Source organism: Pyxicephalus adspersus, chromosome 2 (assembly GCF_032062135.1).
Source record: "Pyxicephalus adspersus chromosome 2, UCB_Pads_2.0, whole genome shotgun sequence".
Lineage (NCBI taxonomy): Eukaryota > Metazoa > Chordata > Amphibia > Anura > Pyxicephalidae > Pyxicephalus > Pyxicephalus adspersus.
This window is the reverse complement of record NC_092859.1, coordinates 107345212-107417300: the sequence shown is the minus strand read 5'-3', so window position 1 is coordinate 107417300 and position 72089 is coordinate 107345212. Positions and strand designations below refer to the sequence as shown.

The 72089-nt window shown below is 38.2% G+C and overlaps 4 protein-coding genes across 5 annotated transcripts in view; 2 read left to right on the top strand and 2 right to left on the bottom strand.

The window, feature by feature from the left end:
- Positions 1 to 17750: 17750 nt before the first annotated feature.
- Positions 17751 to 35412, bottom strand: CDNF (cerebral dopamine neurotrophic factor). The gene is made up of 4 exons (XM_072401755.1): positions 35309 to 35412; positions 24892 to 25019; positions 20404 to 20545; positions 17751 to 19427 (listed from the first exon to the last, which is right to left on the bottom strand). Exons 1-4 carry the CDS (start codon positions 35382 to 35384, stop codon positions 19342 to 19344), a joined length of 432 nt encoding a protein of 143 aa, XP_072257856.1. The 5' UTR covers positions 35385 to 35412; the 3' UTR covers positions 17751 to 19341.
- A 127-nt stretch (positions 35413 to 35539) lies between these two features.
- Positions 35540 to 48012, top strand: HSPA14 (heat shock protein family A (Hsp70) member 14). The gene is made up of 14 exons (XM_072401754.1): positions 35540 to 35677; positions 36702 to 36782; positions 36877 to 36959; positions 37939 to 37987; positions 38680 to 38785; positions 38881 to 38971; positions 39695 to 39799; positions 40169 to 40330; positions 40981 to 41136; positions 42304 to 42406; positions 43328 to 43543; positions 45506 to 45679; positions 46142 to 46212; positions 47169 to 48012. Exons 1-14 carry the CDS (start codon positions 35621 to 35623, stop codon positions 47245 to 47247), a joined length of 1533 nt encoding a protein of 510 aa, XP_072257855.1. The 5' UTR covers positions 35540 to 35620; the 3' UTR covers positions 47248 to 48012.
- Positions 48013 to 51144: 3132 nt separating this feature from the next.
- SUV39H2 (SUV39H2 histone lysine methyltransferase) lies at positions 51145 to 61845 on the top strand. Its single transcript, XM_072401753.1, has 6 exons — positions 51145 to 51272; positions 55917 to 56062; positions 56996 to 57658; positions 59142 to 59288; positions 60003 to 60132; positions 61583 to 61845. The coding sequence occupies exons 1-6, from the start codon at positions 51254 to 51256 to the stop codon at positions 61684 to 61686; spliced, it is 1209 nt and encodes a 402-aa protein (XP_072257854.1). The 5' UTR covers positions 51145 to 51253; the 3' UTR covers positions 61687 to 61845.
- Positions 61846 to 65162: 3317 nt separating this feature from the next.
- Positions 65163 to 72089, bottom strand: part of DCLRE1C (DNA cross-link repair 1C) — a 14603-nt gene continuing 7676 nt past the window's right edge. For both annotated transcript variants that reach the window (XM_072401751.1, XM_072401752.1), the window contains exons 9-10: positions 71275 to 71375; positions 65163 to 67417 (exon numbers count right to left, since the gene is read on the bottom strand). In XM_072401751.1, the coding sequence (XP_072257852.1) occupies positions 66477 to 67417; positions 71275 to 71375 (1042 nt within the window). In that variant the 3' untranslated portion in view covers positions 65163 to 66476. The remainder of the gene's footprint in view (positions 67418 to 71274; positions 71376 to 72089) is intronic.

Below are 72089 nucleotides of genomic sequence, written 5' to 3'. Positions count from 1 at the left end.
TTTTAGCTGCACTGCGTTTTAAATAGAAATAATTACATGTAGGTTAGGAGATGTGCATCAATAAAAGAGCTTAATTCCAAATTGGGAAAGGCGCTTTGGGATCTCAGCTGGGGTAAATGAGTATATTTTGATTTGTAAGTAACTAGCACAGTGAGCAGCCCCCCAGGGAAAAACCATAGCAAGCCTCAGCAAGCACACAAAATGACATCTGCAGATGTATGCAATAGTAGTTGATTTTGTTTGACATGTATGCAACCACGATAACATGCTCTTCACTTGTAATGTTTAATGAAAGTGTCTGGTGTTCATAAAAATGACATCATGTTTAAGCCTCTCTGCAAGCATAATCTACATGTTGACTGTTCTCTCCCACCTACTATCTAAGCCACCCTGCAGGAGTTTTTGCCTTGCCTATTGATGAAAGATATACTCACCCTACTCAGCTGTTCAGGGCCCTTACAGAACTATTTCTGGACACAAGGGACCATAGATCATGTGCCACAGAGTGCCCTGTGTCAGCCGATACCCAACAGTCCCACTGCCATGACATCATGCCCCTTCTAGGGAGAGGCCCCCATCAATGGATAGCCAAAAACAAGTGTCCACATCAGACAGTAATGTGAAGACCTAAAGAACTGGAGTGTTTAATGACTGCAACTTAAAGTTTTGAATAGATTTGCTAAGCTATCAGTCAAGTACAGAGATCAGCTTGAAACAATCTACTTTGAAGAAAACCTTGTGGAATACATTGTATTGATTCAATCTGTATGACCTAACCCACCTTTTGATGATGATAACCCTTTAGTAGTGCTTAGCAAAAATAAAAACCAGTAGATTAGAGAAAGCATGGCAGCAGCTTTATATACATAACTCCCACTGGAATGTTCAGGTCACCAATCAAGAGAGCTGCAAGTTATTTCATCTATGGGGAATCTAATCAATCATCCCAGCATCCTTGTTCTCTCTCTTTCAATTTCTACTTGAAGTAATTTGATAGCTTTAGGGATCGGCAGAAATGCAAAAAATCTACATACATACCGTAATTGTTGTCCATTGAGGCTACAATCTTTTACCTTGTCATTACAATGACTCATAATAGGTTTATGGTGAACACAGCCCTATACGTCATGTTAGATAGTTCGATGAACAGGACAGGCAATTTCTTTTGTTTAGACAAAACTTACTTGGAGGTTTATAGCAAGAAGTTTATAAGTTTATGATAGTGTATTTGTGCACAACATTTAATACGAAGTACTTTGTTAAATTACATTTCAAGATATAGGTACTTGTTTTCAGGGGCAGAAAATGGGGACACACAGGATATATACAGATACACACAGTCTTAGTGACTTTTTCTTTTGTTATAATTAAAAAGGTTTTTTTTTTTTATAGCAATAGTAACTAGACAGATGAGGTCAAAATAAATTCAAAAAGAAGGATAGAAAAGTTGGAACAATGCTTGATTAAGCAAGTATGAAATTTCCAGTACAGATAAGCCTGACATAGTCAATGAATTGCTATGGAATGGTATAAATAGTGGATGTCAGTAAAGGATAAGAAAGCATCTTTAGAATGTAGAAAAATTTCCACTTGACTGTTTCAAGCTCTGATGTATGACTAGATATTGGCCTTACACACAAAATATGTGAATGATATTTTCCAGTTATGGAGACTCTTCTAACAGATCTCTGTGTTGATAAAACTCCCTCTATAAGGGTAATACTGGGAAATATAGTGACAGTACAAACGCTTTTAATCAAGTTAAATTAAATTAAATTTTAATCAAGTTAAACTACTGATATTGAGATTTTGGGGTATGGTATAAACCAGGACCCATTTGGTAATTTTCACCAAAAGCCTCATGTAAGCCAAACACTCTCAAGCAAAGGTAAAACAGATACCACATGGAAGGCCCATAAAAGACAAGTGTCTGTCCTGTAGGTTGTTGCAGAAGCTGATGCTCAAGCCACCAACTGCATTCTGTAAGGAGTTTATGGTTCCCCTGATGAACTTGGCAATACTGAACTTTCCACTATCAACTGAAGTCACCATGATGCCCGAGGATGCTGTCCATTAACCATAGAAACTATCAGCTTCCTAATAGGAGGAAGAGCAAGGCTGAGGTATGATCTAGCATGCTTTGAGATATACATACATATATATACGACATATGTCTGTGATTTGGAGCAGGATGGGAGATGCATTTGTCCAAGGCTTCAGGAGTTTTTGGGACTTTGGGGGCTAAATATTTAAAGTAAAGCTGGAGCAGGTGTGCTAATCAAGGAAAGCATAACACTTCCAGTTGTTTTGTTTTCTGTATGTTTTTTCCCCTCTTTTGGATACCTTTTTGGATACCTCTGTATATATATGAGCTCTTGTGTGTGTGTGTGTATATATATATATATATATATATATATGCACTAACAACATTGTCCAAAGAGATTGCTTTGCACTACCATTTTTTTTTTGATGCGTCTGCAATTGTGTTAACATAATACTACACATTGCCGCCATAAATCAGTTGAGATTTAAAATAGAGAATAGATTACCACTATATATATATATATATATATATATATTTATATATATATATATATATATATATATGTATATATATACATGAGTTCACTGCCCACAGGGGGTCCCAAAAATGTGTACACACTTCAACATGAAAAATATCTGTAAAAAGCTTAGTTACTATATCTATATAGACAAAAGGAATAAAGAAGAATAATCACCATTAGCATCTAGAGAATTCTGATTGTGACATACTACTGCACTAACAACATTGTCCAAAGAGATTGCTTTGCACTACCATTTTTTTTTTTGATGCGTCTGCAATTGTGTTAACATAATACTACACATTGCCGCCATAAATCAGTTGAGATTTAAAATAGAGAATAGATTACCACTACTAAATTGTGTGTATATGTATATATTATAATTTTTCAGTACCAATGAAAATATTATTATCAGACTTACAGATTTTTTCTTGTGTACATTTGTACATTTTTACTTATTTGTATCTATAGCAGGTAAACAATATTTGTTGTGGAAATGTTTGGCCAGGTTGGTAGCAAGGAGAAGGAACTCTTGTAATATTTACAATGTTTCTTGTTATTTGGGAAGCTAATGCCTGAACAAGAAAAAATGTAAATTATGCATCAGCTTTAAATAGCATGAACCTGATTTATACTAAGGCTACCTTCAGATGGACAGTGAGATTAGCATTTCCCGCACATATCCTGATGGCTGGCATCTTTTACATTTGCTGCTATAGACAAGCCTGATTTTTGTTTTATTTTTATACAGACTGTTTGCAAATTGCAGGTTGATTGGTAAAGTTGTACTATGTATTTATTTACTTGTATGTATTTATTTACTTGTATATACTATGTATGTATTTCTAGAAAATTGACATCATCCACAGCACAGTCATGTTAGTTACTCTCCCAGAAGAGCTCACAATTTAAGGCTACGTACACACGTGCAATGGTTCCCGTCCGATAGTCGCCTCAGGGCTGATATCGGACCAGAATCTTGCGTGTGTACAGTGCTCTTCGTCCATTGTCCGAACGACCGTCCTGGTGGATCCACGGACGATGGAAAACAAATGACAAACAATCATAATGAAAGTGAAGGTAAGAGAGCGCACCGAGGTGCCGCTCCGTCATTCTCCCCCCTCCCCTCTCCATAGAGCAGAATGGTGCTGTATGTACAGCATGCGTTCATGCATCGTGCAGTCGTTTTTCATGGAAAGGATTGTGAAAGATCCTTTCCATCGACAATTATTGCACGTGTGTACCTAACCTAATGTTCCTAATTTATGTCCATACAGAACAAAGTAGTAGTTTTCCTTTTCAATACAGATTCTTCTTCTGTTTACCCTACAATAAATTCAAAAGGGATCTCAGTTAAAATCCAGTGCATACCAATAGATGTCTCATTACAGCAATGCAAATAAATTGCTATACACCTCATTTTTTACAATAACCTTTTTCAATTTTAACCTGCAGACAATAAAACTGAATGTAATATAGTAACATGGAGATATTCTGTACACCATTGGTATACAGAAAGCCCCCAGAAATGCCATTTCCTGCTTTAGTAATTGGATAACTGATTTTCCCAGAAGTGTACAAATAAAAATTCCCTGCCACAGGATTTTCAATTTTGGTTAGACACTCCCTAAGGCTTGTCTACTTTAGACATGCACACACTGCAGGTTGACTCTTTTATTTATTAGAAAGGGATGTTTAATATATTTGAAAACAATTCTGTGAAAAGTCAAGGGAGTTTCTGCTTGAAAGTATTTACTGTGTTCATTTCTTGGTAATCAGGCAATTTATGAGAAGCACGTTTCCTAACAAGAAGAAATGTTGACTTATAAAAATATAATAGTATACAACATACTATATATATCTGAGCTAAAACATCACTGGCAAGTCTTGAACCCATGTCCATGTGAGAAAGCACCACTAGAGGAGATAACTGTGCGAAATATGAATGCAGATTCCTATCAATTAGGATACAAGCTTTAAGATGAATAAATGAATGTTCTTGCATGCAGCCTCTAGGTAAAGACCTCACATGACCCTGAGACTAGATGATAAATAAAAGGAAGGAAACCAATGAGCTTGTAATTTGACAATTTGACAAAATCAAAGCTCCTACTGAACACTAGAACCAATAATTGCCCAACTCAGTGATCAGGGAACCAGCAACATTATCATAAGTCTACTAATGGCAGTCTCCAATGCTAAATATTAGTTTCAGCTGAGATACATTACAACTTTTCTTACAAGTTCTCTTTAAAGCATTATATAAGCAGTTCTTCCTAGTAATGACTGCATTTAACTCGAGCAAGAATATTAATGATACATGATAGCTCGGATCCACAGTTCAAGAAGGAAATATTGATTTCTTTTTAAAGCTATTTGAAATAGGATTTACCTAATATATTCTTCTAATATGGCTAATGTACAGCCAAAATTAAATGGTTTCCTTTTGAAGCCCAGCTATAAGTTATTTTTGGACTTGATAGCTTTATTTTACAGGTTACACTAGCCAATAACTGACATTAAATTGGATATTGTTTAACTAATTCACTAAATTCTAACAAAAGGCAATAATGAATTCTTTTATAGAAAATAATGCTGATTGAGATAAACATACGTACACTGTAGTGCACTAAATTATTTATTACAGATATTAAACATGTTTGAACATTCTTGTTTCATATTTTTGGATCTGTCCTTGAGGTTTAAATCGATAATTCAGGGAAGAGTTTTGCATTAATTGAAGGCCTAGCGCCAGCTCATTTTAATCATTTTCCAGTTCAAAAGAAGTTGACGTCACCATAATGCTAACTAAGGCTGCCTATAGAGGTTAAATAACAGCTATCTGTGCACTCTTGACCGAGACTATGAACATTCTAGTAAAAAATCATTCTGCCAACATTCAAGTACTGATAAAGGAGGCAATGCTGAAGGTGCTAATGTGTCTCAGGGGAAACAACAGTGATTAGCAAGGTAAACTCAGCCTGTTGATCAACTTAGTTGTAGGGTAAAGTCATGCAAGCTCACAGACATACAAAAATCTCTGGCTATAATTATTTATTAAATAAATGTCCTCTACTGCATGTAGACATCTAATGTTTACCACTTGACACATTTTTTATCAAGACTGGCAGGTGAAATATTTTTCATCTAGGGTCAATGGCATCAAGAACACACAATAAACCAAAACTTAACAGAGGAAGAAAAATAGAAACACACCCAATTTTTACTTTACGAATCATCTGCAACAATCGGGTCCTGTAAAGATTACATAGGGGGTCAAACAATAGCACTTCAAACAACTGGAAATGATTTCGTCACATACATTAACTTGTGGGCACCTAATCTAAGTGAGAAGACACAGGTCCTAACTTTTTTTCCACTGAGACACATAGGCTACTACACAAGTTGAAGAGGACCTGCCATTATGTTGGTGGATAGAAAAATAGGCAGTTGTGTTATCTACTCGTTACTTGCAAAAAAATGACTACCCTTTCTCAAAAGTGCTGTATGAATAGCAGATGCAGAAGTTTAGATTGAGACTGGGTCCCAACTCAGGGGCCTGGAGGGGCTCTTCTCATAGCAATGGTCTGGCTACTCACTATCGGACACAGAGCTGGCAGATAAGATCTTCTACCATTGTAATGTAAAGGGTTATAAGGGACTGTAGGTTTATGATGACTCCAACATGAAGGGAAGGGGAGACTGTTGTAAAATATCTCATTTGCTTACACTTGCAGATTAGCAGCTGATGGGTCTGAGGAGCTACTGATGTGGAGGTTGTAAGAGACTGGCTTTGTCCCTGACCTATCCTGCTTCCTGCCTGCATTGACCCTGGCCTTCCTTGATCATTTTCCTGCCCAGTGATTTGGCACCATGTATTATCCTGCCCACCCCGGTGTGCCTAAGGACTGCAACCTGTCAGTAGCCAGCAAAGCAACATCCTCACCACTAGAGGCTCTGGAGAAGACCTGGTTACTGCTTAGATTCTGCAACGTGTCTCCACTAGTGCTGAGCCCCCTAGCTCTGCTGAGCATTTCCTCTACATCTGTCTGCTAACTGAGTGCTTTCCTAGCCCAGCCCCTGTGTTAACCTCTTGTTGCCCAGTCTGTTGTTTCCTTGCCTGTTCCCTGGTGCTGTGTTCCAGTGCTCCTCTGTGTCTGCAGTTACCCCAGTGTGTCCAGTTGCTTCCTGTGTTTCCCTGTTTTTCCTGTGATCCTTTTGTCACCGGTATCTATTTCCTTGTTCTTGACCCCTGGCTTTGTTCCTGACCTCCCTTGCTTGCTGGCTGCCTTGACTCCGGTCCTCCTTGACCATTCTCCTGCCCAGTGATTTGTATTATCCGTGCATTATCCTGAATTATGACTGCAGCCTGGCAGCAGCCAGCATTGCAACACCCTAACCACTGGAGGCTCTGGCCAAGACCTGGCTACTGCTTAGATTCTGCACCTTGGCCCCTCTTAGGGCTCACACCACTATTGTGCAAGCCGTAGCGCCCCCCTAGAGGCTCCATTTCCCCTAGCGTGACAGTCACAACAGGGACAGGAAGTATGTTATTTGTGGAACTAACAGGTAAAATAATGAGGGGGGGATGTAAAACAGTGCAACCCCACTCCAACCCCGAGGACTGGTGAGTTGTAATGTTTGTTCTTTTTGGGTTTTAGATACACTTTTATGTACAAGTTCACTTTTAGTAAAATTTGTCACTGCCCCCATTGCTATTCATGACGATGTGTGTTTTTTAGGCGTTTTGAACAGAATAGATGGGGCCAAGGGGCACTTTGTACATCGGCTGGTGGTGGACAATTTTACTGAAAGGCTTAACAATGCTGTACAACAACAACAATGTTGGGTAGGGCTACTCAAAAAAGGGGGCTGATCCATGCCCACTGTGTGATCCATGTCCATTTTACTGTGGGATAATCCCAGCAGCAGCATGAGAGCTGTGTCTGTGTCCATGCAGCTGTCATCCCCATGTATAAACCTTCATATCTCATATTTAGCCCCCTAAACATAACAAGTTGCCAGATACGGTCACAAGCATAAAATCCTAATAACACTCAGGGATATTTTCACATTAGTTTGGGCTATTTCAAGACCAGGGTCCCCAAATTGAGTTTGCATATTAGTGATCCTCGGGAGCGTTGAGGTTGCGGTGCAGTTATCCGTTCCTCATACCATGGAAGCCTGCCTAGGGGGAGATGCTCAGTACCGCTCACTGCTTGCTGGATTAAAATCTACAGACTCTGCAGTGCGAGGAACTGAGTGGCTGGCGAGCTGCCTGTTACATATAGCTGGCCACTTACCTTCTCTGAACCCTAATGTCTCTGGAACAGAGGAATGTTGGCAACTAGAAATGTAGGAGCCAGTAGGGAACCCCTGTTGCCTCCCCTCCCTTCCCCCTTAAAATGGTATACCCATCATATCATGCCTACCCTGTCACACATAGCTATCCCCTTACTCTCTATGAACCCCAATTACTCTGTAAGAAATGGGAAATATAACTGCTAACTCTTGTGGCTAACCCTAATTTCTCAGGAATGGGGAGATGTAGGGACCTGTAGTAAGATCATGTACCTTTTGGCTATCTGTCACATGAGTTGCATTTCTCTGGAAGTATCCATTGCAGAGATTTTGTGGTACAAAGACTGTTAGCAGCCCCCTATAACTGACAGGACATATTGGGGATGATTTATTAAAGCTCTCTAAGACTGGAGAGGATACACTTTCCAAAGTGAAGCTGGGTGATCCAGCAAACCTGCAAAAGATTTCCTAAAAGTAATTTGCTATTTGTTAGCAAATGCTTTCAATCCTGGACCAGATCCATTCCAGGTTTGCTGGGTCACCCAGCTTTACCAATGAAAGTGTATGTTCTCCAGTCTTGGAGAGCTTTAATAAATTAGGCAAATTGTATGGTGTAGTTTCTGCTCTTTGGTACAGGAATGGTAAATGGGGAGCAATATCTGACCAGCCAGCACTGTATATTAGTTTTTACCTTTAGTTTTGTATCTTTCTTTAATAAAATGCCCTATTATTAAAATAAGCGGAGTTTTTTTGCAGAAATGATTTATTTGACATCTTTTATTTGGTGCATGTCCGTTATGATACCTAAAAACATTCCAATTAAATTTAATTTTAAAATAAAACTATGCTTGTTTTAAACATACATCTTTAATGTTTGTTTCGCATTGTGGCCCGTGGGTTTTTTCTCAATGTCAACAGTGGCCCCCAGATGAAAAAAGGTTGAGCACCACTGCTTTAGATCATATTTAAATCGGTTTCATGGAATATTTGGCAATACTATTTCCTACCCAGAATATATTGCTCTTTTGACATCGTTCTTTTTTTACCCAGGGTGCTCTTGGAAAAACTGCAGGAAATTCATGCAAAAATAGGATATTATAACAAAATTTAGCCTGGGAATTGTTTAGTACATATTTTTAGTTGAATGTTGTCACTTCTGCTTTGGAAGTAGCTGTAATTTATGTGTATTTTAAATTAGGCAATGAGAAGTACTTATTATTGCAGCATATGTAAACTAAGTGAAGGGTGATGTTTCCAAACCTTCTATTCTCAGCACGTGGGAAAAAATTAAAAATACCCCATAAAATACATGTCACTAAATAGTAAAGAAGCATCTCTAAGTAGTTACCATAAACAGAGAAGTGTTTTAAATAATCATTTCAAGTGCATACATTTTTATCATTTATTTTCAAACCTTCAGCTTCTACTTTTCAATTTTGACTGTTAGGAGCCAACTGTAAACGCTGATAGGGCGTCAAATGCTGCATTTACTTGGCAAGCACTCATTTAATTTGATCCACGCAAGGAAGATATATTTTTATATATATATATATATTAGATATATTTTAAATGTTTAGAAAAATTGGCCAACATGTAAATGTTGTCAGTCCCACAAAAGTCAGAACAAGATTTTAAAAAGAAAAACAATTTGTTACTAAAGTTAAGGAATTTTTCATTCAGGTAAGGAACTCCAAACAGATTTAGATAAAAGAAAAAAGTTGTGGTGGAGTTCCCTATCAGATTTTATTGCCAGAAATTTGAGGACTGACATTGCTTCCCTACATCTCAAAATGATAGGTGACTATCATTGGACTGGTATGCTAACTTTCTGAGCTTCTGAGCATCTTTTCATGGCAGCATCTGGCTGGCTGGCAGCATAAAAACACTTTACACTTTTACAGTATACATATGAATTTTTGTTATTGCACCTCCATATAACATACCAAGACATGTTGTTGACCCTGAAGTGTCCAATGGAGTGCTCCCTGAATAGATGTGGAGAAAACATCTTGATGTGATTGGAAGAGAGAGACTGGTCACATGACTGTGCCTCTAATTAATGTAGAAAGTGAAGCACTAAACACATTTTTTTAAAGCACAGCACTCAGAATAGCTGAGAATTGAAAAATAAATAAAATATTTTATGAGAATTATATGATGGGCATCCCGTGCATAAGAAGTAGAGGAAATTCCAACATCATGTATATTATTTTAAAAAGTACATTTTTTTTTATATTGTTATTGAATACTTATCATATAGAAAAAAAGCCCAATTGGTGGATGTGCATTCATTGACATCAAAGGTGTTTCATTATTGTATTAATATATGCACAATACGATTTGTAATAATCATGTTTCATGTGTAATTTAACAAATAGCTGTGCCTATAATTCTTCTTTTGATGTGGCAGACATTGTAGATATTGCATGTAATCTAGTTACTGGAATTACCCATGGTGGGAGTTACCACAGAAAAATTTGTTTGTTTTATATCTTTTCTATTAATGGATCTGCTACAAAGTCCTGAGACTATTTCTACACTAACAAGTCTTTATTTTCAGATTTCCAATTTTAGATATGTGAAAGTAAATATTGTAAAACATCTCTAGAAGATATTTGCTGAAGCTTTGTTATACTGAGGAGAACTTAACAACAACCCAAACTTCTATGTTCATCAAATGGCTGATCACAAAAATTCTGAGGTGAGAATAGGCATAATTTGAAGCTCTATTTATAAAACAGAGAACTGAACATTCCCTCAAACATTGGCCTAATTTAATAAAGCTCTTCAAGGCTGGAGAGGATACTCTTCTCAGTGAAGCTGGGTGATCCAGCAAACCTGGAATGGATTTCTTAAAAGTCATTTGCAATTTGTTAGAAATTGTTTTCAAACCAGGACCAGATCTATTCCAGGTTTGCTGGATCACCCAGCTTTACTGATGAAAGTGTATCCTCCCCAGCATCGGTGAGTTGTAATAAATCAATCAATCATTCTCTCATAGGGCTCTTCCATGTCCATGTGTTTCAATGGCAGTAATCGATCCCCACCAAGAAATATTTAAGGGAATGTCAGATTCCCTGTTTTATAAATAGAACCTTTAGTATTTTCAGACACCTGAAATAAATTTTTGGGTGAGTAGAATCGATACACCCCACCCTACCCGTTTACATGGCTGTATATGTATGTTGTTGCAGTTGCCTCTCTTATGTAGTTTTTTTTTTGTATAGCTTCTATTCTAGCCTGGTTTGTATATGACATGGCCCAGGGTGGACTGGGTAAGCACTTACTCTGAGAATAGGAATTGGCTTTGGTTACATCACTGAGTAATTGTATGTTTTATGACAACACTTACAGGGACCCATAAGATGTTGATGAGCTGTGCACAGTAGTAAGTACCAACATATTTCACCTCTCCTTTTACCAAAACAGAAAAGTCTCTTGCATAATATTTTGTTATTTGGTGGTAATATTAACTGTGCCTGCCAAAATTCAAAATCAAAACTGGTTTTACTTGTAAATTGCAAACACCCAAAATAAACTCATGAGAAAGGCATACAAACACACCCACACACAATGAATAGTCAATTAAACTATTCACAACTACATGTTACTCATTTCTTTTTGTCAGAGAGAGAAAAATGTGCTGTTATACTCGCCAGGCTTGCACACTGTGCACAACTCACGATTTTCCACTCCTACAAAAATGAATTAGAGCTGTGTTTTACCCCAATACCCCCTACTACACCACTGTACAACCTTAGCAACCACCTCTGATATGCTTTGTATTCTTGGTTTAGTAATGACCTCAAGTACTTTCTAAGGATCTGGTGTGGTACCAATGGAAAGAGCAAACAGTCCAAACACCCCTAAAGCTAAAATATAACCAATTTTTTTACATTATATAAATTAATTAATTATATATATTTTTTTTCAATTTGAAGGGGAGGACTCGGCCCTCTCCATTTTTACCCCTAAAACAGTAGAGACTGAATGGGAAATTTGCTGCCTCCAGGGATACAAACATATCAAGTCAGGTATCCCAGGAGGCTGCCGGATGCTGGAGATTGGGGAGGCACAGAAGGGGCTTTCCTGGAATGTGAGATTGGGACATTTTCTAGTGACATTTTTCACACATAATAGTGTGTCACCTGATATCACACCTGCGCATTGTGAGATTGGGTGACGTAAGAAGGAGGAAAGAGAAAAAAGAGGGAGATGCCTGGTGTTCAGTCTGTGCCAGAAAGAAGGGTGAAGAAGGGACTGCGCGGGACCCACTGCACTAGGATAGCAGAGGGATCGATGGCTTTCCACCTAATAAAGTTTTTTTTGGTTTTTGATTTTTTACAGAGAGAAAGAAATTCTGCTTCTTTAAGTCCAACTGAACCTAACTTAGAAATAGATGCTTTTAACATTGTTTTGCAAGCTTTGATTGCCACATTTTCATGATTTAGTGCATTTGTTGCTTCCCAGCACAGGCCGCATCCGAGGAAAAGGCTGCTGCTCTTTGTGTCAGACCACAGTTGGTTATTGGGGAGCCTTTGTACTGATATTTTGGACCCCTCGACAGCCACTGCAGTTCCTACACATAGAGCAACAATTCCTAAATGAAAGCTATTCTTCGGATTTACAGTCAATGCTAGGTAGCACATTGGGACTTGACAATTGAAGGCTTTAAGCCAGAGGTTGACAAACTCTGGGCTTTAGGCCAGATATGGCCCACCTGGTAGTTTTTGCGGCCTAATGCCCCCTGGCGGATCCGCCCTAATCCAGGCAGGCGACCCGCAGCAGAACCGGAACAAACTACCAGAGCCGCATGCGACTCTTGAGCCTCGGTGTTATGGCTCCCTTTCCTATTTACCGGGGCCGGTCGTTAACACTTCAGCCGCCAGGGTTGATAGGGAACATTCCCTCTCCTCCGTATGCATTGCGGAGGAGAGGGATTTCCCTTCAGGGGGCGTTTATGGTGGGGGCGGAGTCATTAGGACGAGACATTAGAGAGAGACCGGCCTAGTGTGCTCCTGCCTACCCCTGAAAAGTTTGCTGACCTCTGCTTTAAGCCAATGTTATAAGCTATTAGGTTCAGTTGGGCTTTAAAATTTCAAAATGTTACATTCTTCCGTAAATAGTATTTTCATGGACATTAACTAGTGTACAGTCTATAATACTTTTATGCTTTGGATAGTTTTTTGAGTCATTCAAATATTTCTTCCAATAGTTAAAATTGATCTGTATATTATGACAAAATTTGGAATAAAAATTGTTTACTAACCTAATGAGCAAACACTACGATGATTTGGATCTGACCAGAGCTTCCCTAGTGTAGTCTCAGTGGAGGCACCTTGTTTTCTTCTTTTTTATTTTTATATCATATAAATTTACAAATGGTCCATAAAGAGTACAATAATTTACAATACAGTGAATTAATAACAAGATGGTACATTTTTTTTTTATGTTTATTTCCTAGTGACTGAACTTTATGGACTTGTGTCTTTTTTCAACTTGACCAACTATTTAACCATGTAATTTCATAAACTATAGGTGTTTTTGTATATGTGTGGGTGTTGGCTCCTTGATAATGCAAATCTTCAAAATCCTCCAGTTTTATTGAACAATGTATTAAATTCTCTGTTACATATAAGAAACATGATATTTTAAAAATCTACTGTGTAAACACCTGATAAAATAAAATTGCACAGACCGCAGTCAGCACTATATTGAAGCGCTTCAGGCACTGATTTGTAATATGACATGCTACATGGTCCCATGAAGGAAGTTGGGAAAGACTAACCTTAAGGCTGACCTGACCTTAAGAAAAAATTATATTTTTTTTCAAGCTACATTACTCGCGCTTTTTTAAAAAAAATAACTGCAGTTCTGAAATTTTCTGTAGGCCATAGACAACTTGAACATGGTAGATGTTCAGACAAACACAATAAATTATGCGGCTTAAAATGTATAGATTTCATATTCTACTACAAATCCATTTATATGACTAGAGTGGTGGAATTGTATAGACAAACACAAAACCCACTTGCACTAGTCCAGTTTAATAAGAAAAGCATAGAATATCTTCCACGGGTTATTCCATGACTCACACATAAAAAATATCATCTGCTAGTTGGAACGATTCTCCAGACACTTACACAAGGAAAATGGCTACTAATGAAATGACTCCAGTTATTACCCCTTTTGAAAAAAAAAAATTCAGAGAACAAGTTGGAAGTCTATTTCCGAGACAGAAGATATGTCTATGAGAAAACCTACTTGCACACTGTCCCAATACAACCCAGAGGTAGATAGTATTACTATTACTTCTTTCTATGTTGCTGATAGTGATGTGGTCAGGCAGTAGGACCTGACAAGATTTCTAATCCTTCCCATTCTATCAAAAACTAGAAAACATATTTAGGATATAGATTTCCATTATGTTGTACCCACTCACACTATTGCATTGCAGTAAGGGGCAGAAAGTCACATTACATGCATTGGTGCGTTGTAGTTCTATTCATTTTTAATGGTACCTCAATGCACCTTGACCAACATCCCAAATTGTAGCAACACACTAAAACCTTTGTTGTGGTGTGTTACTCAAACTGGTTTATGCACCTTTTTTAAACTCATTTAAATATAAAATCTGCCCTAACACAACACATTATAGTGTGCTTGTGGTCTATTATTCAGTTGTAAAAGGACCTAAAAGCTGAACTCCAGGGTAAATTGACTCATAAAACTGACCTTGCAGTGGGACTCATTTTGTCTATGGGAACATTACAAAGCAGCTTTACTCATCTTAGTCTCCTCTTTCATACACAGGTTTGAAGGATGGCCCTCAATTACAATGAAGGAATTTCTGAGCCTCCATTGTAAGTGATGAAATCCGAGTGCTTGAAACCAAAGAAACACAGAAGAGAGGTATCTTTAGGAGACATGTCAGATGGACAGGAGGGAGCCGGTGCGAGCACAGAATTAGGTAAGGAAAACTACATTTAATGAACCATAGACATAAACAAACATTTATCCCGTGCATTGTGGGGAAAGCCCCACTACAATTGCGGTTTTAAAATTTTCATTGGGTTTGGCTATAAAACTTCAATTCCATTTGTTGTTTCCTATATTTTTTTTAAAGAACAGTTATGGTATTCACATATTGTGATGCATTTAGCGTACAATGTTTACAATACCTCTCCCACATATTGAACTGTCACGAAAGCTCTGCAACATAATCCTCTATATAGGGATCATTTTAGTATTTTACCTGGTTGTCATTGCCCAATGACTTAAAATATCAGGCTTTGCCACACAACAACACTTACCATTGGCACAGTGATTATAGTAGGCCTAGGAATGTGAGTGTGGATGGAGACCAACTCAGTTTCCCGTTTAGATCCCAAGGTAGCATTGCTATCTGATAATATGGAGCCACGAAAAGAAGCTCTCATGCTGCCATTTTTTATGCCATTCCTTTCTGAAAAACAACATCGAATGCCCTCTGGGATAGGGTCTGCCTTTGTATTGTGCCCACATGATACAGGTCCACATGGCTGCTTGATAACAACAGAAGAGGCATCAGACATTTGTCCATCATGTGCGTTGGTGCCAGGTTGCTCAAAAGACACAGTCTCCCTTTCATGCCCAAAGCAGGTAAGAAACCCGGAACACGGAAAAGCATGCATTTTGTATGTAGGATTCCTTATCTTCACCTTAATGTGCTCTGAATGTTTTGCAGCACCTGTACGGAGTAACAGGTGTCACCATTGCATCCTTTCCTTCAAACAACAAACTTCTTCTTTGCCTACATCCAAAACTTGAGCTCTCAAAGTGAAGGAAGAACTTGAAGAAAGAATGATCATTAAAACAAAATATATCCTGAGCCAGATCTAATGATCTTTAATCCCTGGAGGCCTTGGAACAAACAGCTGCTTTGTTATCCTTCGTTCATTCATTTGTGCCAACCACAAGACTTTACACAGTGCAACTAGTGAGGTGGCCAAAGAAAAATATACTGAAAATTTCTTTCATCATGTTCCAAGCTCTTAGCAGCTAGTGAAACATCCAGCAAAACAGCTTCAGTGCTATCTAAAATTACAATTGTAGGGCAGGAAAAACACCACTGCGTTGCATATGGAGTTACCTCTCTCCAGTGCGAATAGGCAATGTAGCCTGATCGTTCAAGCCATACTAGTATCCATGCATGTATCAGTGACATCATAACAAAAGAATAACCTTCTCCTCTTTCTCCCTTGAAATATTTATGAAGAAAATATATTTAAAATTATGTTGGTAATGAAGATCAAGATTGCACGTTTAAGATCTGTCAAGGTCTTTAATAATTAACCCTTCAACTATGGGGCATGCATCAAGTTGCAGTTCATGGAACTCTGTGTTTTAGTATCAGCGTCAGTGTCTTGAAGTGATATGAACTTTTACTCAATCAAACATTGCATTTCATAGTTCTTTTTAAGAATTAGGTAAATGTGTTAAAGCAGAAACTTATTCTGTTTATATTATGCTTTATCTGGTTCCTCCACCCCCAGAAACCCATAAAAATGCTAATAAAAATAAATGAAAAAAAAATGTTTTCATTACATACCTAATTTTATATCCATTTTTTTTTTGTTCAGGTCTGCAGCAATAAAAATGATTTACAATGTCAAGCTTTACGTGTATTCTATACATAAACTAAATAATATCATTATACCAATGTCCAGAATAAATAAAAGTTATTCCAACAATCATTGCAGTTTGCCTAGTTGAATTTTAGTGATGAGATATTTATTTAAGTATTTTGATTGGGTTTTCCAGCACATCATTAACATCTGAGATTTTATCAGGATAGAAATGAGTAGAATCTATTGTGTTTTTATAACGTTTTATACTGTTGGTCCCAAGCCAATCCTGGAGCATCATCAGATATCCTGTCCTGTCTAGGCAGATGACGCATTTCACTTCCCAGTTTTTCCTTCATTCTGATCTATCAAAACAAAAAAGGTCATACTGTTCCACTATCTTAGTATAAAGTCGTGCTGCAAGAATGTCACACATATATTTTACAATGATATCAATTTTACAAATTTTTGCAAATTAGCCACATTTTTGTGTTTTTAAAAAAACATCTCTCTTGTAAATTGTTCAGAGATGGCACCAGGTTTCTTGTTTTTTGATTTGTTCAACTTTGGGTCTGGCTTTGCATCTGGCTATGTAGCTTAGATTTGTGGTCCCCAACCTTTTGGAGCTCACAGACCAGTTAATGCATTCACTTGGGACAGAGCATGCCCGGGAAGCCGTGTGTCACTCAAAGGAGAAGAAACTTCCCCCAGAGTGACGTCATGATGCAAAAACCTGCCCACTCTCCCACTGCAGGTCTGAGCCTACGATGGGAGAGAGGGCATGTTGTGTCCAGAAACACAACCTGCCCACTGCACTGAGCCTGCAATACCAAAGCCAGAGACGTGGTCCCCGGCTCTGGCCGGTGCGCCCCCCCCCCCAGTGGGGTCCTTCTACTATTCCCACTGGGGGGTGCACCAGCCAGAGCCCCGGCCCACCTATCACATGGCCGGGGTTGGGGACCCTTGCTCTAAATAACCAATCTGAGTGCTATTTACACAGTTTACAATGGAGGGAAAAGAATCTTGTGATCTCCTCACAACCAACAGTTCCTTTCCACAAGCAATGATACATTTCTCTTTGTGTGATAAATACCCCAGAGGCCAAGGTTACAAGGAAGAAACATTTTTCAGTTCTGAACAGTTTAGAAAATGCTTTTGAGCTGCTTATCAATATAAAAAGCCTATGAATACATTTACTTTACAAAATAGGCCTGTTTAGTAATTTTGTATATCAACATTATTTAAAGAAAGTGGTATTTCCTTTTAGAGAAAACCAGTACACTATAGATTATAAAAATGTATTCATAGATCATACAGTATTTCAGCTAATTTGTAGGCAATCAATAGCTTTCATCTGGTTGATAACTGAATATGTCCCTCCATGAAGTGTTAAACATTACAAATCATTTTCAGATGAAAACAGGCCTTTCCTAGTGAGCATGAAATACTGGTGCAGACTGTTGCTTTATAACAGAATGAAGTCCCAGACACTGTGTTTAAGCATGCAGTATAATTTCTTCATGGGGCAACCTCAGCAGAAAATAATGCCTAGTAGACAGCACAAAATGAGGATTAGACATGAATCATACCCTCGGCATACATGATCATAGTAATACACTGCTTGCACTGAAATTCAAATATATGCTATACAAATTCCCAAAACAACTTCAGTATCTGTTATGTTATGTGTTTTGATGTGTTTGTTTTTCAGAGTAATTAAATGATTTAAAATATATGCATCTTAGGCTGACAAAGTCTTTTTAGGAAGCTTTTATGTTTTACATTTAAAAGATTAAGCAAATTTATGAATATAAGCTTTTCTTTTTTTCTGGTGAAAATGTTTTGCTACAATCTAAATTATTTGAATATGGTATATAATCAAAAGCAGGATCCCTGGCATTCATCAACATGGCTAAAATACAAAAAGTCTGACATCATCAAAATGAACAGTCATGCTTTAAAACAAAATATCCTGAATAAACAGGTCCTTATGAATCACTCTGCAGTAACTACCCCACAGTCAACTATTTGATTCAACATTGAATTCAAACATGTATGGCCGGTTTACAGATAAATGATATACAAGAGGAAAGTTACTTATTTTTTATACAAACATATTGACACACCGGACATGTAATATTCATTAAGAAAATGCAAACATATTCAGTCTCCTAAATGAACGACAATGGCATGAATCCCGCTGGGATCACACAATGCTCCTGGATTCCCTGCTATTCAGTATGATATTTATAATATTCATGCCAATAAGTACACATAGAAATGTCAGTGTGCTGTTTCTGGTACTTTGTAATAACTTTGCACAATTTACCAGAAATGTATTAAGAGTTTGTGAAACATATCCTTTATTTTTACATATTAAGACAGAAACAAGAGAGAGAATCTGTGTAGGCTTTATCAGATGAGCAGAATTTTGCTGCTATTTCTTGAATGTTAGAACATGGGGCCTGATTTATTAAAGCTCTCCAAGGCTAGAGAGGATACACTTTAATCAGTAAAGCTGGGAGATACAACAAACATGGAATGGATTTCCTAAAAGTCATTTGCTATTTGTTAGGAAATGTTTTCAATCCTGGATAAGATACATTCCAGGTTTGCTGGATCACCTAGTTTCACTGATGAAAGTGTATCCTATCCAGCCTTGGAGAGTTTAATAAATCAGGCCCATATAATCAACACCTAAAAGGATTGTTATAAAAATTGCTTCCATTTTCTTTTCCACTGTTACACAGCAGCCCCTATCCTATTGGGGATAAGACATTTCATAGATCCATCCTTTGGTCTTGTGCAGTATATTTTGGAGCTAGTTCCTTTATAAGCTGAACATATTCTGTTTTCTCTATGCAGGCTATGCATTATTCTCCCCAATTATCCAATATCTTCTTTAACTCTGCAACTCTTAGTTTAGCCAAGTCCGCAGAATTTAGATCAATCTTCTTATCTGTGTCACAAAAATAAAGAAGAATATGTATGAGGGAAACAAAGCCTTGAGAATATAATCAAGCATTAAAAAAATATGTGCAATGTGACGGGATCCATCTGATGTCCCTTTTGATCCTTTCAAAACAGACGTGTCATATAGAACATAACACATCTGCATGTTTCTAAAGTGGGCCTTACTCCTATTTAACACAAACCCAGCATATCTCCATCTGCATCCCACCCCTAAAACAGCTACAGCCATACAACATAATAAATAGCAACTGATTTTTAAGAAATCCATTTCAGGTCTGCTGGATCACCCAGCTTCACTGATAAAAAGTGTATCCTCTCCAGTCTTGGAGAGCTTTAATAAATCAGGCCCAATGAATCAACACTGAAAAGCACAGATCTATGTTAGAAACAGTTGACAAACCTGTCAGCTCAGCATCACATGCAGAGATACCTAGGCAGTCTGCTGTTTTCAGCCCCTTCTATCACTATGATTAGCCGGCTTTGCATAAAGAACTACGGAGACCAAGTTGTGGCATCACTGTGTTTAAAATAGTAAGGTATGCAATGAAGTCAGAAAAGGTTTTATCTAAAATTGTATTAGCCTGTTGACAGTGGTTGAAAGCCAACAGTGGGCCCCTGTGCAGAATTGACCTGGGGCCCCCCACTGAACTGACATGAAGCTAACATGAGGACCCTGTTGGCTGATAAGGGTCCATGGCCATTGTGCAGCGACACACTTTGCTCCTGCCTGTGTCTGGCACTGCCAGTTGAAAGGATGGGAAGGATCAAAAATAGGGGAAAGCAAAATCCAAGGAGATTGAATATTGAACTTCATATTCATAACATTAAATCTAAAGGTCAATTAAATATGCTAATAATGTGTTCTTTAGCAATGGACCTATAAAGTATAAAGCTATATTTTCACCAATAGCATGACATAAACGCTTATATTACAATAATGGCATTACTCAAACAATGCATACCATATTTCAGCTCACAGATCTGAATGTCTATCTTCTTTAGTCTCTCACAGATTTTGGACACTGGCACATGAGCACTCATAGGTCGAGTAACTTCACTTAGAATTTTTGTAGCTGCATCACTTGTGGCCCCTAAATAATAACACTGATAAAACAAAGTGTTAAGTTAAACATGGGCCAAATAATGACAACATACATATCTAAACACTGGTCAGTCAGTGTAAAAGACATCTTGTAAGTTAAAAAGCACAGAAAGAAAGACAGCAGTATAAACTACATTTAGCCAAAAAAAAGCTATAAAAAGAGTTATAAAGAAAACTACCTATGACCAAAAGCTTGAGAGCTCAACCAAAACTTAGAGCATCGTATGTACATGCATTTTATATTCTCCCTATACAAACATAAGAATAGTGTGGAGGTAGCTCACTGCATGGGACATTTTCCTGTTTAAATGCAGTTATTTGTTTTTTACTGACTTTTTAATTGTGGGAGAGTGTCATTAGTACAACAAATAGGTAGTATTTGAGTAGTTCAATTTGAAAAAAAAAGTTTCAGTTTTGTCAAAAAAATAAAAATAAAAATACTATGTAGACAAAGCAGATTGCCTTTCTGTTTCAATATTGAGCCAGCTATCTAAAACTACAAAATATTTAGTTTTTCGCTTACAAAAACCATGTACACAGCATTGTGTACTCTTATTGTACACTGCAATACATAAAGAGATATAGAGATACTGCCCCTCTGCATGCTAATAAGCTTACTGCTTTTCACAGGTAGAAGGAGGGTGGCTAGGATAGTCAGTATATTACTACAGACAAGAAAGTATTTATACAGACATAGGTGCAATATCCATTCCAATTGATAAAACTGTGATAGCTAGTTTTGTTTTTAGATCGCAGTAATATGTTTAATGGTTGTTAAGAGTTATGTTCTTCCTAGTAGAAGTACATGGTTATGATGTACCTTTTTGTCTCCTGTTGTCTTCCAGGAAAACAAGAAGGGCTTAGCCATATATTAGGCGCCTTTTTAACTGGTAAGAGTCATATCTGCAGCAGCTTTCCAAACTAGAAATAATACCAATCACTGTATTTTGTTATTACATAACTGTAATAATCCAGCACACATTTAATATGTATATTCATTTGAAATCCGACTTTTTTGTAAAGTAAACTTCAGGTAGCAGGTTGGAGGCTAGAAACAGCCTAGTCCATCTAATCCAGAAGTTTAATGTGCTGCAGTTTCTTTTCTATTCCAGGTCTGTTCTCCACTTCTGTCACTGGACAGTGAAAGGAGAAGCATTGAGGGCTGAGCTTCTGTCTCCATTACTTGGTTCTTTCCTTGAAACAGCACTTGTAGGAGCTTTGCTGCACAGAGGCTGCAAGAGGCTGATACCAGAACAAACTTGGGTAGTTTTCATTTTAAAAAACATTTATTTATTATTATTATTATTATTATTATTATTATTATTATTAATATTAATAATAATATTAATAATAAACTGTATTTATATAGCACCAACATATTAAACCAACTACATTTTACACAAGCAATTACATCAAAACCATTACTGAATCTATTTGGAGCTACTTGGGGGTGTCTTTGTTAGCTTGCTGACATATAAATATGCATATTCAAGGATACATATTTATGCTTTATTGCCAAATATAAAAGGCATTGTCCAATGCATGTGGTCTGCTGTATATCAGTAATTGATAGTGCAAAAAAAATGTTGATATACAAAAAATAATTCTACAGTGCAGGTCTTACCAAAGATAAGGTTCTTGAATGAGCCAGCTCACTCTGCTCTTCATTTTCAAGAAGTGACTTGGCAACCCTTCAGCATTCTAATGTTGTAATATTATTACAGAGCAGATGCTCAGGAAAGGGGATTCGGAGTACCAAGTGACCCAACCTGGAAACTTCAGTGCTTTCCTCATAAACTTTTAAGATGAATCTCTCCACCACTCCACGCCAACCTCTTCTGAGTTGCTTACTTACCTAAGTAGGACAGTGCAGAGCATGCCCTCCATTTAATCCCATGAAGGATTCATACCGCATGTTTCAGCATAATGCACAACATTCACAAGCCCAGGTTAGAATATGAGCAGCTTGGTGGTTTCACTTATGATATCCCTTGAGATCTGGGACAGGTGAATATAAGGCTGGCAGGGGTATGTCCGGCAGTTCAACATAATAGAAACTTTAAATCTTTTTGTACTTTCCTTACTTTCTCTCATTTAACCCTCACTCCACTTTAAAGTGTATGAATAGCCAAAAGTTTTATCAGTTTTAGACTATTTTCTACCTCTTATATAGAAATATTGGTGTCAGCAGTAAAATAGCTGTGTATGTGTGTAAAACCTTAATGACAAGCATCAAAATCTTCAAAATATAGCATATTTTCATGCTATGCGTGGGATCAGACTGACATACCACAGCTTAAGAAGTTTTCTCATCTCTAATAGTTTCTAATGACAGATCAAAGTGATCATGGCACTCCATTCTAAGCAACAACTATCAGAGAAGATGAAGTCATATCAACTCATCACTAATAAAAATAAAGTCTTTTGTGCTAGGAATTGATGTGAAAAGGTTAGTATCCTTCACACAGCACTACTCATTATATTAATTTATAACATAATTTTTAACAAAATTTATCGCACAATGAATTCCTGGCATTACATATCACTTGTTTGTATTTTTTCTGGTTTGCCCTGGTCATCTATAATGTGATTTGTATGTACCTGCTTTTTGGGATTTTTATATTAGCTTTTAAGAGTTACTACTACAATGAACCAGCCTAACAGCTGTTGAGATAACACATTGGACACACAAGGAATGTATTGTCTTTAATGATTCTGCAGACTCAGTGACTTGCACTGGGGGAAGGAACACAAAGTAACAATACTGCACTGCACTGAACACCAAGAAGTAGCTTATGTCTTTGTAATATGACAACCACTGTATAAATATAAAATTAAAAATTATTATGATACAACATTTTTAAAAGTTATTATTGGGTTTATTTTAGATGAGCTGATAATATTTTTTAGCATGGCTAAAGAAAAGTTTATAAGACACAGTTTCCTTTTAATGAACCCTAAACTGCGATTCACAATTTGAAAGCTAGAAAACATTTGGAGGGTTAAGCGTGTTGCAAGTCTGAGAGGTAGTAAGAGTAATTGCTATTCAAGAAGAATGAGGACTGTGTGGGTAAGTTCTTGGCTTAGTATACACAAATAGCTGTCAAGTAGTGCTGCCATTTTTCTGCTCAACTGACTGAACAAATATATTTTCTTACCGGCAATCAATTGGTCAGAAGTCTTGAAATATGATACATACTTTTAATCATTTTTTGCAGAAGAAGATTTAAAAATCTAATTGAAGATGATTGATCATTCAGACGCATTCTATGACTTGTGTACTTCCATCTGTATTTACTAACATTTCATTTATCCAGATCTTATCAGAAACCTAAAAATCAGTTGCTTGCGATTAGTTACTGACAATATTCCGACAGGTTCTCTTCTGATTTTCCTATTGGATCAGAGGTGAAAAGTGGCCCATGTATACACTAGGCCTTAAATGTTGTGTGTAGGTCTAATCTCAGGGTTACATGGGTGACTGTTCCTGGAAATGCACAGGATCCATTGAGAGAGTAGCCAAGACTGTAACTAGGAAGGAGGGGTTGAATGTTTTTTATTATGAAGGGGCAGCTTTTGATTAAGTTGTAAGTCCCCAAGTAAGCTAGCACTAGTAGATTCATAGAAATGTACAATTGTGCACATGTAACAATGACACTCCTTTAGAATAGGACAGATACATAGATATGTTCTCTTATGTATAGCCATGAAATGATAACTGGAGTTTAGCCTTGTACCTGCACGGCAAAGCCATATCATTACAGGTTATATTTGCCCATAATTTGGCTTGGGTTATGTAGATGGGCAGCTATGCTAATTTATAATCAATATGGTTGAAAATACATTGATAATACAACTTTTAAAAGGGTTAATATTCTATTTTAGGATAGGTTGTGAAGTTGTGCGGAGCAACTGGGATAACCACTTTCTAAGGGTGGAGCAAAGCTTTTCTGCTAGCACCGGAACCCTCCAGCTTTAGGGTACATAGAATGGTTTTATTGAAATATTGATTTACTTTCTGTTTATGAACCTTTTTTAGAAGACGATATTAGGAACAGTATGATTCTTTTTTAATAATGAACATTGCACACATACGTATAATTGTACGTTCCGTAAAACTACAACCTTCTGTTTAATAACCATAGACTGTATAAATTACATTTAAAAAGAAAAAAGAATTCTATTAATAAGCTACCTGCTTTCTGTACCTTTGCGAAGTGGAACAAAAGTTTGCATATTCCACTACACATCAATGTGCTTTGTACATGTTTGTCACATTGCCAAGTACACTTTGAACCAAAGCCTCGCTGATAGATTTGTCCACAGAAAAAAACATGTTGATTCTTACCAGGCGGTTTTCGTTTCCCGTAGCATCTCTGCATGTGTTGATTAATTCTTTCTCTATGGCAGTCAGGGTAAATTCAAATTTCTTTTCTAATAAAGACTGGTAAAATCTCTGTAGATATTCCCTACAGACTAAAGGAGGAAAAAAAAGGAAATCAATTTCAAAATTATGTTATTTGTAGGACACTTCCATAAAATGTTTTTTACTATTTCTTATGTGATGTTGAATTTTATCTATTCCATACTAGATTGTTTCAGAAATGTATAACACAATAGGCAACATATTTAAAAAAGACATGGACCCACTAAATACAGTTTACCTGGTCCCTGAAATTGTCACTGCCGTTGGGTCCTCTTCATCCTGCGACCGCCTTTTTTCTTATAGAAAAAACTGTACTCTGCAGAGGTTCTGGAAGCTATAATGCTGTATGACCCTTGAAGGAGAATTTGTCTCTATTTGTCTTTTCTAACATTGTCAGCAGAAAGGAAAACAATGGAAATCTAACATGATACCAAGGTTAGATCTTCCAATGTTCAATTCACTTTGGAGAGTTTTTCTCTTTATTCTTCTGAGTCCCACTACGTTGATAAAGTTGAAAAGTTTCCATGTATGCGCAAAGTGCATGCAAAAAGTGGCATAGCCAATATTTGTGTTTTACCAGCAGTAATGGAAATTTGGTTTGGTTTTTAAAAGACCAGATCACGTTAGTGGGAAACTACTCTGGGCAAAAATGTTTTCTTATTCCTTTCGCTGTGTATCATTCCTTGTCACTAGCAATGCCAAAGACCCTACACCCCCAGTACTGGGAACTGGCTAATTTAAAGAGAGATCCCTTTGTTTTGTGTTCCCTTTTTTAATCTCTCAACTGCCCTGTAATTTTACATGCATGTGGCCTATTTTCAGCATGATGGGGAAAAGGAAGGGACACACTCTTCGGTTCCCCAGAATTACCAGCCAGTTTTACTTTCTTGCCTGATTGTATCACTTGTGTTGGATTGAATTGTGTTTTTTTTGTTGTAAAAAATAGAAAAAGAAAAAACCTTATTAGAGTTAACGCAATAACAACAACACAAGATCAGCAGTGCATCCTGTGCATAAGATAGTGGTTGTTATTCGTTTTAAGCCTTCTATATTTCCAAAAATTATTCAAAAGATCACATTTAGTTTACATGAGAAAAAGAGAAAAGAAATGTGATAAAAAAAAAAAAAAAAAAGGTAAAATAAAATCATGATGTGTTTTTCCACTTTACACTTGACCAACTTTATTTTATCAGTTCAGCACTACACAAGCAGCCTTGTAGATCATCACTACAAAACCATGAAGTGCAGAACTTCCCCTATGATAAGAAAAGATGTTTCCTGAAGAGTTACTTAATAGAGAATTCTATTTTCTGAATATAGAACAAATTGGTGTAACATTTTTTCAGTGTGTTCTTTTGCCAGTAGTAAATAAATGGTTTCCAAGATTACAACAATCCTATAAGTATCTGTAATGTGCAATATCTCACTGAATCTAAGAAGATCCAATCCTGTTGAAGAAAATGAATGTATGTCGCTGATACTGTTTTAAGAGAACTAGTCATCTTACAGACTTTATTGTAAAATTCTTGGAAGCTGCGATTGTCAACCTCCATATACAAATTGTAGATGCCTGGCTTTAGCACTTTCTAAGTCACTGAAATGGTATAGAAGACACATAAAGGGAAGTCAGAGAAAATCAAACATCTTTATCTGCATACTTGATCCTGCCAGAGGGTCTCAAGATGATAGGCAATGACATAGGATTTTAGAAGAGGTCAGCAATGACATTCCATGTGTTTTCTTATGCAATGTTTCCTTTAGGTGTGAGCCCCACCTGTTGTGCCGTTTACTCCTGTGTACCCACTGCAACTCTGTGCCCCATTGGCCTGTTCCAGTAGCATGCATGCTAAAGAATCATTTTCAGAAAAAAATCCTGTTTCTAATATACTGATTTCCACATCCAGTAATGTCAAGATTTGTGTACAAAGCCAAGTACAGAAAGTAATTTAAACTGCGCTAGAACAATCACAGCTTTAGACACAGTATTCCATTCAGGTAAACTGGTGGCCAGAATATTGACATTAAAATAAGTTTATATTCATAACAAGCAGTGAATACATTTTTAAACAAGATATCACTGAGCTCTGAAGTTGTAAGCACTCTGGAGAACGTCATCTTCAAATTACTTAAATTTCTTCAAAGCCACTTTTAATAGTTCAAACTGACAAGGTCATTTTGTCCATTTCAGGAAAATGTCTTTGTGAATAGTGCAGCAACCCTTAAACACACAGTGACAGCAAACTATATACAAATGGGCAATAATATCAGATGGAGGAACAAGGCTGGGACAGGATTTTAAAAGGCAAGTAACCAAAGCACCAGCAAGATTCAGTGATACAGTTCCAATGCTAAGGCATGTGAGTCAGGCATGTAAAGCCTGAATATGTATGCCTACAAATAACAAGCCCCCTACTGGTTGCCAATGGAAGCACATATAAGACATGCTGAACCACAGTGCCACCAGCAGGTGACATGTGAAGCTGCACATTTCCTGACAGATAAAGCCTACCTAAACTCAGATTTTTCACTTTGCATAAAAGGGTACAGAACGGTTTTATGTAAAATAAAATTCTGTTTTTGTTTTAAGGTGCAACACCCTTTAAAAAAAAAAAGAAAATGGTGCAGCACCACCTGCTAAATCTCGGCTGCCTAGGCGGTTGAGAATGAATGGGAGCACAAAGCCTCTCGAGATACCTACGTCAGGCATACCAGGAGGCTCTTGAGCGCTACTTCTGCATATGCCCGAAGGAAATGCTCAGGCATGCGCAGAAGTAGCCTTTTTGCTCAAACAGCAAAATTTGCTGATCTCACGCATGCATAGTGAGATCTGCAAAAGTTTTTGTTTCATCCTACGTCACCTGATCTCGCGCTTGGGTCTGGTGATGTAGGATGAAGAACCCGGAAAAGAAGACGAAGATGGCAGCGCCCGGAGCGCCGGCTCCAGGACAGATGCCGAGACGGCGCTGGACCCAATGCCAGACACCCCCAGAGTGATTGGACTGCCCTGTGGGCCTGAAGGCAAGTGTGTTTTTGTTTTGTATTTTGGTGTTTAGAGTATAGTTCCTCTTTAAATACATAATTAGAGATATATAAATCCACCCAAAAGAGGGACAAATAAAGAGGACAGGGACTTGAAAGATGAAAAGTCCCCCCAAATAGAGGACAATTGCCTGGTATGTGACTGTGAAAGTGATATCACTACTCCTCTTAGCGTACAACACTAGGTAACACATTCCCTCATGGGAATCTTCAAGGTCCATGTGTTTCACAAGTGGTAATCGATTTCCACCAGGGAATGTTTGAAGGAATGTCAGATTCCATGTTTTATAAGTAGAGACCACCTTTGGAAATATGAAAGTGGGACAACTTGAGAAAAAGAAGACGTGTAATGTGTGCAAAGACCTACACCAATAATCTGCATGGATTAAATATGCTGAATATTGGGCATGGCATAAAACAGCTTTGTAAAATATAGTCTGATAGATTCACTACACCAAGATTGCTCCAGCCATAGATTCTACACAGAGCTCTGTTCCTCCACTTGGCTGCAGGACACTGCCTGGATAAATTGTAGGGGGATCCTTCATGGCCATATGCAGAGGTTTTCCACCAATGCTATATGTAACATGCTTCACCAGAAAAAGATATGATGAAGGGCTAACATATTTTTTTTAGCAAAAAAGGTAGGTGCATGATTTCATTACTTAGGGGGTGATGCAGAACTGACTAAATCAATTTAGAGTGGACTATATAATATACATGATTATAACTTTTACGGTGCTGTTTAGAATGAGAGTGTTTTGCATTGTGTCCTACAACTAAAGAAACACCTACAATGTGCTCCCAGCAGCCAATGCAACTGTGACTTGCTTACTCTCCTACTCAATTTCAAGGAATGCAATTTCTAAAGCCCAACCAAAGCCAAAATTGAACAGAGCAACCTAGTTGATAAGTGAGTACAGACAGTGTATTGAAGCAAAGTGGTGGACAGATTCTGTTTTATGGGCCAAATGTGCATGCTCATAGCATTACAGATGTTTTCCTCTTTTCTCTAAATTCAGGTAGTGGAATTCAGGTAGTCTCTATCCTACCCCTATCTTGTTAAAATGTTGAGCATGAAGAAGATACTTTAGGTATATGCAGTGCAGAGGAGGTGGGGTGCTTTTTATAGACATTTTATCTTACTATAGTAGTAAAGTAGAACATTCCATAGCAATGCTTCTATACACATATAACAAATATAATGTATTAAAACACATTTTTCCTAATACTCCTTGGTTCTAACAGCATATAAATTATATATTTTATTAATATTCCTATTCGCTAATTACTGAACTGCAGCAATATTCTTTTCTAGAAAGAACAGTGTTGTCCTACGCTTCAGGAACAATAAGAGACATCATTTACAATGCACACACCTGCAATATCTATCCAACACACCTTCCATTCAACTTATGTTCAGATTCCACTATGATTCATCAGTATATTGTCTGCCCATAATAAGAATGAAGTAGTAACATTTACAGAAGCTGAGCTAAATATTGTGACCATATTTGTAATGTTTGCATCATGAAAAAAAGAAACCAATTTAATTTGATCCCTCCTATTGTATGCTGCTTCCCCACCTCTTAGATTGTAAGCTCTTCTGGGCAGGGTCCTCTCCTCCTCCTGTGTCACTGTCTTAGTCTGTCGTTTGCAACCCCTATTTAATGTACAGCACTTCGTATAAGGTTGGCGCTATATAAATACTGTTAAGTAATATTTTATGCTAAAAGGTAACTTACATAATACTTAAAGTAACATATTACAAACATGTTTAAATGTCGGAAAGGGTTACTTTTTTATGATTACCTTGGCACATTAACCCATATTTACTATTTTGTCATACAACCGAAAAATGTAAAAAGGCTATGTAACAAGACAAGCATTTATTTTAGTATGGGGAATAATTAGAAAATATTTGTTTTTTGTCTGTGGTCTTTTATAAGAGATAATATCACACTTACTGTAATGTAAACAGAATTTACACAGAAATGCAAATTATTAATCTCTTGTTTTGTTGTGAGTTTATCAGTTTCCAGACAAAAATCTAAAACGTGTCTCCTATAATAGTAGACATTGAATATTTACTTCTCTGGTAGGCAGGTAGGAATCTGAACTGCTCAGTGTTCAAGCTGCACAGCCTATGGCTTTTCCTTCCGTCACCATTTGACAATTCTAGAATGTCTCTATCCCCTGGTGTGTGTTGTGATTTATTCTGTCAGTCCCTACTTTACTGCTAATATTTTACAATTTTTTATTACAGGAGTTACAGGATTTTTGGAGTTTCACTCTTAGTAAGCAAAACTATACTGAGGCTGCTTTGGAACAAAAACATAAAAACGAACACAAATTAATGCCTGCTAAGTGCACCTGAGTTGACATGTTAGCATCCTTGTTTTTAACACATTGTATTGAATTTTCCCCATGTTGCATTCGTTTGTTAGCCTTTTTAAGCATATTAAATACTGGTGATGTTAAAGCTTACAATATGTATATAAAAAAAGATAAATAGTAGTATAAACAGCAATACAGTGCAATGTTCTTTATGAAGGAAACATATGAGAAAAATGTGGATGTTGCAGGTATTGACCTCTTCTTCTAAAAATGCGAGCTACCTGGCTGTGACCCTGACAATAAATCTTGGGCCAGGAACAAGAATGCAGATATGGCTTGACTGGCCTGATCAGCATATTTACTATCTCTCCTCAAAGTCCTTGCCATGTTGACCTAATGCCACTGGCCTGTAAATGTGCAAATTAGAAGTTCAGACTTCATTTTGACATTTTAACTGCATACCTTTTCCAGGTGGGAGATTCAGAAAGTAATGAAGCACAAGCTTTGGAATGAGAGCTAGGCCATACTTAGAAGTAATTAATGGCAACCTCCCATTTCTTACAAGTTTCCAGTAAGGATTCCAGGTAAACCATACCTTGCAGATTCCAGGTAAACCATACCTTGCAGATTCCAGGTTGTATTTTAGTGCAGGATTGCCATCTGCTGGGCAGCTGCAGTGAAGGGGAAATATCACTTCTAATTTTATCTTGTGTTAAATCAACATTCAAGCTGCTACTTTTACTAGTTAAGATAGTAATGAACTAAATAAAGTGCATTGCAGTGTAACACTCCCACTGTTCTAAAATACACTAAAACATTTAGCAAGAGTTCAGTTTATTCCTTTGTAATCTTTATATACACAACATGCACATAGTGCCCAACTAAACTTTCAGTTCAAATCAGTTAAATATATCAGCCAAAACATTAAAACCACTGTCAGGTGAGGTGAGTATTTAAGTAAATGTCCCCATACATTAGCACTTGCCAATGTGAGGGACATAGGCAACAAGTAAACATTCCATTATTGAAGGTGGTGTGATTGAAAAAAATAATGGGCAAGTATAAGGTCTTGGGAGATTTGACAATGGCCTAATTGTGATGGCAAGACAACTGGGTCAAAGCATCTCCAAAAGGGTGGAGATGTAGGGTGTTCTCAGTATGAAGTGGTTATTACCTACCAAAACTTTGATTTAAGTAAGGACACCCATCAGGTGACAGGTCAATGTCATTCAAGGCTTACTGACATGAATAGCGAAGTAGCCCCTTAGGTCCATTCCCAAAGAACAGCAACTGTACCATCAATTGCTGAAAAATATAATGCTGGCAATTAGAAAAAGGTGTCAGAACATTCCGCACCCAATTTGGATGTGTTTTAGAGTTGAACTAGGGGCCACGGCTTAAAAACCCCAACCTATCCAGTCAGCTCCTCCTCAAATAGGAATATGTTCATTTCATGCCAGAGGTACTTACTGTGTGTTATGAGGTTTAACCATCAGCAGACACCAAGTCTCCCAATCCCCTGAGGAAGCCCAAATCAGGCGAAACGCTTCGGGAACAGACACTCTGCTGATTTCATACAAAAATTTCCTGACATTGTTTTGTAACCCATAATTTTACTATAAATAGAGTATTGCTGTCTTAGTAGATACCTAGCGCAGCAGAACTTTGTTTAGTTTTAGGGCAGGGGTCATCAAACTTTTTTGGGCACCAGGCCATTTCAGGGGTGGGCAGGAGCACACTAGGCGGAACTCGATCTCGAGTCCCGCCCTAATGGCTCCACGCCCCACCAGGAACACCCCTGAAGGGAATTCCCTATTTACCCCGGCCAGCATTAACACTTCAGGCGCCAGGGTAAATAGGGAACATTCGCTCTCCTCCGTATGCATCGCGGAAGAGAGGGATTCTCTTGAGGGAACCACAGCAAGAGGCGGCCCTAGAGCCGCATCCCGCTTTGGTAGTTTGTTTCGGCCTAGTCTCGGGATAATCTTTTTTTACAGAATCGTTGGTGGTGTGAGTAGAATAAGGCACGGGACGCCGACACCACCAAGGTTTAATTCATCTTTAAAAAAAGATTTCTTCAGACCTTTTACATCTGACTGGTACATACATATCATCTAAGGTGAAGTCACTAATGCATACTGAATTCTTTGATACTGACCATTTCTCAGTATTACTCAATACAAGCAGTTCTCAAGAACAAACCTTCTCTCCAATACTTCTGAAGCTTTGAATCCTCAATACTATTTCTTGATCACTTTTTATGTCCATGACTTATACCATTCCTGAGACTCTTGGACGAGTAGATTCATAAATTCCTAATTTGGGGTACAGTGATGGTGACACTTGACAGATGTTTTCAGGCTCAGCTTTACATAGTGGTTTGACGTTTACTGTTATCTCAAGCAATCCCCTGAGGAAGCCTAACGGCAAAACACGCTGGGCAATTTGAGATTTGATTGTATTATATATACTGACTGTAACCACCTATAAATTGTGTAATACCACTAAACTTATTTAGAATCTGTTTATGCAATAGTGTTCAGTTGGACTGTTAGGAGCTAATTTCGAACTTAAAACATTAAAACCATATTGTTGCACCTTGCCATCAAAAAGCCTGGTCTCTCTTCCTCTCTCCTTTTTTTCTGTACACTTGAATATAACAAGCCTGGCAACCCAAAACCACTAAAACATAGTTTATGCTATCCTGGGACTCTGCAACTCTTTGTTCACCTGTAGGTCTCACTTAACAGACCTCTGCAGTGAAACCACTGCTTCCACACAAGAGTGGCTTTCTAAAGAGAACAGTCTGTAAGGGATTGTTCAGACCAGCGGTGGGAGCAGTGATTTCCGGGCAGTTGCCACGATTTGCCAGGCACTTGGCCAATCCCACTGCTGGTTCTCAGCATCGTTGGAATATTTTACAGTGGGGCTCACCTGACCTGATCTCTACCATTCTCATTTATTCCCTATGGGCTATTGTGGGTGAGACTTTAATGTGACGTCTCAACCATGGGTACAGTTCAAAAGTGTGTGGTAACTGCACCCTAACGTCTGGTCAGAACAAGCCCTAAAACATTGAACACATTTCATTTTGATAAATCTGACATGCATATAGCCAATGTAAAAAGAAAGTTTAGTTGTGTTTTAAAAAGTTAGTAATAGCACTCTCAGTACACATTAAAATCAAACAAAAAACATTCCACACAAACTTTAGTAAAAACACAAACAATAGAGGACAATTGTTTAGTTATCATTGTGTTTATTTTATTATTCTTATAACATAACAACAACATACAAAGCAATCAATCATTATACAGAAGCAATAGTTCTTGAAGGAGTTTTAGAAACTTGCTGATTTTGTTTTCTTCTGAATCTAATGTACCACCCAGTATAAAGTTAGTTATTGGACTTTCTCTGGCCATGCCAGGTCCGCATGTGCCATGAAAACACAATACAGGTTGACAATCGATAATCCGTTTACTCCCGGCATGAATTTCAGATAGCAGATTCAATACAGGGACTGCAGAGCACTGTATACCAATAGAAGTAAAAACTTGTAATTATGTGCCGGATCTGGTGTTTTCTTCTACTTTAGTATAGTTGGGGTACCTTGGGATGTCTTTACCAATTTAAAAAAAAAAAATAGACTTAGGAAACATTCTGTGCCCTAATGTGTTATATACAGGTAGTCCCCGGGTTACATAAGAGTTAGGGACTGTAGGTTTGCTCTTAAGTTGAATTTTTGTATGTAAGTCGGAACAAGTACAATATTTTAATAAATGCAATTAGGACAGATGTGTGTCTCAACATATTATTAGGCAGCATAGTGTCAGTTACTGTATAAAAACCTCACTGTGAGCTAATCACAAACAATGCAAAGCCTAGACATTCATTAACTTCTGGAGCAAGCTGTGCTTTGATATGCAAAAAGAAACAACTGCAGAGTTTGTCTTGGCCATTAGTTACAAAAGGCTGCAGAAAAAGCCCCCCCAAGATCACCCACACCCTCAGCTGTGTTTAGCAAAAGATTTCTTCTGCAAGTCATGCAAACTGCCCTCCACCCTTCAAGCGGAAGCCCTTTTCATATCTAGGAGTCGTCTGTATGTCGGATGTCCTTAACCCAGGGACTACCTGTATTCTATGTTGATAGATCACCCCGCCTTTCTTCTTACCCCACAGCCCTCCAATCACTAATATGCAGGAGTTCCCGGGAGAGGCAGCACAAGCTGAGCTACTAAGCTTTCTACCAACCTAAATGCTTCTGCTATATTGTTTAAGAATGAATTGCTCCACAATGCCTGCAACTACAAAGATCAGGGAGTTGTATTAAAGAGAAGTGCTCAGCTTTTTTTGAGAGCTCCCTGTTGTGTTTAGGCAAGTAAGATGGGTTAATGAAGCAAGGACAATGCCTGTCCCTTTCTGCAAAAACCACCTGCCTAAACCTGTATATTGCAAAGGGGGACTTAAGTTTCACTTTAAGGTTCATACACACACAACATTATTCTTGCCCGAGACAAATGGGGTGATGGTCGCTTATCTTCCCCCAGCCACTTAACAAGACCAGAATGCCACATGGTAAGCACTAAAGGGCTGCAAGGATAGACAGCAGGGTGCTAGGAGGAGACTTAGAAGAATGGGTGAGATTCCTACTGCCTGAAAAGGTGATGTGACCCAGAGATCTGCAGGTGTAAGCTGAGAAGTTGTAATGTACAACCTAACATGGGCTTTGTACAAGTATAATGTTAGCAGATACACCCCAACAGTGTTATTATAAAGAGTAACAGAAAGCAAAGCAGAGATATGGCCGTTCTGTGGATCAGACATGGTTGCTCTGGTAGCCCCTACACATGGCAGCCTTCCAGTTTCCCCAGCAGAGGTGGCCCGGTGTACTCGCTCCCAGCTGTAGTCTGTGCATAACACATGCAGGAAGCACAGCACCCCATGCAGGCAGAGCCGCCCTCACCTTCACACATAGCCGGAGCAGCCCATGTCCCCGGGAGAATACACAACACAGCAACAAAAACCCAGCACACCGCCATCCTCCTCGTCTATATACGCAGAACACGGCTCCTCCCTCTCCCCTTATGTCATAGTCAATGGACTGCTTCAGGGACCGCCCCCCTGTTCTCTATCAGCCTTTACAGGTTTACGATTGGTTAAACACAGGAGACAGAGCGTGCAATGTGATCTTCTTTCTGTGCTCTCATTGGATGTAAGCTCTAACTATCCTATCAGTGCATTGGTTGGAATCATTTTCTCTTTGCCAAACACCGGTATGGCGGCGATCGGTGTGCACTTAGGATGCACGTGTGCGTGTGTGGCCGTATATAAGGTAAGGGGATTTGGGGAACATTCAGCGATTGGTTATTGCTGGTCCGTGATCTGGATTGGATGGGGGTCAGGTGATCATTCATATGTATACATAGAACATTGAAGGTTGGCAGCCATGCATGCTATGGGCTTATGTATTGTGCAGTGGTGGTGTGCACATATCTGTAACCCATAGCAACGGCAAATAAAACTATACAACCTAATATAAAGCTGTGAGCACTGTACAAGGCTCTCTGTGGCTCCAAATGTCGCTGTAATAGTGATGTACAGTGACACAATAGGGCCCCAGTCCTGGCTATATCAAGGGCCCCTGTGCTTTTATCTTTTACATGCAGCAGGCTTACAAATTCTAAAGCAATGTGTATCCCTACTTAAAACTTTGTATGCGTTGTGTATTTTTCCACATCTCCGCAGTAATCCACCATGAAATAACTTTTGTACTTGTATAGGAGCTTCCTGTAATAAGACCGGTCACTGCTGCCCCCTGTCCTTGTGCAGAGTGACTGGTCTGGTATCCGCCCCCTCCTGTACTCCTCCTGTAATAGGTAGATCCGCAGATCTCTGCACAGGTTATTAGCACAGATTGGATGTTATCCCAACTTGTACAAGGTCTTTCGGAGTCATTTGGTGAGCCTGAATGGATTTATAACCTTTGTCCAATTGAATTATATATATGAGGTAAAAGAGGACATGTGACTCGCTTTCCTTCCTCCACAAATTGGTGCTGATGCCCCGTTGTCACCACTTGAGAAAAGCCTTGACCCAGAATAACTCCAACTAGGAGTGACTTAAAACTCCTCCAACGATGGGAAAGTATAAGCTGCTATGGCTGCTGGTTTTATAATTGGCGACCCTCACATTTGTAAATACAGTAAATGTAAATAAAAAGCCTAAAACAGAAGACTTCCACTATCTTCCTTCTCCATCCTTCAGGAGAATCTCCTAACACCGCTGGCTCTTACATTACATCCGGTAATTCACTGCGTTTGCACCTCATAGACCCAATCTTTTCTGTCCTTTTCCAGGATGGCCGTGCGGATGTGGTGGCCAATGATGCCGGGGACAGAGTCACACCTGCTGTTGTTGGGTTCTTGGAAAATGAAGTGGTAAGGCAGTCAGTTTCATAGCCTGTATTGTTGTACAAGTTTTACATACAACCAGCTAAGGTTAGCTTTTTATTTCCATATTTTATCCTTTCAGATTGTTGGCTTGGCAGCAAAACAGAGCAGAGTGAGAAATGCAGCAAACACTATTGTGAAAGTGAAGCAGATATTGGGGAGAAGGTACGTTGCAAATCGTTCTAACAGTGGTGATGGACACCTATAGAGTTGGGGAGCTATATTTAATATTACTATTAAACAGGATTTATATAGCGCCAACATATTATGCAGCGCTGTACATTAAATAGGGGTTGCAAATGAAAGGCGAATACAGACAGAATGGGAGACGTACCATACACAATCAGATGAAGATTGCAGGGGAAAACAATTGGATACACAGGGATGCAATTTTGGCAGGCCAAATGGGAGACGTACATGTAGAAGGAGAGATAAATGCAGATTAGTTTCAGACAGATGAAGAAGGTGAATTTCATCAGTGATGTTAGGAGAGGAGAATGATGATGGTGATCTTGATGTAATTTCCTGGATTAGTTCCCATTGCACTTATAATTTGGCATTTAAGATTTGGGCAAGTGACCAGGGTCCCCACGTGACCTTGCCTATTTAAATTCAAGTGATTTGGGCCCTGAATATGGATAGACCTATACTGTGCAGTCAAGGAGCTTATGGTTGTTTAAGGTATTTGGGCTTTCTTTTATACTAATTTGTTCCTTTTCAGTTGTAATTCTGTAATAAACATTGAAGTTAGTTTACTAAAAGGGTTTAGGCTGTTCACTTGGGAAAGTTAATTAATACTCTGCAAAGTAAAATTCACTTATCATAGTGAAAGTGTGGTGTACTTTGCAAAGAATACCCAATCACATACAAGGAAATGGAAAAAAACAGTTGCCTGAATGGTTGAACTCAGCAAAGCTCCACCTCGTTCACTAAGTAAATGATCCCTTATTATTTTGCTCATTCAATCAATATTTTAGTAAGTCTATTCCATTGACTCTAAAGCTGCTGGTTTTGCCCAGCTCTGGCTGTTAGCTCCCATTTGGTTATAGATCTATACAGTGCTATTTAGAAAAAAAAGAATTGTTTGTTATGAGCTGCTCTACTATTAATATAATCTAATGTGTCCTATTTCCTTCTTTTTTAGATTTGAAGACCCACAGGCCCAAATGCATATCTCTGAAAGCAAATGTTCAGTAAGTTAACATAATTGTTTTTATGTTTTGATTGCCTTGTTTAAACATTTTTAGGGATGGGGCATTTGCATGGTCCAAACCATCATGCTTATCATTTTATTACTACATGGGTCAGTCTCTGACCTGAAACAAGTACATGCATATCAGATGTCCGCTCACTTCCCTGGTTGCAGGCTTGTTCAGGGTCAGTGCTTATCTTGCTTTTACAAGGTATATTAATATTTGTTTTATTAATATTATACAATATTTATAGAGCACTGACATATTACTCAGCACTTTACAAAGTCTATAGTCATGTCATTATCTGTCCCTCAAAGAGGCTCACAATCTAATGTCCCTACCTTAGCCATTTGCCATTAACACAGTCTAAGGTCAAATTTAGGGGGAAGCCAATAAACCTAACTGCATGTTTTTGGAATGTGGGAGAAAACCGGGGTACCCAGAGGAAACCGATGCAGATGGGGAAAACCTGCAAACTCCATGCAGATAGTGTCCTGGCCGAGACTTGAACCTGGGACCTAGCGCTGCAAAGGCCAGAGTGCTAAAATCTGCGCCACCGTGCTGCAATTTGTATGTAATTAGAACTATAGTATTGTTGAAAAACAAATCTTTATCAGTGGTTACACTTTGCTTTGAATTTGTTATTTAAAGTTATGAAGTGAAAAATCATTTTTAATTTGAATTTCTTCCAGATAGTTGATAAAGCAGGAAAACCAAGATATGAAATAGATACAGGAGATACTGTGAAACTTGTAAGCCCAGAAGATGCTGCTAAACTTGTCTTCAGTAAAATGAAAGGTAATTCTCACATAGTAATTCATGATTCATTTTCTTTACTTTTCTTTTTGTACAGCATCAACATGTTTTGTTTGTTTTTTTTAATTGATTTTTAGAGACCGCCCAGTCAGCTTTGGGATCAGACGTCAATGATGTGGTCATCACAGTTCCTTTTGATTTTGGTTCAAGTCAGAAGAAGGCTCTTGGGTACGTAACCAACAGTAAACTGTGTTTGTGCTGAAAATGAAAAACCTAGCACAAACGTAGAAAATCCAAGCAAAGCATCATATAAAAATGTTTGTAAGTGAAGGTTATTTTTAGTGCATGTCAAAACCAAAACCAGAAGATCCAGAGATATAGATAGCTGAAATAAATAATTTGACTTTTAATCTACCCCTTCCTACTTACAAATTCTCCATAATGGTCTTTTAACATTTTAGGAGGACTTAGAAGGAGGGATGGATGCAGTCTAAGCAGATAATTCTAGATGTGCAGCACGGTGGCTCAGAGGTTAGCACTCTGGCCTTTGCAGCACTGAGTCCCAGGTTCAAATCTTGGCCAGGACACTATCTGCATGGAGTTTGCAGGTTCTCCCATGTTTGCGTGGGTTTGGCTCCAGCTACTCCGGTTTCCTTCCATTTTCGAAATACATGCAGTTAAGTTAATTACTTCCCCCCAAAATTGACCTTAGTCATGTGTCATGTCTCATGGTAGGGACATTAGATTGTGAGCCCCTTTGAGGGACAGCTAGTGACGTGACAGTGGATGTTGTAAAACGCTGTGTAATATGTCAGTGCTATATAAAAATTCTTGATGATAATAATAATTATTGACATTGACAGTGACTGGGAGCTTTGGGCTGATAAGTTTAATTTGGCTGAATACAACCACATTAATTTGATGGATTTCCTTATGCATTCCTTTTGACAGAGAATCAGCAGCAGCTGCTGGATTCAACATTTTGCGCATGGTTCATGAACCCTCCGCTGCTCTCCTAGCATATGGTATTGGCCAGGATTCACCTACTGGTAAAAGGTAAGCCAAACTAAAGTCTAAAGAACTATGTACAGGGGAAATCTTGTGTTTATTCTTTTTAACCCTACAAATCCACCATATCCATTTAAAATATTCCTTCTTCTCTAAGTAGATTACCTACTAGTAGTAATAATACTACCTATTAACCCCTAATCAGCTAAAAGCTTATTTCTAAAGAAACTACTCCTTACTAAAGGGATCTGTTTCTCAAATTGTAAATAGGGACACTTTTTCAGTACATCATAATCTTTTAATTAGAGTGGTCTTTTAAGTTTTTTAGATGGGTATGTAAGTAATTGGATTTACAGTTACTGTTGTGAAATTTCATGTTGTATATCACATTCCAAACTTTTTTCCTATTGATTGCAGCAATGTATTGGTGTACAAGTTAGGAGGTACATCACTATCTGTCACTGTGATTGAAGTCAACAGTGGAATATATCGCGTTCTTGCAACAAAGACTTATGGCGGTGTTGGAGGAGTATGTTTCACAGAAGCCCTAGCCCAATATCTGGCATCTGAATTTCAGAGGTATGGTATATTAAGATCCCTTAGTATTTGCAAAGGGGATGTTAAAAAAAAAAACAATATATTGCACTCATACAGAAACCTAGCTGCACTCAAATTTTAAGTTAAATGCAAAGCGAGTTGAGTTCCTGACTAACACAGTTCAGCATTTTTTTTAATATTATCCTGAAAGCATAGATCAAGAGAAAAAAAGAGTCATTTTTTATAAAACCCAGCATATTTTTAGAATCCTAAAACTGGTGATACTATCCGTGCAATTAATGTAATGGTGCCTGATTTAACAAAGTACCAAAGAATGGAAAAAAAGAAAAATTAGGGTTCTTATTTATTTTTAATTACCAGATGCTTGTGAGGGTACCTTTTTTTTTGGGGGGGGGAGGGGAATGATCTTAATATGATTATCTCCAGATTCAATAGACATTGAGTAAGAAAGGCTGTATTTGGAAGACTTGGCCTTGTGAACAGTGGGGTTTAGTAAAGACTGAAGAAGCAGGCTGTGTTTGCAAAGCATTCGCAGCCTAAAGACGATACTGATTCCTAATCATGTAGTATGCTTAGATTATATAAGTGCATATACAGCCTGCCTTTTTTTTTCTCTTTAATTATTGACTTGACTCATTTTGTAAAACCCGTTTTTTTCTATTTTATTGTAGGTCATACAAACTTGATATTAAAGGAAATGCCCGGGCAATGATGAAACTTATGAACAGTGCTGACACAGCTAAACACTCTTTGTCCACTTTAGGAAGTGCTAATTGTTTTGTTGATTCATTGTATGATGGAATGGACTTTGATTGCAATGTTTCTAGGTAAGCTGATGTTTTCCCATTATGTGTATTTTCACATTACCAGTATTTTAAGAACATTTTTTTCTAAAAGTTTTGGAGAAAAAAAACAAAGTGAGTTATAATAGGGGATCCTTGAATAATAAGCATTTTCTGACTCTCAGATAAGCTCCCACCAACACTAATGATCTGATATGGGTGCATTCTCCACAATGACCACCAGTATAATGGTATTTCCCAGTGACTAGCAGTGTACCAGGACCCTTGACTTACTACCTATGTAAGGGGAATTGTCCACACTGATCATCAATGTAGTGGGTCACTTTTCCACTAAACAACGTAAAGGAGCAGTTTCAATTTTCATTGCCTGCCCATGGAATTTGGCAGCCCTAGGCATTTTAATTGTAATGTTCTTTTTTTATTAGTAATTTTTTTTAATTCTTATCTTGACAACTTACTTCTCACTATAATGCCTTGTGTGTTGTTGCAGTATTTATCAGCAGGGAAAGTTTTATTTTAGTGTTTGCTGTTTAAAAAGTATGAGAAAGGCTATATATTAGAAAATTTGCCAATTTTGGACCTATCCACTTCCTAGACTTCTCACAGTTACTCATGCTCTCCCCCTCTCCTGTAAGGTCATATCTGCTTCTGACTCCCAGCAAGGCACTGACCTGATTTATTAAAGCTCTTTAAGGCTGGGAAAATACGCTTTTATCAATGAAGCTGGGAGATCCAGCAAACCTGGAATGGATTACCTAAAATTCATTTGCTATTTGTTAGCAAATGTTTTCAGTCCTGCACCAGATCCATTCCAGGTTTGTGTCACCCAGCTTCACTGAACAAAGTGTATCCTTTCCAGCCTTGGAAAGCTTTTATAAATCGGGCCCAATGTGTAAACTGATCTGACAGCTCTGAAGTATAGTGTGGGGAGTGTGCATGGAGCAGCTGCCCATAACTGCTATCACTGCAGCAGTCAGCTTTTTTACACACGGTGCTTAATTTGTTAGGTGACTGAGGATATTCCCATAATATTAACAACCCTGTAGGCAGTGAGAGCATTCTTCTAGGCTGGTCATCTCAGTGTTTTTATATCTGTTTCATGAGCAACTAAACAACTGCTTTTATTCACAATTTTCTAAACTGTGACACGTTTTTTTATAAGTCATTTATTTTTATTTCCTTTACTTTCAGGGCTCGTTTTGAGCTCATGTGCTCTTCTCTGTTCACTCAGTGCATGGACCCTATCAAAAAGCTTTTGGAAGAGGTTGGATTTCAAACTACTGATGTGAATCAGGTGTGAATCTTGTATTTTATTGCAGTGTATACTTTTATTACATTAAAACCTTTCATTACAAATTTTGTATTTAATGTTGGGAAACTTTTGATGTAATTTGTAAGAATGAGAGTGAATCTTAACCCCCTGAGGGCTCGTTCTCACCACAGCAATGTAATATGTTTTACTATACGCAAGCACATTGTCATTTGTTTTGCATGGCTGCAAAGGGCATGACACTGAACGGCTGTGTGTCCATGTTTGTTGTACAACAGTATGCCGAATGGCTTAGTCAAAGGCAACTGTGCACACTAAAGTTTATGGTGTATGTTAATGAAACCTATTAGTGCGAACAAAACCTTAGAATGGTAGTGATGGTTGCAGAGCTCTAATTGAGTTCCCTTACATCTCCTGGCCTATTTGTCATATATCGAACTATAGTCCAGTCTCCCCATTGAGAGACTGTACTATAGCAAGTAATAAGTTGCATTACAGAGGGGCCTGGGTCTTGGAGATTTTGGGACATTCTGTATATATAAAACATGCAAAGGACCTCTAGGTTCCTGCAGTTTGGGACTGAAGCTACTCAGACAGGTTGAAATCCCCAAAATATTTCAAAAACATTTTACCTAATATTTATTAATTGTTTGCATATGGTCTATATGTGGCTATTGTTGTTCTGTAAAATGAATCCAAGATTCCTAAAGCCTTAATTATTTTGTTCTACATGACTTTTTTGTAAACCTGTAAAAAAACAGTTTTATGTAATTGCCCCATCCCTCTTATAATCCCTTCAGTTACATATTAGGATGGTGGCAAAGTAAATCTGTAGGTGGGACCAGTAGTTAAGGAGCTTGATACTATCCAAAAGTTAACATTAGGCTCTACATAGTTTTGTGCATTTTTACCTAATAACTATTGACCCTATCCATTATTTTTTAGGTAGTGCTATGTGGAGGATCTGCTCGCATCCCAAAATTGCAGCAGTTAATAAAGGACTTATTTCCAGAAGTGGAAATGTTAAACAGCATACCTCCTGATGAGGTCATTCCTATTGGGGCTGCCATACAAGCTGGAATTTTGCTTGGGAAAGACAACCTGTCCACTGATCTGGACTCCATTACCATTGAGTGCTGTGCTAGCGACATACTAGTGAAGGTTGGTTTTACTGCTCGGTTATTATCTGAAATCATTTTACTCTTTTAGCAAGATTCTTCATGCCTGCAGTTCATACATACTGGGACATGCTGGGTCTTAAGTATTGCAGAGTAAGGAAAAGTGCTGAGTCAGGCTTCTTAAAAATAATCTATACATACATACATCATGTGCTAGCTCTTCAGGTCTGTGTGGACAGCATGCTTGAGATCTAGACCACTACTATTAAACCTGACATACCTTTGCACAATGCAAAAAAAAACTCTAAATTAGATCAGGTTCCATGTGATAAGGTCAAGTAATACCCTGAGCAAAACGGGTAATTTGCAAATTATATAAACAATAATGCAGACTTAGTTCCTTGGACTACACAAACCAAACAAACAAAAAAACTTTGGTAACAATTTGTAGATTTTTCTAGTTAGGTATTTCTTTTGGCTGCCGACACAATTCAACATAATCTGAAAATTTGTTCCTGTAACTGGCCCAGGAGAAACAACACAGAGGCATAAATCAAAATATTTACATAGAAACAATGCAGAGTATGGGAAGTGAGCATCATTTTTGAAAGCAAATTAAATATTAATGTAGAACTAATATACTGGATGTCTTTTATCTATTTATTCCATCTAATATTCTTTATTTGTCTTAGATGAGTTTCAAATTCATATTTAATTCATACTTGAGGTACTGGCAGACATAACATATTTTGCTCTGTCTGGTTGGATGTGGATGCATCAGAAAATAGTGACATGTTGTTGGGAACCCAGGCTCTCTCTGAAATGGCTAACCTTGAGATATTTATGTGCAGGATTTTATGTCTGACCACTGTTAATATGCCAGCTATAGGGATTTCTTTTCTCTCTGTCATCTTCACACATTTACGTCTGGCTGATCCAATTGTGCAAGTTTATGGACAGATCCTATTGTGTCTGGGTTGTGTCTGCATGTTTAACTAATTTAGAGGTCTCTGGGAGACTTTAGGTACAGTTTTGTATATCCAGCCCAAAAACCAAGTACTTGGACTACATCAAACTTCTGAAAATGAAAGGTGATTTTCTTTCAGTCAGATCTGAAGAAAGTGCACAGCCAGTGAAGCCAGAACATCTGATCTGTATATTTGTTTATTGTTAAGGATTTGGACAAAATGATTTGGCACAATGGACAGAAAATAAGTGTTTAGCAGAGATTAGCAGTTAGTTATATTTAGAAACAACAGGGTCGTGTCGTGTCAATGCCTACCCCAGTTTGAGAATGTTGGTATTCAAGGTAGACATGCTGACTTTTTGTCCACCCCATTAAAGCTATAAAAGTGGCTCTATATATCTTTTAATTGTTCCCATTTTCTGTGCTTGTTTTTTAACTTGCACTAATTCCCTGGCTAGCAATGCTTATGCACAGGCTAACAAAAAGTCAGTAACCTTGACCAACTAAACTGCTCTAAATATCATTATCTTCATTTGTTTAGGGTCATGGTCCCGGAAAGTAATAAAGCCAGCAACTGATATTCTATTAAAGAATTCAGGAATGGGAGCCTCCATGTTCTTCTTGGTTACCAATAAATATTAATATTTTTTTATGAAAACTAAATAATGCCAGGCACAGCATAAAGTTCCATTTAATAACATTTTCTGGTCACACCTTTCTGCTTTTAGGAGTGAAGTGTGATACTGGGTACTTTATGATGAGTGTGGAATTTGCTTTTCCTACCAAAACTCAATGCTGGATACCTGAGCAGTTAATCATAACACACCAGAGCTGTCACTTGTGGACAGAAGAGAGTCCATGTTTTTGTTAAATATTAAGGAACTAGAGCAGGTTTCTTTTGAAAGAACCTGTAACTTTGAACCAAAAGGGATAGCCAATAGGTATTTTCTTTGAGGATAAAAGGGCAATTAGACCTTTCCTATTTAATGTTAAATATCTAGATTTTACCATTTTTAGTTTTTTATTTTATCTTGACAGGAAGCTGATGAGTCCGGGTCTGAGAAGTATACTGTACTGCTGCCTTCAGGAACCCCACTTCCTGCTCGTAGGCAGCATACTTTACAAGCATCTGGATCCATCACCTCTGTATGTTTGGAGTTGTACGAGTCTGTTCCTAAATCAAATATTTCTGAAAGCAGCAAATTTGCACAAGTAAGTAACTATATATCGTGTTAAATAGACATTAAAATATACATTTGATACTTTAGTTGTTAGTGTATACAAAGTTATCTCATAAGGGAATATTACTTCCAAATTGCTGATAGTTGATAAAGCACAAAAACCATCTAAAAAATCTATCTAAAAAGTTCTAGATGATTTTTTTTAAGGTAAAATGGAAGATTAATGTTGATGTTATCATATGACAATTTTATTAAATCCCCGATGAACCAAATGTTTTGTGTTGATTTTCAGACAGAATTCAAATATTTTGAAGTAGTTGACATTGTATTACTTCTTAAGTTTAACATGAAAGAAAATACTTTGTTACACATTTGTTTAACCCTTCATCGTGCTAGATTTAATTGTCATATTGTTGTCTTTACTTTGTGTTTTTAAGTATATTCAACCCTGGAGGATGTGGAGAGACCAATAAAAATGTTTTACTCTTTACAGATTGTACTTAAAGATTTGCAAAAGAAAGAAAAAGGAGTTCATGATATAGTCACTGTACTGACGATGAAGAGGTAATGTTTAATTTCTATGTTTTGTTGCAGTTTAGAAAAGAGGGCAAAGCTTTGTATTAACCTGAGAAAATGTTAAAGCCTTGTATGTAGCTTAGGTCTATGATCCAAGGGGTTACACGTGGACACAGGGACTGGCAGACACCAAGAGTTAGCAGTCTCTCATAGCCTTTTACACCAAGTCCAGTTCATCTTACATTAAACTTGTGATATAAATATACAGATTTCAGATTGTATAAGATCTTGCTGACTCAATCTTCCGTGAACAAGGCTTGGGCAACAACTGTGGGAGCTAGCCTGTTGAATGTTATTTTTTTGGTACTTCATAACTCTGGGAAATACCATTTAGGATTAGAGGCACATGAGGACCTAAAATACTTTTATTCTTTTGTCAAGATCAAAGATATGTTTAATAACAGAACTAGCATCAAATACAGGCTAAATTATATAATAGCCAATATTAAATGTAAATGGTATGATTCAACAACAGTTTGTTAATTAAGTAGTTTTGTTTGTGCCAGTGTTGGTGTAGGAATGTGATGTGATAATGCATGTGTGTGCCCCCAAGTTTCTATGTAGCAAACCCTATATCTGTTTCTTTGAGCAACTGACCCCCTCTGTCTCACACATGTAATTAGGAATTGTTAATGCTGACCACATACACAAGACAAGAGTTGTAATCTAAATCTCTTTGTTATTAGATGACCACCATATGTGGGCAAATGTGGGTGGGGGCAGTGCTCCACGTATATATAGCAAAATGTAACTGTAACACATAACACTTATAACAGCTTCATTTTTCATACAAAATCCCTATAGAAGTATTACCTACTTTTTTTATTAACACAATAAAATGCAATATTGTGTGTGTAAAATCTTAAAATAACCACATGGCTGAGCTTATTATACAAATTACTTTTTATTTCCCATCACTTTATATGTTTCTTTTTTTCCCCCAGGGATGGATCCTTACATGTAACTTGCACTGACAAAGACACTGGAAAATCTGAGATGATTACAGTAGAAGAATCATCCTAATGATTATAATTATCTATCATTCCACATAGAAAACCAGATGTTTTGGAAGATGTGATGAGCATCAGTAGTGCACAAGTCAAGAAAGCTTGCATAGAACGGTGCATCCTTGTTGCTTGGTTTCCTTAAAAATGCTGCAACGATATCTGAAATCATGTGGTCAAAACAGTGATTTTTTTTTTTTTGTGAAAATGTTATAAAGGTTTCTGGACTCTTTTCACTATCTGGGAATATTTCAGTATTCATGTTGTTGGTGTTTAAAGTGCTCTGGGGGACATAGCTTCAGGTAGAAGTATAACATAGCTATAATTTTACATGGTATTATTCTCATAATTGTGAATATTTCCATGGGAGCTGTCCTCACAGATGCACTAAGATAAATTATTGTCAATGATTTTTAGATTTGTCCATTTTACAAACACTAGTTCTATAATTTATGGCTCTGTTTATAAAGCAGGGATTCTGACATTCCCTGGTGGAATGTGTCCATGTGTTTCAATGGCAGTAATTGATTTTCCAGGGAATGTCAGACTCCCTGCTTTATAAATAGAGCCCTAAGTCTTACATTTTTGTTTTTGGAGACCTTTGTGTTTGTTAGTATTCTACAAACAGACTAATTATCATTTATGTTGCTGTTGCATTTCTTTTTTTGTAAAAAAAAAAAAAACAACTTTTGTTTGACTCACAGAAAGGTATTATGTAGTTTATATAAATTGTATTCAGTAAAAGCCAGCATATATATCAAAATATAAAGAATTTGGCATTTTCTGTTGTTTTCTTGATGTGTACTTTTTAATCTATATAGTATTTGTGTTTTTCACTGTTTGTAGCGCATGTACAGTACAGTGTACAATGTCACTTTATTTTTTCATTCTCCCCATGCCATCACACTTTAGTAAAATAAGGTAAAACCTTTGGGGAGGGGGAGTTGAGCAATATATTTACCTTCCGCCCCTGCACAATGCTTGCTTTCTTTGCCTTGCTAGAAAGAAGGTGACAGAAGAACAGGAATTATACCTTGCAAAATGGTAAATTAATTATATTTATTACTTTTTGCTTCCACATTTATTTTCAATAAAGCATCTTGTACACATTTTACCCCAGCGTTCAGTTCCCCGTATACAAACTGCTACTATAAAAATCGTATGCAACCACATTCTCTGCTTGGTTTATCTTCAGATATTTGAATAGATTCCTGTCTGCCGCCTGCCGCAACTAGCAAATGACTAGCAACTAGCAAATGACTTTGAAGAAATCCATGCCAGGTTAGCAGGATCACTCAGCTTCATTGATGAAAGTGTATCCTCTCCAGTCTTGGGGAGCTTTATTAAATCAGCCCCAATATGAAACAGCACTTAAACTTTGGTAATCATTTAAAGACATTCATAGGCCTAATTATTTCCTTCTTTGGGTTATATAGAAGCTTGCAGAAGGATAGGACACTGATAAACTAAAACCTGCAGACCAACCTGGATTTTCCCCTTTTATTACTAGCTTCTTTCCTCCCAACACCAGCGTGCTTTAGATTTTGCTAGTGTCTTAGTGGGATGGGGATCTTCTGTCAGCTCTTCTGTGTCAAAGTGTCATGCCTGGAACAAGCTGGTGTGGAAATAGCAATGTAGTGACACCAGGCACTTGGTTCCGTGTACAGCACTTTTCAGGCCATATTCTGAAAACAAGTCCTGGATTGCATTCTAGGTCCAGAGCTGTTGGCATTGGCTGTCTCTAAAGACTTACTATGGGCCAGTTGGGCTCTGCACTGGGAGCTTTGTCATTTCTTGGGTTGCCCCATGTAAATGATTAAAGGTGTGGTACTAAGCTCTGATGTAATTTGCTTGGTGGGGGGTCATTCATGCCGTGCACCTTGCCAGCCACTGATTTTCCAACAGGTGTTACTAAGCTGCTCATATTCTATGTAGTGTGTAGCACCCGAGGGTGCAGTTCAGTGGTGTAAGAGTGGTCAGTGGTTCAGAGTAAGCTAGAAAGTGGTCTCTTAATGGTGCCACACATTGATTATTTATAATGCTTACACCAGTGAATATAGGAGACTTATTAGACCTTTTTGGGGTCTAAGTTTACCTGATGACATGGAAGGTCTGTGAATATTGTGATAACCTCAAAATCAGTGTTTCTTGGCCATTTTAACATGGTGAACCCTCGAAAAGGTCTTCAGGGAATGCCTACTATAGTTACTACATCCACTGTTCACAGTATATTAGCTTGCTGGCTGGTGGGAAGACTGTCACCCTTACAGATTGCCAAAAATATCATTGGTATCAGTTATTCTCGCCTGAGAGGCAGAGACTGCTCATTGCACAACAAACCCATAGCATTCCATGGAACCCTGGTAAGAAACATTGATCTAACTGAATGTCAAGAAACTTAGACATGAGAGCTCCCAGGTCTGTATGGATAGGTGGACAGCTACACAGCAGGGTTTTAATTAAAAAGTTTATTTTCAAACACACAAGATAGAGTGTTTTATTTCTATTGGTTTATTTACCGCAGGGTGTATAAAGGAATGATGTGAAGTTTATATAGTACATAGTATATAGGAATATTGTAAGGTTTATATACTTCATGGTGTATATAGTACATTACATAAAGGAATGGTGTGAGGTTTATATAATGCAGGGTGTATGTAGTACATTGAATATAGAAATAGTGTGAGGTTTATATACTATATTGTGTATGGAAATAAAGTGAGGTTTATATACATCAGGGTGTATATTGTACATTATGTATAGGAATGATGTGAGGTGGAAATTGTACATTTTGTATAGAAATGATGTGAGGTATATATTGTACATTTTGTATAGGAATGATGTGAGGTGTATGTTGTACATTGTATATAGCAGGGTTGTTATACTCTGGCCCGGCACGTCCTTTTTGTTTTTTGGCCCATAAAAGAATTCCTAATATGAATTGCAGCTGACCCACCGCTCCCGCAATCTGTATTACTGTAGTAACAGTGGGCCCGCTGCAATTCATATTAAGCTGCTGTTTTATAGACGTGAGTACAATGCCGCTACTACAATTCCCGGCATCACTCGCATCTCTAGACCAGCGGCCTCTCTGCCTATGCCTTTTTTTAGATGCAGAAAAACTTTTCTGTGAACAACTAGAAATCACCTGGTGATACTTCTGTCATTATTTTAGTGAAGAGGGACTTCAAGCCACTCATAACATTAAGCTCCGCATTTATTTTTTTGACGCAGGGAATTGTAATAGCCGTGCTATTTCAGTGAAGAGGGAATTCCAGCCACTCATTAGATTTAGCCCCACATTGGCCACGTCTGGCATTTCCAGCACTCCCCCTCAGCTACACGTGGGAGGTGCTAGGAGTCTTTTGGTGTTACAGGGGCTTCAAGTTTAGCGCAGGCAGTCAGGTTTTTTTAAGCGGTCAGTCAAGACGCACAAGTGCCCCCTCCTCTGTTGACATTCATTAGAGAATAGAGGCATAGGACTTTTTCCTAAATAAAATAAAATAAAAAAAAAATCCCAGGTCTCTTTCTCTATTATAGGCTTGTTCCGGATTGAATGTTAAGCAAAACCTCTTTGTTTCCATATGACATTTTTTTATATCTAATGAGAAGGAAAAACTTCCTCAATTTTTTCAATAAATTTCAAGTTTGGCAGAGGACTTGGTCTAAGTTTTTAATTTCGGCCCTCTGTGTATTTGAGTTTGACACCCCTGGTGTAAAGGGATAATGGTTTGAGGTTTATATAGTAGGTGTATATTGTACATTGTGTATTGGAATGCAGTTAAGCCTGTCTGCAGAGGATTGTGAAACATACCGAGCTCTGTAGCAGAGCAGGAAATAACATTGGCGGCAAACACCTCACATTCAAGTTAACCGCTCTCTGTTGATTGCCCGGCCCTTCTGTGACGTCGGCACGCAACCGAGTCCGGCCCAGGGGTTACTGCAAGCAGATTGGCCGGCTTTAATGGAATATGGTAGAGGGGCTGTGACGTCACAGATAGAGTTGCTGATTGGCGGGGGACAAGATGGCTGCCACGCGTGGAGGTGAGTGTGGTGCTGAGTGTATGAGGGAGGTGGTGATAAGAAAGGCGCGCGGGATATGAATTGTTTGGAGTTCTCAGTCAGGGATTCTGTGGTAGTTATGTGAGCGGAGTGATTCCGGCGCAGTCAGGGTTTCTCCGCGGTGTTGCGGCTGAGTGATGCGGTTGTGTGTTACCTCCGTCACGAAGGTTCCCGGTGTCCCTCCTGGTTTATAATAAGGAGTTATGGAGGTGTCAGTGCTACACCGCATGGTATAGGTATTACATGTGTTGTATGGAGTATTCCTGAGGTCATACACACCCGACCAGCACAGGCTCAGCATCATCGTGTCCAAGGCATTAAAAAGACATATTTAGGTTTGTATTGTCCATTAGGGCCCATTCACACAATAAGTATCATGTTATGTTTTTAGCAACACATCCCTACTCCCTATTCAATGTACAGCGCTATGTAATATGTTGGCGCTATATAAATATTGTGGAATACACCAATCACATTTTTTGTCTGCGTTGGAGTGCGCTGACACAATGTCCCTGCGTTATGTTTCTGAGGTGTTACAGTGTTCCCTAATACCCCAACAACCCCATCATGGCCAATGTTTACCTTAGGCTCATAGGGCTTCCTGCCCTGGTTGTAGTGCTGACATCAGCTCTGCTTATTTGGTTGTAATTGTTCACAATCTGTCATTTTTAATGGTGACGGTGCAGGGGAAGTGTTCCTTTCAGAGACAGTCTGATTAACCGTCTGAGCCGTGACCCCGAATGTTGCTCAGTTTAATAAAAATATGCTGAAAGCGGTAACCCTAACCACATTCAGGTTAGCTAAAAAAACAAAACAACTGGTCCTGGCCATCTAATCCAATCCTCGGCCTCTTCCTCTGATCCCCCAGCGGCGACGTTCCCCGGGGGTTCCTGGTGATGTTGGTGCATGTGGAAGACGCTACGGGAAATTCTAAATATTTTGTATTGGATTCATTACAAAATAACTGTATTAAATCCAAATATATATTATATATGCTACTGTTACAGGTATATTACAGGTTTCAGTATTTGTACGCACCCTTGTTTTACCAGATTTTTTTTATTATTTTTTTTATTTTAATTTAAAGTTTATACAAGATTAAAATGCTACACCACATTGCATTGCAGCACACGTTATCCATACAAGCATGAGCTAAATGTTGTATTCCTGAAGTATATTAAAGTCAAAACTTTTTTATTTTGGAGGAGTGTGAGATCTGCTCCTGACTTTCTTGTTTTATAGTTGTCCCAGGAATAAGTGGCACAGCCGGTTATCAGGCCGGTGTTGATGTGAGCAGACACATGAATAGTGGTACGGCCCCAGGTCCTGTACACCCATCCACCCCATCAATGAGAAACCAAACTAGTTGTACGCCTCGGAATGTTCAGATCATGGAGCTGATAAAGCTGTCCATCCCCCTTCCTGAAATGTTTCTCATCAATGTCATCTTCTAGTTGGAAGGCAAAAGTCTGTCCTGCTGACTGATATGTGTTACAATGTAGAGGTCAGGATTGCAGTGTGGGATGTTGGCTGGTTGTATGGATCTTGCATTGCTGGATCACCTTTAAGAGATGTTCGATGACTATAGCCAGAAGACATAGAGGACTTTCCTAACATAAGTAGGGACTCTGGTGGCATTGATCATTGTGTACCAGAAAGTGCTTTGTTGGGGGTGATTTCTCTGTCTTCTTCAGGCCATTTCTATTTCTTTCATGCTTCAGCCGGGGTGTGATAGAAGTGTTGGCTCTCCTGTTTAATTTCAGGGATCAGATCCACTTTGTCAGATGGTTTCTCTCCTTGTTCTGTATTCATTCTAATATTGGAACCTCTTACTAAGGAGGCTGTTTGTGGCAGGTTGAAGGTTCTGGAAGGTAAGGAGAACTTGGCTTGCCTTGGTCATTATTCCACTTTACAGTTATTTCAGTGTTGACCCATTGGGTTCCCTCATTTTCCATAATTTTGTGACTGAATCACATTCAAGTTATTCTTTCTTTTTTTCTGTAAAGAATTATGTCCTTGTTTTTCTTGTGTTCACTGTGTAGATGATGATTGTATAGCTGTGCAGGCTTGGCATTGAGACCCAGTTGCAATGGGAGTTCTGGGTTAGATCCTGAGTTTGGTCTCCCCACTCTTAAGATTCTGTCCTTGTAGCTATAGAACTTTCCAGCTTGGGACCCAGTGTTTTGTTAACGACTGGGAGTCAGCTCTTAGGCTTTGTGCTGAGCCCTGTCCCCATATGGAAGGCTTTTTGACACCCTGAAGGTACAAGACGTCCCTCATATAACAATAATGAATAGGGTATAGAATCCCATTGAAGGTCACAGGTTCCCCTCATCTGTGTTTGATTATACTCCTGGTACTGCTTGCTACATACTGAGGCATAAAGGGGAATATTTTGGAAAGGCCTACAGGTTTCTTTTCCTGTTTCTTGAGTCCTCCTGTAGTCAGTGGGGGTATAACCTGAAGACACCAGACTTCCTGTGACTTTCAATGGACTTCCTAGGCCCACCTATTAAAACAGATGACCTGCCACATTATGGGAGCAAGTAATGGGAGCTCTGTCTCCTATTATCATCATCCCACCATATGACCTAAGGGGGAGTCTGCTGCCTTCTAATATGAAAGGTTGCCTATCAGACCATAATGGTTGTTGGTTGGTTTCAGTAAACCTGTATGTCCGTACTGCTATTTGATAGAGGCAGTGTTTGTTTCTGATGTACAATATATGTAGGGTAAGGGGTGAAGAGATGCATTTAAATGTTGTGTTGCACTAGTGATCCCGTGATTTAGTGACTGGATCACTGAGCAGAGTAAGATCCCAAATTGTTCCTGGTGGAACAAATGGAACCAGGTGAGTATTTACTCTGCATGGAGGAAGTTTGGTTTACATTAACAGAATTGCTAGCCTGACATGACCCTATAGAACAGCGGTCGCCAACCGGTGGTCTGTGAGAAAATGTTGGTGGTCCGTGGCTCTGTCCCCTTATGGACACAACCCGTCCACTGTCCCACGCAGGCTCAGACCTGCTTGCTAAACATCCTGGGGAGACAGTAGCGCTGGGCTAAGAACATAATTTTGTTGCATCCACAGCCCTGCACTACTGTCCCCCTAGGATGTTTAGCAAGCAGGTCTGCCTGTGATGGGAGAGTGGGCAGGTTCTGGCATCATCACATCACCCTGGAGAAAGTTTCTTCCCGTTTAAGTGACCGACGACTCCTCGCACGGTCCGGATTCCTAGGATTTAGTGGTCTGTGAGGTCAGAAAGGTTGGTGACCATTGCTATTGAAACTATATAGGAGTTGTTTAAGTATCTCCGATGGACTGTGAGAATCAAAGCAAAGCTCCTTGGAAAATTACTAAAATAAAATTGCATTGTTGGCTTCAAGAGAAATTGTCTGTTAGATGGACTGAATTCTAGGAGCTCTGCCCCCTAGAAAAAAATAGGGAGAGGAAAAAGGACTTACCAGTATTTCCTGTGATCTCCCTGCAGCTAATATTTCCCCATTACTAATTTATCATGCCTTATTCTGCCCTGAGCCATGTTTCCTCAAGTTTCCTGAAGTACACGCCACACGTAGCTACTTCTGGCGGTAGCTCCATGGAGAATGAATGGGGGGTGGCAGTGTGTGGTACTAGTACTGCTCACTGCCACCAGTTGTCAAACATACAAACGCTGATGCGGTAAGTGTTACCTAGTGGTCAGTAGGTGCTAACCACGGGAAGCTGCACAGGATCCCTTGATCCCCAGCATTTTATAGCTCTCATAACAGATTCTTCATTGAATTAAGCTCTGAACTTTGCCATGTTTCTGTTGTTTTAATCTCCTCCATTGTTAGGTTGGCTTTGTGTATGGACTTATTGATTATAACTCCATCACAATTTTTAGTCCTATGCATGGATTTGTATTTTGATCTATCTATCTTTCCCTGAATGTAAACTAATTTGCCAGTCATTGGTGCAATGTGCTTTTACAGCAGCAAAGAGAAATGTCACACATAATGAAGTGCTGAATATTGTCTAATATCCAACTGTATGACAGCATAGGCCTGGCAGCCACTTCTGGTCTTTTTTATTGTTGTTTATATGGCCCTCTCTATTTTTAGAGGGACCACAGAGATCATGGGATTACATTAAATGATTTGCTGCTGGGCTAGTCTGAATGTTCTCATTTATCATAATACGGAACCTAGTGGTCCCCGCATGAAAAGTTATATTAGTGCCTTCAGTCATCCCAGGTTCTGTGTAAGAGTTGTGGTGGTGTAATGCCGCCTGGCTGTGTTTGCCATTTTACTGATGTAGCTGCCAGTCCAGGAGAACATTTTTGTCTTAAATTTCTGTTCATACTTTGCAGATTTTTATAGCTGCCAGTAGTAAGAAGGGATGGTTATGGCAGCTAATATAATCACTAAAGGGATGGGATATTTTTGATAACATTGAACACCAATGCAGTGGGTGGGAGAGCTAAACATCATTCACCAGAAACCCTTTCATGGCCATGTTTGTGCCAATATGTTTTGAACTGAAAACTAATATAGATAAAAACGTGGCCCTTGGGACTTATAGGTTGGACGGCAACAATATAGACAAATTTTATACAAATCTGATGGTAAATTCTGCTTTCACAGCCTGGTGTGTGCCGTGTCTTGCCTCTAATGAAACACTTCAAGAGATTTGCCGCAAGGAATCCCTAATCTGCAAATGTATTGGGATAAACAGAAGAAATCTAAATAATTATGAAGTGGAATATCTCTGTGACCGAAAAAAGGAGAAGGTAATCTGCTTCTAACAATCTGAAGACACAAGTATAAAATCCTGTCAATGATGACTGATATTTTAGGAATGTTCTAGTTTTTTTTTTCTTTTGTTTTGCCCTTTTCCAATTGTTGAAATTTTAATACATGTGCAAAAAAAGGAATTTTTTTTTTCATGAAAATGTATTTATTTCCATGTACTTAATTCCCAAAACAATATTTTATTCAGAACACAACAGTACCTGAAAAAGATGTTAGTTACATTGTATGTTGTATGATATTGTCACGCCTGTTTAATTTATTTTGAGAAAAAACGCACAAATTTTAGAGCACACAAAGTAAAAAAAAAAAGGTAAGAGTGCTTTGAGTAAATACCAATAAATGAATGTTCCTCACGCTGTAAAGGTTTTGCTTATGGATAGAGAAGGGGAAGAGCTTGAACCACTCTCAGTTTTGTATTGGTCATCGGTGTTTCTTTAGGGAGATTTTCCTTTACTACTTGTCCTCTGAACACAACAGGAAGTGATAGAAAGTCTCTCCAGTTGTGGAGAAATGTTGTGTTAGACAGTTGTTATAAGAACAAGTGTCCTCATTGGAAGATTTACCATCATTTTTTATTCCCCTTGATGTGGGGGATCAAGATAAAGGAGTGATTTTTCCTTATTGGGTCATAGAGGGTAATGTAAATCTGACTCATCACCACTTTAAATATCAGGAAAAAAGTTTTATCTGCTGTTTTACTTCATAGTATCAAAAAACATTGTTTTTGTATATGCTTTCCAATTGTGTGTACATGAGGAAACCATATTTGCCATTGTGTACCATTCTATTCTTTGCCTTGGTCTCATGAGGGAGTTCAGAGCAGAATGTATCTATGTAATAATACAGATATTTAATGCTTTCATTATACTTTCTGTGATACTCACAATTCTTTTTTGTGCATTTTTTCAAAGGGAAAAGAATACTTTCTTGTGAAATGGAAAGGATGGCCAGAGTCAAGTAATACCTGGGAGCCTGTGGAAAACCTCAAGTGCCCGGCACTTTTAAAACAGTTTTACAATGACCTCTACACTTATTTATCAAAACTTGAGTCGGGTAGGCTAAAGAACAACCTGAAATCTGTGGGTCACTCTGCTGGTGACTTTGTGGTGAAGAAAGCTAAACAACGAATTGCACTCAAGCGCTGGGAGGAGGAACTAAACCGGAAGAAATCTCATGATGGAATGCTTTATGTTGAAAATAATGTAGACCTTGAGGAGCCTCCCAGAGACTTCTTTTACATTAATGATTACAAGACAACTCCTGGAGTTATTACCTTGGGTGAAGCCATTGTTGGCTGTGAATGCACTGACTGCTTTACAGGTACATGTTGCCCTATGGAAGCAGGGGTTGTGTTTGCTTACAATGAGCACAAACAAATTAGGATTCCACCTGGACGGCCTATTTATGAATGCAATTCTAGATGTAAATGTGGTCCAGATTGTCCCAACCGAGTGGTACAAAAAGGACCCCCCTACTCTCTGTGCATATTTAGGACAGACAATGGACGTGGCTGGGGGGTTAAAACGCTGCAGAAAATCAAGAAGCACAGCTTTGTTATGGAATATGTCGGTGAGGTACGAAATGAAATTTTCTGTCAATAATATTGTTTACGTAAATGTAATCAAACTGCATTCCCTTTAATTTACATTCTTGGGTATTAGTTCTGTGAGTTGGTTACAACTCAAAGGTTCCCATATTTCTGGGTGGTCCTAGATTTTTTTTTATACGGAGGATCTAAAGCCGGGTTTCTCAAACAGGGATCCTCCACAGGTTGCTAGGGGTTCCCTGAGCAATTGTTTTGGCTGAGCAAAATGTTTTTGGCTCTCTCTAAGGGATACGTTCTTCCCACTGACCACCATGCTAATATACAGTGAGCTGTGGACATAATACATAGTAATTATAATAGGGGCTTCCTGAAGACCTGAAAGATATTTCAAGGGTTGCCCTTGAAAGGGCAACCCTTGAAATAAGGCTGATTTAAAGCTTAACAATTTTTGTCTTTTTTTTTTTTTTTTTCTTTGTTGTGTTTACCCCTAAACTACAGTAACTTTTTGGGTCTGCTAATGGGTCGTACTGAATAGAAAATGTTACAATGCTTTAAGCTGAACAACAGACAAACAACTGATTTAGTACAAAAATTTATTTTATATAAATGACACCTGCCATTGATTTTTTTCCATTCCTGAGCTTAGCAGTGTTTGTTGCCAGGAATACCTGGCTTCCTGTGAATGCTGGAACTGAATGAACTCCCAGAAGCCTGCATAGGAGTTAGGTCATCCTGGCACAGCCAATCAGTGTCAGCAGCTTTTTGTTGACTTAAAGGGACTTTTGCATCCCCTAACAAAACTTTTGCTGCAGGACCATAAGGAACTGCAGGTTAAAATCACCTCTAAATGATCCCAAAAGTGTCTCAAATTGATGGTCACACAGCTTTCTTGTACATTTTTAAGTTAAATAATGTATCAAAAGTGCCAAATAATGAATTATTTGTCTGTAATGTGGCTGAAATTCTCCTGGCTGATTTGGGAATGATAACCTAACATGTTGATCTGCTGAAAGGGGTAAAATTATCTGAACAAAAGCTATGGGTTTCTTTACTGTAATCCTGGGAGAACCTTTGTTTATGGCATTTTGTCTCAAGCAGAAGATAAATGGCTTCACAACCTGACATTCTGTGCTGACTTAAAGAGAATACAAATACCGGTACATGTTTTAAAGAATCAAATCTATGAGAGATAAGTATATACAGGAACGTCATGAAAGCACATACAGACTATTACAGATACCCATTGCTGCTTTAAGTTCTGTAAGTACTGGGGCTTGTTAGTTGCCTTTATTACCTTCCTGCCACTGTATGGTCCTTTCAATTCCTCAATGGGAATACAAGCAGCAGGAGTTCTGCCCTAGGTTCTGCCCTTGTTTCCTTCCTAATGATGCTGGAAAAACTATCTCATGGGAGTTGCATATGGCCAACAAAGTTTATGTATTATTTTCTTTTTATAAGTCTAATTGATTGTACTGAAAAAAAAAAAATAGTAATCTTTATTCTTTATTCAGGTAATAACAAGTGAGGAGGCAGAAAGAAGGGGTCAGCAGTATGACAACAAGGGAATTACCTACCTGTTTGATCTAGACTACGAGTCCGATGAGTTCACTGTGGATGCTGCTCGATATGGAAACGTCTCACACTTTGTAAATCACAGTGTAAGTGGCCTTATTTGTACTAAAAACACTTTATATTGCCTTAAAAGTATGCTGAGTTCCGATTGTTAGAGCTAAAATGTACAGTATTTGTTCCTCCATATCTAAATCCACTCCCCTAGCCGCTCTCTCCGCTCCTCTAATGACCTACTAATGACTTTCTCACTCATAACCTCATCACACGCATGGCTCCAGAACTTTTCTAGAGTTGCCCTAACTCTCTGGAATGGTCTTCCATGTTCGGCTTGCTTCTACTCTGCTGCTTTAAAAGAGCACTCAAACCCATCTTTTCAAACTTGCCTGTCTTCTTATCCTCACTACTTCCCCCCATTCCATATCTCCCCTCCTATTGTGTGAGACTTCACCCCCCACCACCTCCTAGATTGTAAGCTTTTCGGGGCACGGTCCTCTCCTCCTCCTGTTTCACTGTCTGTATCTGTCTGTCACTTGCAACCACTATTTAATGTACAGCGCTGCGTTGTTGTTGGCGCTACATAAATCATGTTTATTAATAATAATTTGTTAGTGTGACATAGCTCTAACAATGCTTCATTTTCAGGGTTGTCTGCACTGATGCAAAGATGAGAAAATTGTTCTCTTACTAGGAAACTTGTCTTGTAATTGAAATTGATGTCCAACATTCCAAGTTGTATAATAAGCATCTTGCTATCCCTGTGGAATGGTAATGTTTATTAACTACACTTTCTCTTTATTTAGTGTGATCCCAACCTGCAAGTGTACAATGTCTTCATAGACAATCTTGATATTCGTCTTCCTCGTATTGCATTGTTTTCAACAAGACATATCAAAGCCGGAGAAGAACTTACATTTGATTACCAAATGAAAGGTGACTATTGCACGCAGGTTTCTATCGATTTACATTGTGTATTTGTGTGTAAATACATTGTATGTGTTCTAATGAAATGCTAACTGGGGGATTATTTTGTATTCAGTGAACATTAAGTGATTAACTAAACCTGAACACACACAATTGTCACTATCAGTATTTCTACCATAGGTTAGTCCAGTGGTCGCCAACCTTTTTGGACCCACGGACCACTAAATTTAACGGCTCCGGACTGCGCATGCGTGGGGGGGGCGGCTGTCACTCAAAGGGGAAGGATCTTCCCCCATAGTGACGTCATGATGCCAGAACCCTTCCACTCCCATCTCAGGTCTGAGCCTGTGATGAGAGAGTAGAAGGGGGTTGTGTTCAGAGACACAACCCGCAATCCGTAAAGAGGACAGGGTCTGCGGCTCTGGCCGGTGTGCCCCCCAGTGGGGTCCTTCTCCTAACCCTGCTGGAGGGCACACCTGTCTGAGCTTTGGACCCCCATGAGAAACTGAGGTCAGTAAGGTGCTCACCTGATTTGAACCCAGTGTTCTACAAGGAAATTTTTAATCAACCTCCTAACCTGAGGAGTGTCGGGTTTTTGAAAATTCCAGATTTTATACGGGTATATATGCTGTATTTATTTACCAGAAAATTACCTGTACAGTCCTTTAAATGGATGCTGAATCTACAATGGGGGCTATACAGCAGTGAAACAAGCAAGACCCAACAGCTGATTCTGGAGTATGGAGCCTCCAGAAATCAGCGAAAATTTGAAAATGCGCTCCAAAATCCAGGTCGGAACTCTAAAGGAACCGGATTATCGATGGCCAGATTTTTGTCAACCTGTATTAAAATTGAATTGTATTTGTGTGTTTTATATATATATCCCCCATAACATTTTTTTAAAGACTCCACCTCCACAAACATTAAAAGCTAATGTATTACCAGGCCCAAAAAAATCTGAGGACTAAATTCCAGTTCCTACAGAAGTAATAGAGTGTGTTCATATTGGCATCTAATTTAGAATACCTGATCCTTGTCCTCACTGTTACAATCTGTTTAAATGTGCTAAAAAGCCTCAGTTTCCATAAAGTGTACCTACTGTATCCCATGACTGATGTCAGTATATATTTTCCTTCTCCCCTTTCTTCTCATTAAGTTGAATTAAGCTATTGACCCCTCCATGAGGATTATGGGTATAAAGGGGAAGCCCACCATGACAAAAGGGTCCCATTTTATCTTTTTTATTCTGGCCATCTGTATGAATTGTCTGTAGTAATTGTTAGGCTTTCCTCCATTCTTGCTTGGAGTTTGGAGAGAAAAAAAGACTTTCCACTCGGGCACTATAAATTTAGTAACTTCTATAGTTTATTTTTACCTGTGCACTGAAAATGCTTGTATTTCAGAGGTGTTTCATTTCTAAAACTATACCATCCTAAAATGGGGTTTCTTGTAATTTCAGGTTCCGGAGATCTTAGTTCAGATTCTATTGAGCTAAGTCCATCCAAAAACAGAGTAAGGACAGCTTGCAAATGTGGAACTGCAATTTGCAGAGGATTTCTTTAATGGACTTTACCATCCATCCTCCAACCGATTGTGTGCTGATTTTCAATGCTGTGACGAGGATTAAAGAACGTGATTATTTTTAAGTAACACAGAATATATAGTTTTATGAGCGCGTGTGTATGTATGTTATGCTTAATAAATTTTAATGCCATTTTTGAACGTTTGTATTTATTGATGTGTATATACTGGAAATCTAAAATAATTTTTAAAGATTCCACAAAGTAATGTCTTTGTAGTTTAGAAATATCTCCCAAATTTAACTCTGGGAATCAACAACACTGGTGGGGTGCTTTTCTGCACATCCTAAGCAAAAGGCTCCTTAATTCTCATTGTTCAGAATCAGAGCTGGTAAAACCCATTGGTATTATTAGTGTGGTGCATTCAGTGGCGAGCTCTGAACTCCATCAGCCATCGTCTGGATGGGTTTTACAGTTTTTGGTACTCTAGACAGGATCCCCCCTTTACTCATTGGTACAGTTATCCTGCTTCTGCTCTGCATTGAATACACCACACTCTAATAAATGCAGCATCATCTGAAAGTACACCATGCTTCAAAAAAAGCCGTATGCACCATCTGTACCCAAACAAATGTGTTGCTAAAAAATTGGGTCTAGTATTGCAGATACATTGATGATGAAAACAAAACTGTTTACAGTTTAGGTCTATTCTGCTATTATTTTGCAGTTCTTAGTTTCCCTCCTTATTAACATGCTCATAAAATGTATAAATATAATATAATAAAACCTGTTTTTATGACACAGACCCAGTGCCATAATCATCACGTTGGTTCTAAAAAAATGGGTTGAGAGGGTTTGGCAGTGTATCACGCTTGGTTACTCACATGTGGTGCTGGCCCCCATCATTGATGGGACTGTAATCCACTGAAAGATGTGGGGCAATGATAGTATGGCTGAGGAGGAAAGGACTAGATGATGCTTCAGCACCCAATAAAGTGAGTGGGTGTTATCTGACTTGCTGTAGGTTTAATCCACTGTAGGACGATAACTGTGTGCAGTGTAATTAGAGGATTCTAGTATAAGAGAGGACCGCATACAAATGTGCAAGGCTGTATTGATCCTTTGGAGCAAAAAAAAATCACACACAGACCTTATATTAGGAATGAATTGAAAGAAACAAGTATACAACCAAGAATTAGTGTGTATAAATGTATGTATATCTATATCTCAACAGGCAGGTTGTCTATTGCAGAAGGGACCTGTCTGTTCAGCCTTTTTTGTAATGTACAATGTACAGCTCAGTCTACCTATCCTGGCTGCAAGAAATGAAATCACCCCTACACATATGTGTTAATAAATATATATTCACACACACTCCTTGTACCCTTTGGGGTTATCCCTTATTGTAGAAACTTGATTGCCCCTGTTCTAGTAAACCAATGGTGCCCAACCTTTTTTTCATCTGGGGGCCGCTGTTGACATTGGGATAAAACTCACGAGCCACCATGCAAACAAACATTAAAGAAGTAAGTTTAAAACTAGAATAGTTTTAATTTAAAATGAAATTTAAATGTTTCTAGTTACAGTAACATACATGCACCAAATGAAAGACATGAAAAAAAGTGTGAACGTGGCCTTGAAGTTTTGTGAACATTAAGTGGCATCATAGCGCACAGACATTTGGCACTACCCTGATGTTCATTGCCATGAGAGTGGCCCCCAGGGGGTCTCCAACATGAAAACATAATTTGGGGACCGGGTCTTGAAAAAGCCCGCTTTAATGTGAAAATATCCCTCATTGTTGGGATGTTATGCTTGTGACCCTGTATCTGGTAACTTGTTATGTTTACAGGGCTTACAGTTGATTTAGTAGCATCTCTCAGGGTCCCTTGTGTACCCTGAAAATTTCATGTTTCTATGATAATCAGTAAAGGAGATATGAGGATTTATACATGGGGATAATGACAGCAGCATGAACACATGGGATCATCTCACAGTACCAGCAGCTCCCTCTCATAGAGAAACATAGAAGGTGCGAGCACCTCATCCCCCCCACCCAAGACCACGAGAAGAGAGGGCCGGATCTGACGGCTCCGCAGGCTGCATGTCCACTAATTTAGACAATCATGTACTTGCAAGGAGAAAAAAATAATCCTTTTCTAATTATACCAATCCTAACTTCCTATGGACACTTTCTTTTCCAAACACGACAACAAACCAATATAACAGCAGGCAAAGATAATTAGTCATGATCTCTGCTGAAGGGTTGGGGCTGCTAAAATAAGCTAAATGGTGGGATTCTACAGTGGTAATGGCTTGCAAAGCTCACTTGCTGAAGTTTCTGATTTCACCTTAAAAACAGCAGATTCTAGACTGACCAACTTCAAAACTTTGAGTCACTGACCTGGGAACAAATGTGCACTAACTGTATTAAGGAGACATCCAATATTCTTCATATTCCATGGACCTCAATAGCCATCTTAGCATTGTATTGCTATGTGACAGATTTAATAAAAAAATGCCCACTCCATAAAATCTAGTAAAACATCCAGAAAACTGCATATATCTTAATTATGCTACCCCAAGTACATACAGTATAATAACAATGTTCATAACATTTAGATTAGCACTTGCCAAACATGTTACAATCTCCTTTGTTTCTCTACCTAAACTATCCAATCATACAGGCTCATAACTACATCATTTTTGGAGCTCTAAAGGAGATTTTACAGGGATTGTAGAGATGGGGAAAACAAAACTACCAGCTCCTAACATTAGCTCTGCAAAATTTGTCAGAAGCAGTACCTAATAATATATTATATATACGTACATATGTTAGGTTGTCCAGGCATGGTTTGCCTGACAGCAAAATTAAAATGATCCATTTATAAAAGTGGAACTATAGCTTTAAAAAATTGCAAGCAGGTTGTTTATGTCCGCTTGAAATTTTTTTTTTAAGTTTAGTTCACTTTGAGTTTAGCTATCTGACAAGAAGATAAGTCTACCCAACAAAAGTTCAGATAACCCAGAGATGGAATATTTCATGAGGACAGTTGTTGCCGTGTCTAAATAGGGAATTTTCTCACTGGAGAATTTTCTGTTTGGCTATAAGACAGGTAGTAAAGGGAAATCTCTATAAAATAATAATACAAGGAGTCCTTGGGTTTAGGACATCCAACATGGACGCCTCCTAGATACCTTCCCTGCTTGCTGTGTGCAGGACATGCTTGGGGGGGAGTTCTGCATGCCTTGCAGAAGAAATCTTTTGCTAAACACAGCTGAGGTTGTGAGTGATCTTATGGGGAGGAGCTCGTTCTGCAGCCTCTTGTAACTCTTTAATGACCAAAACAAACTGCAGGAGTTTTTTTTAGCATATCAAAGCACAGCTTACTCTAAAAGTTAATGAATGTCTAGGCTAAAGTTATTTTTTTTTTTTTTGCTTTGCTTGTGATTATCTCACAGTGAGGATTTTATACAGTAACTGACACCATGCTGCCTAAAAATATGTTGAGACAAACATCTGTCCTAATTGCATTTATTAAAAGAATGTACCTGCTCCAACTTACATACAAATTCAACAAGAGAACAAACCTACAGTCCATACCTTGTATGTAACACAGGGACTACCTGTAAAACGCATGGCAAAAAATAAATGGGGTTTGAACACATTTTTGCTCTATTCAAAATAAAAATAAAGGTTTTGCCTTAGATAGGAGGTAGTGGTTTATGTCAATAGATATTACTGGATCATAATAGCACATGAAGTTAATAAATAATAAAATATCATTTTTCTGCATCAGTCTATGACAGGAAATAAAGTATAGTTGCATTTTACCAAGGCTGATAATAATATAGAACATAATGTATTGAGTTCAAAATGATAGTAGATAGTTTCCTAACCTATTTCATTAAAAGCAGACCTGCTAATAAAATAAAAGTTCCACTTATATTGACTAGGCCCCCTCCCCATCCACAAATCACAAACTGTTGGTAGGTGAAAACTGTACCTGTGATGGAGAAACGTTAGAATCATATTTACCTTGCACTCCACCAGAAGTGTCTAGGCAAAGATGGCACTGCAATCCCTCCAGGTATTTCCGTGGGCTGCAGATCAGGTAATATTTTAGAAGAAATTCCTGCAATGAACTGTTTTCTTTGAATGATTTCACTTGCTTTGCCTTCCACAGGACGGTGACGTCATGCCCAGGAGTGCAGAAAACAGACGTAAGGGAAGTGTGAATTTATCTTTATCCTATACAGGTATCATTCTTACCTACATATAGCAGCTGATTTGGGGAGGGGTCCCAGCCTGTGGAAGATCAATGTTATTTTATGATTTAAAATGGGCCAGATAATGTTTTAAAGCTGCTTATTTCAGCACAAAATGATTTTCAAAAGCAATTAGCCTTTTTCCCCTTATATGAAATACTTTTTTGGGGGCTTTTTTCTCCTCAAAAATAGAAAAGTCTCATTCCCTTTTGTAATTTACAGTTCTTTAGTCATACTTTTACTCGTCATCATAAAACTATAGTTTAAGGTATGCTGCAATGCATCAATAACAATAAGGCACCAGTGGCCAGCACTGCAGGTAAAATGTAAAATGACACCTCCAACCCAAAAGAGCTTTAAACTGAAATTAACCCTATCAGAGGAAACCGACAATGTCCAGTTGTTCCTGTAAATGTCCTTTTAAAAAATATGAACCTTTATATATAAATATTTTAGAGTAAATTGATCCCTGATATTGGTATATGCGATATGCACTGGAATTAAAATTGATATTGTAAATAAATATTTTCTGGTGTAAGTGATTACATGTGATTGCAGAAATTTTCAGTCTTTCTGAAGTGTAGTGATAGCGTCCCCTTTGGCAAGTCGTTGATAGAGGTACTGTAGTTTGGCTGGAGGTGGAAGCTCAGCCCCAGGAGATGAAGGTATCTCAAAGTCTGAAGAGCTCTGGGAGTCTGCTTTCCGATTACACTCCATTTTTGTCTGGCCAAGTGCTTCAACTTGGTTTTTACTTACTCCAGAATGCATCTTTTCTTTATCTTGAATTTGGTTACAATTTGTATTACTTTCTCCAGTTTCTGGTTTGGTCTCACCAGTTGAGACAAGCTCTGAAATACTAAAAGAAGATCTACGTATAGATGCGATTTCAGCTGCTCTCTTTTCTTGTGATGATATCAGAACTGTATCGGCCTGACTGTCCCAGCCCTGACTACCTTGTTCAGAGATGTGAGTGGACTGGGAGGAATTCATGGAGGATATATGTGTAGAATCGTCATCTGAATCACTGAAAAGTTTTGGGGACTGGGAACTCTTGTCTTCCCTGGAAGATGCCACATCGTTCTCATTGTCCAAGACATCACCCCCTTCCAAAGAAGTGGATTTAAAGAAAGTGCTCCACTTGGGCATCACATCTTCTGTAGCTTTGACATGTGCCTGTATACAGAGGTCATCTGTGTTCTTTTCAGCTAACCCTGTACCATCTACAGAAAACTTGCCACTCTCACTAGGGTTATAAGCTGTAACTGGTATTGAGGTATCAGCTGCTTCTTCTTCATCATCCTCGTCGTCCTCCCCATTGGACTCCTCACAATCCACAAAATTTAGTTTTGTTGTAGTAGTAGGGACTTGGGAGGTGGTGGGATTCTCTGAAGGCTTGCCATGTTCACAACTAACAGAGACAAGGTTTTCCTCTGTTTTACATTTGTCATTCCTCAAAATCTTTTTCAAATGAGTTAATGGGTAATCATCAAACAAATCATCTTCATCTGTAAAAATGAAAAAATAAAATGTTTATATGTTAGAATAAATTTCTCCTGCTTACTTGATCCCCAACCTTGCACATTGATATCACTGGAGGATATAATTATTATTACAGAGTATTTATATAGCACCAACAAATTTTGCAGCGCCGTACAAATGTACAATCCTTACAATCTAATGTCCATACCTGTCATGTGTCTAATAAGTCTAAGGTCAATTTTGTGGGGAAGCCAATTAACCATACTCCATGTTTTTATACTATAATTCTAAATTGTCTGCTATAGCCCCCCCGTGCTAAGGAAGAAATACAAAAAGCAGCAAAAACTTGAAAGGTTTTATTCAAGGGAGATTTCAACTACCCTGACATTGACTGGAGTAATGGCACTACAGGAACAGCAAAAAGGAGGAAATTTATGAATACAAAATAATTTGATGGTACACTCTAAAGAAGCCCTTGCTAGAAATTATATTCTGCTGGACCTAGTTCCCTTCTTACAATGCTGAGCTTATAACAAACATGCATAAAAACATGAGAATCTGGGTAGCAGGGAACATAATATGATTTAATTTATTGTAAGTTGTAAACAGAAGTAAAACAGGAAAGAAAAAAACATTTAATTTTAAGAAGCAAATTTTTTATTACTAAGGGCAGCTGTGATTTGGACTGGGAGACAATATTTTCCTGAAAAAACACAGGACAGAAATGGGAATGTTTCAAGTCTGTTCTACACACACTGAAAAACATATTCCCTATGTGGCTCACAGCTGATGTTTAAAAAGCCATAAAGAACATGAAGAGGACATTCCAAAGATTTAAAAATGAAGGATTCATTTCATCATTTGAAAACTATAAAGAATATAACAAAAGATGTACAAAGGGGATAAAATGTGCAAAACTTCAAAATGAAAGACAGATTGCAAAGGAAAGTAAGGCAAACCCCCCAAAAGGTTTTAAATATATTAATAGCAAAAAGATCAGATCTGAGCATGTAGGCCCCTTCAAGGGTGTCTATGGCTTGGTAACTGGGGATAAAGACAAGGCAGATTTATTAAACACTTTTTAAGCTCTGTATACACAAAGGAAAATGGCAGAGCTCAAGTCCAAATTCATAATATCAATGTCACTGCCCTAAATAGTTCACAATGGTTTAGAATTGACATGATTGAGAAACATCTGGGAAAAATTAAGGTTGACAAAGCACCAGGACCTGATGAATTACGTCCACATGTTCTTAAAGAGCTGAGCTAAATTATTTCAAAGCCAATATTTCTAATTTTAGAGACCCTTTAGTCACGGTAGGTACCAATGGATTGGATATGGCCAATGTGGTTCCTATCTTCAAAAAGCAGTCATTACCAGGTAACTACAGACCAGTTGAACGTCCATAGTTGGAAAGGTCCTAGAGAGTTTTTATAAGGAACCACATAGAGAAGTTACTAATAGAAAATATTATTATAAGTGATAGTCAGCATGGCTTCAAAAAAGACAGAAGTTGTCAAATACATTTACTCTCTTTTTATGGGGAAGTAAGTAAACCGGAAGACAGTGGAGTAGCAGTTGATCTATTGTACTTGGACTTTGCTAAAGCATTTGACACTGTACCCCACAGATGTTTAATATGCATGTTAGGGTCAATCAGTGCTGAAAAGTCAATCTGTAAATGGAAAGAAAACTGGTTTCAAGACCCCATCAGAGAGTAGTGGTTAATGATTTAGACTTTGAATGGTCTTAGGGTATTTGTGGTGTACCCCAGGGTTCAGTGTTGGGACCTTTACTGTTTAACCTCTTTTTAAATTATATAAAGTTTAGGATTAAAACTACCATTTCTATGTTTGCAAACAACATCAAACTATGTAACGGAATTAAGTACATACAGGATGTCTATAATCTACAAGCAGACCTGGATGTACTGTTTGATTGGGCAGCCAAGTGGCAAATGACATTTAATATAGAAAAATGTAAAGTTATGCACTTGGGGGCTAACAACATGCTTGCTTTATACTGTCTAGGGGGAAGTCAGGAACGGAAAAGGATCTGGGGGTTCTGGTACATCAAAGATTTGACATGTGTTCTGTATCTGTAGCACATACTACAGATCCTCTAGGGCTGCGGGAGTAATCAGGAGAGTGGAGCTGTCAGCATAGCAGAGCTCCGCTGATTGCTCTGCTCCCTGATTGGCTGAGGAAAGGGAAATCCTGATGATGCTTGAGCTGTTTCCCATTTCTCAGCCAATCACGGAGCACTGGAGATGAATGGGTGAAAGATGAAAGGTTTAATTACACGAACACACACACATTTAACAAAATAATTTACCATTAAAGCCTCGTCCAATTTTTTACAAACATTTTAACCCTTTCAGGGAATGAGTGAGGGGTTTTATGTACCCCTGTACTCATTCCCTGAAAGGGTAAAAGTAAAACTTTGCCAAACGCTTATGTACAATCACGGCAATTCGCGGTAAAACGCGTCATAGGCGTTCATAAAAGTTTTAGTTTTTTAAAGTCAGGCGTTAAAATGCTTGTAAAAGTGCATAAAAACACATATAAACGTGATGTGAACTTTTATATGGGTTTTTAAAATGGTTCATTTAACCCAGCCATAGATTGCTTTAAGAAAAAGCTGGATGCTTTCTAGAAGCACAGAAAGTAACTGGGTATGAAGTATTAAAGTAAAGCTGGCAGTGACTGTTGATCCAGGGAACATCTGATTGCCTCATAGAATCCGGGAGGAATTTTTTTCCCCTGTTGAAGCAAATTGTACTGGGGTTTTACATCTTTGATATGTTTATTTCCCTAGTGGTTGAACTTGATGGACTTATGTCTTTTTTAAACCTGGCCTACTATGTATGTCTAGGTCTCAGAACATCTTGTGGTTGCTTATTATAACATTACAACAATCTATAATAGTGGTCTCCAACTGGTGGTTCGCGAGAACATTTTAGTTATCCGCGGGTCTGGCTGGTTCGACCCCGAGCGGTCAGGAGAAGGACCCCGCTGGGGGGGCGCACTGACCAGAGTAGCGGACCACAACTCCGGGAGACATTGCAGGCTTAGGGAAGACTCAGATCTGTCATGGGAGAGTGGGTGGATTCTGGCATCATGACATCACTAAAGGGGAAGTTTCTTCGCCTTTGAGGGACACCCATCTTCCCGTGCATGCGCGGTCTGGAGCCTGTAAATTTAGAGGTTTGTTGGCCCAAAAAGGTTGGCGACCACTGTTCTACAAACTTCCCAATCGAACCAATCTGGCTTAGTTCCGGAGATAAGTTGTCAGCAAATAAGATGGCACTGATGCATATATTCTTCCCCATTAGTTTTTGTGGTGAAAAAAAAGTATGATTTTTTATTACCATGCCAGATATGTTGTAAATAGCACCCCCACACTTCCCATTTCTCTTACTATAATCTCTACAACCCCTTAACATCACATAGGGCCTGAAAGACCAGTCTGAAAATCCCAGTAGTTGTTTTCACCAAGTCTTTCAAGCAGTAGATTAAGAAAATATAGCTGAAGGTAAAGTATAACTGCTTGCAAGTGAGATCTCTTATTTCTCAGTCTGTACCGTACCACTATTTTATTACCACTGCACTGATAAATAGCTTTAAAAAATCATAGGTAGACTAAATAAGAAGATGTCAATCGATATTTCATATAGGTACTAAATCTTAGTAACACAAAACCAACGCAGCACTTTACTAAGCCAAGTGGTACAAGACTTTGAGAAGGTCCAATATCAACATATGGTAAGTGTAAAACCCAATGTCTCTACCCTCATAAAATCAACCATCTGCCTCATGGTATATTATACATTACTGCACATAAAACAATCATTATGTGTGCATAAAATGTAAATCTTCTCACCTTCCTCCATCAATTGCACATTTCTTGTTCGTTTCAGACTGCCCAAAGGTTTATATTTAATTACTGAGCTTTTGGAATATGATCTACAAAGTGGCTTTAAGCTGTAAGGCGAAACATCACCCATGTTAAAGGATTTTACGTAACATGTTACAGTTGAGCTTACAATAATATTTACATTTGATATAACATAATAACATAATATTTACATTTGATATAACATTAATGAGAACATTAGTCAAGAAACTCAGAAGGTTTATTATTAACTTTGCTATTCATCCATGTTCTAACTTTGCTATTCATCCAAGGGTTTTTACAGCATATATAGACAATTCCTAGGGACATAGGTTACTAAATCCATACCAGAAAATATATTAGAATAAAAAAAGAATATGTTTTAATCTGAAAAGCAGGAAAATGACCCCTTTCAATTATGTATTCCTAAATTGGACTGGCTATGATATTGAGGTAGGTAAGCAGCTGAGTGGGGGATTTTTGTACAGAATAGTTCTGCAGGGACATCATTTGTTTTGTCATAAGTTTAAACAAATCCTCCCATATACACTAAAAAGTATACTACACCTCTGTGCAAATTTATTAATTTAATAAACTTTAAATTTCATAACAATTGCCAGCAATTACCAACAATACTGACCTACTTCACTCTGATTTTGGTATTTACTTGTAACAGGAATACAGATTAAAAAGTATCACAGATAGCTAGTACTATAATAATAACACTATAAAATAAAATAAAATAAAAAGCAAAGGCAACCCCCAAATTTGTTGATCAAACAGGGCAACAACTAAACTTTCTG

Coding starts and splice junctions, on each gene's coding strand:
- SUV39H2 (XM_072401753.1), top strand. Junction 56,063..56,995: donor GTGACCGAAAAAAGGAGAAG/GTAATCTGCTTC, acceptor ATTTTTTCAAAG/GGAAAAGAATACTTTCTTGT. Junction 59,289..60,002: donor CACACTTTGTAAATCACAGT/GTAAGTGGCCTT, acceptor CTCTTTATTTAG/TGTGATCCCAACCTGCAAGT.
- CDNF (XM_072401755.1), bottom strand. CDS start 35,384: ATGGCGGTGTGCTGGGTTTTTGTTGCTGTGTTGTGTATTCTCCCGGGG. Junction 20,546..24,891: donor CGGGAAACGAAAACCGCCTG/GTAAGAATCAAC, acceptor TTGTTTTATCAG/TGTTATTATTTAGGGGCCAC. Junction 19,428..20,403: donor GATCTGTGAGCTGAAATATG/GTATGCATTGTT, acceptor TTTGTGACACAG/ATAAGAAGATTGATCTAAAT.
- HSPA14 (XM_072401754.1), top strand. CDS start 35,621: ATGGCGGCGATCGGTGTGCACTTAGGATGCACGTGTGCGTGTGTGGCC. Junction 35,678..36,701: donor CGTGTGTGGCCGTATATAAG/GTAAGGGGATTT, acceptor GTCCTTTTCCAG/GATGGCCGTGCGGATGTGGT. Junction 43,544..45,505: donor CTAGCGACATACTAGTGAAG/GTTGGTTTTACT, acceptor TTATCTTGACAG/GAAGCTGATGAGTCCGGGTC.